This window comes from Triticum urartu, chromosome 3, assembly GCF_003073215.2.
Source record: "Triticum urartu cultivar G1812 chromosome 3, Tu2.1, whole genome shotgun sequence".
In the NCBI taxonomy this organism is placed as follows: Eukaryota; Viridiplantae; Streptophyta; class Magnoliopsida; order Poales; family Poaceae; genus Triticum; species Triticum urartu.
The window spans coordinates 9,417,132-9,489,220 of record NC_053024.1 but is presented as its reverse complement, the minus strand read 5'-3'; the positions used below and the strand labels follow the sequence as shown (position 1 = coordinate 9,489,220).

The following is a 72,089-nucleotide window of genomic DNA, read 5'->3' as shown; positions in this document are numbered from 1 at the left end:
CGTATGAAACAGTACGTGCCACATGGAGTAATAAATGCGGTCTTCTCCTCATCCTCTTCTGCCATGAAGATCTGATGGTATCCTGAGTATGCGTGAAGAAATGAAAGCAAATCACATCTGGCTGTGGAGTCAACAATCTGGTCAATGCGCGGCAAAGGAAATGGGTCTTTGGGACAAGCTTTGTTAACATCGGTAAAATCGATACAAAGTCTCCATTTCCCGTTCGCCTTGCGCACGACTACAGGATTGGCCAACCACGTAGGATGGAGCACTCCTCTGACAAGGCCTGCTGCTTCTAACTTCTTGATCTCTTCTGCGATGAATTCTTGGCGCTCCACTGCTTGCTTCCTGACTTTCTGCTTGACGGACCGCGCATGAGGACAAACGGCAAGATGGTGCTCAATTACTTTCCTGGGAACACCGGGGATGTCAGACGGCTGCCACGCAAACACGTCGACATTCGCCCGCAGGAAAGCAATGAGCGCGCTTTCCTATTTAGGGTCGAGAGTGGCATTGATGGTGAAGGTACCACCAGTGCCGTCCTCCCTGGCGGACACCTTCTTGGTCTCTGGCGGAGCTGCCATTGTCTTCTTACACTTGCCGATGGAGCTCGATGGTGCGTCCTCGACGGCAGCGCAGCACTCCGAAGAGGTGCGCTTGCCGGAGTGGGCATCAGAACTCTTGCCGGACTTGGTCTTCTTCCCCCCGGGAGCTTCAACGGCAAGTGACTTGCGATCTGCTGCGGCTGCCGCTTCCCGGTAGATCTTGTCGGCGCAGATAAGAGCATCCTTCTTGTCGCCAGGGACAGAGATGACGCTTATCGGGCCTGGCATCTTCAGCATGTTGTACGCGTAGTGAGAGGCTGCCATGAACTTGGCGAGTGCTGGACGGCCAAGTATCCCATTGTAAGGCAATGGAATATCAGCAACGTCAAAAGCGACCCTCTCAGTCCTGAAGTTCAGCTCGCTGCCAAATGTTACTGGCAACGTGACCTTTCCCTTCGGCTTGCTCCTTCCCGGGTTGAGTCCTTGGAATGTGCCGGTCTCTTCAAGCTCGCTGTCAGGGATCTGGAGTTTCTGGAGTACAGCGGAGGAAATCAGGTTCAAGCCGGCCCCGCCGTCAACTAGCATCTTAGTGACCTTGAGGTTGCGGATAGTTGGTGAAACCAACATCGGCAAGCACCCGACCGCAGTTGTGCGATCAGGGTGGTGTTGGGGAACGTTGCAGAAAACAAAAATTTTCCTACGGTTTCACCAAGATCCATCTATGAGTTCATCTAGCAACGAGTCATCGGATGCATCTACATACCTTTGTAGATCGCGAGCGGAAGCATTCAAAGAACGGGGATGATGTAGTCGAACACGACGTGATCCAAATCACCGATGACCAAGCGCCGAACGGACGGCACCTCCGCGTTCAACACACGTACGGGACGGGAGACATCTCCTCCTTCTTGATCCAGCAAGGGGAAGGAGAGGTTGATGAAGATCCAGCAGCACGACGGCGTGGTGGTGGATGCAGGGCGTCACAGTAGCAGGGCTTCGCCTATACTACGAGAGAGAGAGACGTAACGGGGAGAGAGGGAGGCGCCAAGGGCTGGTGTATGAAGTCCCTCCTCTCCCCACTATATATAGGAGGGCCAAGGGGGGTTGGTGCGCCAGCCTAGGAGATCCAATCTCCTAGGTGCGGCAGCCAAGGGGAGGTTTCCCTCCCCCCCAAGGCACCTAGAGGTGCCTTCCACCATTGGGACTCTTCCCTTATGTGGAACCCTAGGCGCATGGGCTTTTGGGGCTGGTGCCCTTGGCCCATCTAAGCCAAGGCGCACCCCCTACAGCCCATGTGGCCCCCCGGGACAGGTGGCCCCACCCGGTGGGCCCCCGGGACCCCTCCGGTGGTCCCGGTACAATACCGATAACCCCGAAACTTGTCCCGATGGCCGAAACAGCACTTCCTATATATAATTCTTTACCTCCGGACCATTCCGGAACTCCTCGTGACGTCCGGGATCTCATCCGGGACTCCGAACAACATTCGGGTTACTGCATATACATATCTTCACAACCCTAGCGTCACCGAACCTTAAGTGTGTAGACCCTACGGGTTCGGGAGACAAGCAGACATGACCGAGACGACTCTCCGGTCAATAACCAACAGCGGGATCTGGATACCCATGTTGGCTTATACATGCTCCACGATGATCTCATCGGATGAACCACGATGTCGAGGATTCAATCAACCCCGTATGCAATTCCCTTTGTCAATCGATATGTTACTTGCCCGAGATTCGATCGTCGGTATCCCAATACCTCGTTCAATCTCGTTACCGGCAAGTCACTTTACTCGTACCGTAATGCATGATCCCATGACCAGACACTTGGTCACTTTGAGCTCATTATGATGATGCATTACCGAGTGGGCCCAGTGATACCTCTCCGTCATACGGAGTGACAAATCCCAGTCTTGATCCATGTCAACCCAACAGACACTTTCGGAGATACCCGTAGTCTACCTTTATAGTCACCCAGTTACGTTGTGACGTTTGGTATACCCAAAGCACTCCTACGGTATCCGGGAGTTGCACGATCTCATGGTCAAAGGAAAAGATACTTGACATTGGAAAAGCTCTAGCAAACGAACTACACGATCTTGTGCTATGCTTAGGATTGGGTCTTGTCCATCACATCATTCTCCTAATGATGTGATCCCGTTATCAATGACATCCAATGTCCATAGCCAGGAAACCATGACTATCTGTTGATCAACGAGCTAGTCAACTAGAGGCTTACTAGGGACATATTATAGTCTATGTATTCACACGTGTATTACGATTTCCGGATAATACAGTTATAGCATGAATAAAGACAATTATCATGAATAAGGAAATATAATAATAATGCTTTTATTATTGCCTCTAGGGCATATTTCCAGCAGTCTCCCACTTGCACTAGGGTCAATAATCTAGTTACATTGTGATGAATCGAACACCCATGGAATTCTGGTGTTGATCATGTTTTGCTCTAGGGAGAGGTTTAGTCAACGGATCTGCTACAGTCAGGTCCGTATGTACTTTACAAATATCTATGTCTCCATCTTGAACATTTTCACGAATGGAGTTGAAGCGACGCTTGATGTGCCTTGTCTTCTTGTGAAACCTGGGCTCCTTGGCAAGTGCAATAGCTCCAGTGTTGTCACAGAAAAGTTTGATTGGCCCCGACGCATTGGGTATGACTCCTAGGTCGGTGATGAACTCCTTCACCCATATTGCTTCATGTGCTGCCTCCGAGGCTGCCATGTACTCCGCTTCACATGTAGATCCCGCCACGACGCTTTGCTTGCAGCTGCACCAGCTTACTGCTCCACCATTCAACATATACACGTATTCGGTTTGTGACTTAGAGTCATCCAGATCTGTGTCGAAGCTAGCGCCGACGTAACCCTTTACGACGAGCTCTTCGTCACCTCCATAAACGAGAAACATTTCCTTAGTCCTTTTCAGGTACTTCAGGATATTCTTGACCGCTGTCCAGTGTTCCTTGCCGGGATTACTTTGGTACCTTCCTACCAAACTTACGGCAAGGTTTACATCAGGTCTGGTACACAGCATGGCATACATAATAGAACCTATGGCTGAGGCATAGGGGATGACACTCATCTCTTCTATATCTTCTGCCGTGGTCGGACATTGAGCTGAGCTCAATTTCACACCTTGCAACACAGGCAAGAACCCCTTCTTAGATTGATCCATATTGAACTTCTTCAATATCTTATCAAGGTATGTGCTTTGTGAAAGACCTATGAGGCGTCTCGATCTATCCCTATAGATCTTGATGCCTAATATATAAGCAGCTTCTCCAAGGTCCTTCATTGAAAAACTCTTATTCAAGTAGGCCTTGATGCTGTCCAAGAGTTCTATATCATTTCCCATCAATAGTATGCCATCTACATATAATATGAGAAATGCTACAGATCTCCCACTCACTTTCTTGTAAACGCAGGCTTCTCCATAAGTCTGCGTAAACCCAAACGCTTTGATCATCTCATCAAAGCGAATGTTCCAACTCCGAGATGCTTGCACCAGCCCATAAATCGAGCGTTGGAGCTTGCACACCTTGTCAGCATTCTTAGGATCGACAAAACCTTCCGGCTGCATCATATACAATTCTTCCTTAAGGAAACCATTAAGCAATGCCGTTTTGACGTCCATTTGCCATATCTCATAATCGTAGAATGCGGCAATTGCTAACATGATTCGGACGGACTTTAGCTTCGCTACCGGTGAGAAAGTCTCATCGTAGTCAACCCCTTGAACTTGTCGATAACCCTTAGCGACAAGTCGAGCTTTATAGATGGTCACATTACCATCCGCGTCTGTCTTCTTCTTAAAGATCCATTTATTTTCTATGGCTCGCCGTTCAACGGGCAAGTCAGTCAAAGTCCATACTTCATTTTCATACATGGATCCTATCTCGGATTTCATGGCTTCTAGCCATTTGTCGGAATCCGGGCCCGCCATCGCTTCTTCATAGTTCGAAGGTTCACCGTTGTCTAACAACATGATTTCCAAGACAGGGTTGCCGTACCACTCTGGTGCGGAACGCGTCCTTGTGGACCTTCGAATTTCAGTAGGAGCTTGATCAGAAGTATCTTGATCATTATCATTAACTTCCTCTCTAGTCGGTGCAGGCACCTCAGGAACATTTTCTTGAGTTGCGCCATTTTCTGGTTCAAGAGGTAATACTTCATCAAGCTCTACTTTCCTCCCACTTACTTCTTTCGAGAGAAACTCTTTCTCTAGAAAGGACCCATTCTTGGCAACAAAGATCTTGCCTTCGGATCTGAGGTAGATGGTGTACCCAATAGTTTCTTTTGGGTATCCTATGAAGACGCATTTTTCCGACTTGGGTTCGAGCTTTTCAGGTTGAAGTTTCTTGACATAAGCATCGCATCCCCAAACTTTTAGAAACGACAGCTTAGGTTTCTTCCCAAACCATAATTCATACGGTGTCGTCTCAACGGATTTCGACGGAGCCCTATTTAAAGTGAATGCGGCAGTCTCTAAAGCATAGCCCCAAAAAGATAGCGGTAAATTGGTAAGAGACATCATAGATCGCACCATATCTAATAGAGTGCGATTACGACGTTCGGACACACCATTACGCTGAGGTGTTCCAGGCGGCGTGAGTTGTGAAACTATTCCACATTTTCTTAAGTGTGTGCCAAATTCGTGACTCAAGTATTCTCCTCCACGATCTGATCGTAGAAACTTGATCTTCCTGTCACGTTGATTCTCAACCTCACTCTGAAATTCCTTGAACTTTTCAAAGGTTTCAGACTTGTGTTTCATTAAGTAGATATACCCATATCTACTTAAATCATCAGTGAGCGTGAGAACATAACGATAGCCACCGCGAGCCTCAACACTCATTGGACCGCACACATCAGTATGTATGATTTCCAATAAGTTGGTTGCTCACTCCATTGTTCCTGAGAACGGAGTCTTGGTCATCTTACCCATGAGGCATGGTTCGCACGTGTCAAATGATTCATAATCAAGAGACTCTAAAAGTCCATCTGCATGGAGCTTCTTCATGCGTTTGACACCTATGTGACCAAGGCGGCAGTGCCACAAGTATGTGGGACTATCATTATCAACCTTACATCTTTTGGTACTCACATTATGAACATGTGTAGTATTACGTTCGAGATTCATAAAGAATAAACCATTCACCATAGGAGCATGACCATAAAACATATCTCTCATATAAATAGAACAACCATTATTCTCGGATTTAAATGAGTAGCCATCTCGAATTAAACGAGATCCCGATACAATGTTCATGCTCAAAGCTGGCACTAAATAACAATTATTAAGGTTTAAAACTAATCCCGAAGGTAGATATAGAGGTAGCGTGCCGACGGCGATCACATTGACCTTGGAACCATTCCCGACGCGCATCGTCACCTCGTCCTTTGCCAGTTTCCGCTTATTCCGCAGCCCCTGCTTTGAGTTACAAATGTGAGCAACTGCACCGGTATCAAATACCCAGGAGCTACTACGGACACTAGTAAGGTACACATCAATTACATGTATATCACATATACCTTTTGTTTTGCCGGCCTTCGTGTCTGCTAAGTATTTAGGGCAGTTCCGCTTCCAGTGACCGCTTCCCTTGCAATAAAAGCACTCAGTCTCGGGCTTGGGTCCATTCTTTGGCTTCTTCCCGGCAGCTTGCTTGCCGGGCGCGGCAACCTCCTTGCCATCCTTCTTGAAGTTCTTTTTACCCTTGCCTTTCTTGAACTTAGTGGCTTTATTGACCATCAACACTTGATGTTCCTTCTTGACTTCTACCTCTGCTGATTTCAGCATAGCAAATACTTCAGGAATGGTCTTTACCATCCCCTGCATATTGAAGTTCATCACAAAGCTCTTGTAGCTTGGTGGAAGCGACTGGAGGATTCTGTCAATGACCGCGTCATCCGGGAGATTAACTCCCAGCTGAGTCAAGCGGTTATGTAACCCAGACATACTGAGTATGTGCTCACTGACAGAACTATTTTCCTCCATCTTACAGCTGAAGAACTTATCGGAGACTTCATATCTCTCGATCCGGGCATGAGCTTGAAAAACCATTTTCAGCTCCTCGAACATCTCATATGCTCCATGTCTCTCAAAACGTTTTTGGAGCCCCGGCTCTAAGCTGTAAAGCATGCCGCACTGAACGAGGGAGTAGTCATCAGTACGTGTCTGCCAAGCGTTCATAGCGTCTTGGTTCTGTGGGACGGGTGGATCACCTAGCGGTGCTTGTAGGACATAATCTTTCTTGGCAGCTATGAGGATGATCCTCAGGTTCCGGACCCAGTCCGTATAGTTGCTGCCATCGTCTTTCAGCTTGGTTTTCTCTAGGAACGCGTTGAAATTGAATACAACATTGGCCATTTGATCTACAAGACATATTGCAAAGATTTTAGACTAAGTTCATGATAATTAAGTTCATCTAATCAAATTATTAATGAACTCCCACTTAGATTAGACATCCCTCTAGTCATCTAAGTATTACATGATCCGAGTTAACTAGACCGTGTCCGATCATCACGTGAGACGGACTAGTCAACGTCGGTGAACATCTTTATGTTGATCGTATCTTCTATATGACTCATGCTCGACCTTTCGGTCTTCTGTGTTCCGAGGCCATGTCTGTACATGCTAGGCTCGTCAAGTCAACCTAAGTGTTTGCATGTGTAAATCTGTCTTACACCCATTGTATATGAACGTCTGAATCAAACACCCGATCATCACGTGGTGGTTTGAAACAGCGAACTGTCGCAACGGTGCACAGTTAGGGGGAACACTTCTTGAAATTATTATGAGGGATCATCTTATTTACTACCGTCGTTCTAAGTAAACAAGATGCAAAACATGATAAACATCACATGCAATCAAATAATAAACGTGACATGATATGGCCAATATCACATAGCTCCTTTGATCTCCATCTTGGGGCTCCATGATCATCTTGTCACCGGCTTGACACCATGATCTCCATCATCGTGTCTCCATGAAGTTGCTCGCCAACTATTACTTCTACTACTATGGCTAACGCGTTTAGCAATAAAGTAAAGTAATTTACATGGCGTTTCTCAATGACACGCAGGTCATACAAAAATAAAGACAACTCCTATGGCTCCTGCCGGTTGTCATACTCATCGACATGTAAGTCGTGATTCCTATTACAATAGCATGAACAACTCATACATCATATATGGCTCATTCATCATTCATCACAACTTTGGCCATATCATATCACAAAGCACTTGCTGCAAAAACAAGTTAGACGTCCTCTAATTGTTGTTGCAAGTTTTACGTGGCTGTATTAGGGTTCTAGCAAGAACGTTTTCTTACCTACGTGAAAGTCACAACGTGATTTGTCAACTTCTATTTACCCTTCATAAGGACCCTTTTCATCGAATCCGCTCCAACTAAAGTAGGAGAGACAAACACCCGCCAGCCACCTTATGCAACTAGTGCATGTTAGTCGGTGGAACCGGTCTCACGTAAGCATACGTGTAAGGTTGGTCCGGGCCGCTTCATCCCACAATACCGTTGAAGCAAGATAAGACTAGTAGCGGCAAGAAAGTTGACAACATCTACGCCCACAACAAATTGTGTTCTACTCGCGCAAGAAGAACTACGCATAGACCTAGCTCATGATGCCACTGTTGGGGAACGTTGCAGAAAACAAAAATTTTCCTACGGTTTCACCAAGATCCATCTATGAGTTCATCTAGCAACGAGTCATCGGATGCATCTACGTACCTTTGTAGATCGCGAGCGGAAGCGTTCAAAGAACGGGGATGATGTAGTCGAACACGACGTGATCCAAATCACCGATGACCAAGCGCCGAACGGACGGCACCTCCGCGTTCAACACACGTACGGGACGGGAGACGTCTCCTCCTTCTTGATCCAGCAAGGGGAAGGAGAGGTTGATGAAGATCCAGCAGCACGACGGCGTGGTGGTGGATGTAGGGCGTCACAGTAGCAGGGCTTCGCCTATACTACGAGAGAGAGAGACGTAACGGGGAGAGAGGGAGGCGCCAGGGGCTGGTGTATGAAGTCCCTCCTCTCCCCACTATATATAGGAGGGCCAAGGGGGGTTGGTGCACCAGCCTAGGAGATCCAATCTCCTAGGTGCGGCAGCCAAGGGGAGGTTTCCCTCCCCCCCAAGGCACCTAGAGGTGCCTTCCACCAATTGGGACTCTTCCCTTAAGTGTGAACCCTAGGCGCATGGGCTTTTGGGGCTGGTGCCCTTGGCCCATCTAGGCCAAGGCGCACCCCCTACAGCCCATGTGGCCCCCCGGGACAGGTGGCCCCACCCGGTGGGCCCCCGGGACCCCTCCGGTGGTCCCGGTACAATACCGATAACCCCGAAACTTGTCCCGATGGCCGAAACAGCACTTCCTATATATAATTCTTTACCTCCGGACCATTCCGGAACTCCTCGTGACGTCCGGGATCTCATCCGGGACTCCGAACAACATTCGGGTTACTGCATATACATATCTTCACAACCCTAGCGTCACCGAACCTTAAGTGTGTAGACCCTACGGGTTCGGGAGACAAGCAGACATGACCGAGACGACTCTCCGGTCAATAACCAACAGCGGGATCTGGATACCCATGTTGGCTCCCACATGCTCCACGATGATCTCATCGGATGAACCACGATGTCGAGGATTCAATCAACCCCGTATGCAATTCCCTTTGTCAATCGATATGTTACTTGCCCGAGATTCGATCGTCGGTATCCCAATACCTCGTTCAATCTCGTTACCGGCAAGTCACTTTACTCGTACCGTAATGCATGATCCCATGACCAGACACTTGGTCACTTTGAGCTCATTATGATGATGCATTACCGAGTGGGCCCAGTGATACCTCTCCGTCATACGGAGTGACAAATCCCAGTCTTGATCCATGTCAACCCAACAGACACTTTCGGAGATACCCGTAGTCTACCTTTATAGTCACCCAGTTATGTTGTGACGTTTGGTATACCCAAAGCACTCCTACGGTATCCGGGAGTTACACGATCTCATGGTCAAAGGAAAAGATACTTGACATTGGAAAAGCTCTAGCAAACGAACTACACGATCTTGTGCTATGCTTAGGATTGGGTCTTGTCCATCACATCATTCTCCTAATGATGTGATCCCGTTATCAATGACATCCAATGTCCATAGCCAGGAAACCATGACTATCTGTTGATCAACGAGCTAGTCAACTAGAGGCTTACTAGGGACATATTATAGTCTATGTATTCACACGTGTATTACGATTTTCGGATAATACAGTTATAGCATGAATAAAGACAATTATCATGAATAAGGAAATATAATAATAATGCTTTTATTATTGCCTCTAGGGCATATTTCCAACAGGTGGTCCTCAATATCAAAGATGATAGGCGTGCTGGACCATTTCAGAAGCTTGCGTGACTCGACAGGTGGTTCCGCCGCATTGACTTCCCGCACCCACTGCTTGAGTTGGCGGTGTGAAGTATGCAGAGAAGCACCACCGTCAACGCACAAGACCTCTGTGGCTTTCTGGAACTCCTGCTCGCTGGTCTCGACATCATCCATGTCTTCGTCATCGTCGTCATCTTCATCCTTATCGCGGCCGCGGGGGGGTCTGTCTCCTTGCCGCTGCTTGGCCTTGCCGCGGCGTCCTCCCCGGCCGGCGCGCTTCTTGCCAGATTCTCTAGCGCCTCCTTGGGCCCTCTCCTTGTCTCGCCGCTCGTACTCAGCCTTTTGCTGCTGGACAAGCTGCTCGACCTTCTTGCAGCTCTGGAGGTCATGGCCCTTGGTGCGGTGAATCTTGTAGTACTGCTTGTCGGTGCCGTCCTGCTTGTCAGCGACCGCCACAGCCTGGCAGTTGGTGCATGCGGCAATCTCCTTGCCGGAGCCACCAGCCTTGGCTTTCTTGGCGCCACCTTCATTGCCGGACTGCTCAACGACTAGCACATCTTTGCATTTCTTCTTCCTGTTCCGCCGCCAGTTTTTCTTTGCCGGGGCAGCATCCTCGCTGTCAGATCCTCCTGCTCCTGTATTCTCTCCAGGGAGTTTCCTCCCTTCCTCAGCACGTGCACACTTGTCGGCCAGGGCATACAGCTCACTGACGTCTCTGATCTTGCACATCGCCATCTCCTCCCGCATCCTGCGGTTACGCACGTTCTGATGGAACACGCTGATGACCGCGGCAGGGTGGACGTCTGGGATGTTGTGCTGTACACGGCTGAATCTCTGAATGTACTTGCGCAGGGGCTCTCCTTCCTTCTGGGCGAGCAGATGAAGGTCACTCTCTTGGCCATGAGGTTTGTGGCCGCCTGTAAAGGCGCCAACAAACTGATGGCATAGGTCTGCCCAGGAAGATATGGAGTTGTCCGGCAAGTGCATGAGCCAGGACCTGACGTTGGGCTTGAGCACCAGCGGGAAGTAGTTGGCAAGGATCTTGTCGTCCCGCCCCCCGGCAGCCTGCACCGCGATGGTGTAGATGCTGAGGAACTCCGACGGATGCGACTTGCTGTCGTACTTCTCTGGTACGTCTGGCTTGAAATTCTTCATGCTGGGCCACTGGACTTGCTGCAGCTCATGAGTAAACGCAGGGCAACCTACCATGTACGGCAAGTCGCCTGGTTCCCCTGGCGCATGCATGTCGACAGAGGGCCCAGCGCGCTGGTCCGATTGACGTCGCGCTTCTCTTCGACGCTCGATGCGAGTACGAGCGTCTTCTTGCTGTCGTTCGTGAAGAACTTGGCGCTGATCGCGACGAGCTCGCGGATCTGATGACGCGGTGGAGTCACTGTCGAGGTGGATCCGGCGAGTCGGCGATCTTGGCCTTCAGGGCGGAGAGTGCACAGTGGTTGCACCCCCACCGGTCTTGTCGCCACCGGCTTGTGCCTGGCTGACTGGCTGCGGCTGCGACGTGCTCGGCTGCCGTTGGGTGTCGCCGTTGGCAAAGCCGATGAGACTCTGAATAGTGGCCCTCCAGTCGTTGATTTTGTTTGCCGTTGGAGGGTAGTCCAGGAGCAGTTGAGCTCGCGCCAAAGCTTCTGCTGCAGTGGCGGGTGGCGGTGGCGAACGGTGCGAGGAGCGGGATATGCTCGGACTTCTAACTATGTTAGAAGGAGCAGTATCCCGTCCAGGCGACCGTGTCTCGCTCGCGCCAGCATGTGGGCGTGCATGGTGGTCTTGAGCACTCCGAGATCCACCAGCTCGATCTTGGTCCAGCAAACGCATGGTACCGTGAGTACCATGACGCTGCCGGTCCCGCGCCTCCTGAGATGGGCGCGGTGCATGTACGGACGCCGAGGTCTTGGAGTGCGCCCGGTCGTTGTGGGAGCCGGCTACGCCGCCGACGGGCAGCGCAGCCTTGTCCTTGGACCTGGCAGCACCGTGAGCTCCCTCGTCGACGCCCGTTCTTCCGCCGGCACCTGCCCCATCAGCCGTTTGCTCCGGCGATGGTGGGTTCGGCGCGGACGGAGCAGCCGCCTCCGAAGCCTTCTTCTTCGGCGGAATGTCGATGAAGATGATGAAGATCTAACTCGCGTGAACGCCGGATCTGGTTCACACAACCTCGACGCCCCCTACCTGGCGCGCCAAAGATGCCGGGGTACTGATCCACGAGCACCTATGGGACCGGCAGACCGAGTCCCTTTCGGTTCGGCGGGGGCGGAGGTCGCACGAAGAGCGGATCGAGGCGAAACACGCGAGCGGTTTACCTAGGTTCGGGCCGCATGGATGCGTAAAACCCTACTCCTGCTTTGTGGTTTGTATTGAGTTCTTGCTCGGGAGCACAGAGTGCTACAGTACACACCAGCAGCTAACGAGACCGAGCGTGAGTGTTCTCGAACTAGCTAACCCCCCTCTACGTTGCGCATGGGCCTTCTTTTATATGCTCAAGGGGTCACCGACAGGTGGCAACGGAGGCAAAGGGTAAAAATGGAAGGGTGCTGTGGTAGGTACAGCTACCTGCTACAGTGTATCATACCTAACCCTGACGGCAGGGGACAAGGGCATTAAATGCCCGTCTGCGTCGCCTAAACAGTGCAAAAGGGACCGTCAGGGACGCCACCGCTCGCCACGATGGCAATCTTGTCAGCGCCGCTTGCCACCGTGCACCGCTGGCTGCACAGCCTCCCGCCACGCACGCCTGGAAGGGTCCCAGGGCGACACGTTGGTGGATGTGCTGGAGCGCGGGCACAGAGTGGTGGCTTGTCGCGGCAAACGCCTTGCCGCGGTCGTTGTCTTGTCGTGTCCGGGAGCTTGTCGCTCACCGGGCCTTGCCGGGACGCGTGGCGCGCCGCGGCAAGTTCCTTGAGATGCCTTGGTTGGCCTTCCCGGCAAGCTCCTCTTGCCGGGGTCTTGAGATGCCTTGGTTGGCCTTCCCGGCAAGCTCCTCTCGCCGGGGTCTTGTCTCCTTGGCTTAGATACTTTGTCCTTGAATTGCTCTAAAGGAACCTCGGAGGATCTTGGCGGTCACCCGGCAAGCCTTGCCGCGGGATGCTGCGACTGCCCGTGCACAAGTTCGGGATACTAGGGTACCCCTATTCTAGTACACCGACACATAGAATTCTATAATTTTAAATTTCGGCGAAGCCCCTGGTATTCGGAAGGCCGAATTCGGGGCGCGATACACACCTGTAAGCCGGACGGAGCCGGCCCCTTGCCCTAAGCGGCATAAGTCTTTAGGGACTCGAAAAACCTCGCCAAACAGCGACCAGTCTCTTGCCTTATCATGACAGTCAGTTTTAGCTTTCTCTGCTGAGGTGCTCGGCCCGGCAGAACCGGGGCACAATCGCAGTAGTTCTCCTAGTGCTACCTTAGCCGATAGAGCGGAACGTAAGGTACCAAAACATAGGAGCCGGGCAAACCCAACATTTGATCAAAGACATGATTCGGAGCTGATGCATATAATGCTATAAGTTTGGGGTGCCGCACTTGTGAAAGTGTTTGGACTTTTCACACCATATTGTGGGTACGTAAGCCCCTGGTGCGTTGGCCGTACCAGAGTGTACGGTTGCTAGGCGTCATTAATGAACACATAGATATGTATACATATAACAAAAATGCGATAATAGTCGTAATGTCATGCATTGTATATTAAAAAATTGCATTAAAGCAGAGTGATACAGATAGTGTAATAAGCAAAAGAGTAGGACTATGTCCCTTCCAAGGGCGAGCTGAGGAATTATATGAAATCTGTAATCCACCTGGGAATTCCGTAGTTGTCGGCCTCCTTGGTTGTTGTATCATGTGTTCAGCAATAGAGCTGCCGGACAGTGTTTCCAGAGATTGAAGTCCTGAAAGAAAAAGAAAAATAACCAAACGGGAAGCCCCTGGTGCGGTTTAGGCCGCGTTTTGGGGCGTGCCGTAGTTGTGCACCCCCTCCCCACCTGTGCCCATGGTATTTTTAATGCGTAATTATGTACGCGCGGCACGAACAACGCCGTTGGCTGGGATTGGGGTGGCCGCCGTATTGCTACGCGAGCTCAGATCGCGCCAGGCGGTCTGTTTGCCGATTGCCCCGAGCGCGCTTGAAGGTGTCCAGGCTTTGAAACGCCGAACTGGTAGATTGCCTTGAGAGGCTGCTTTGCGCTTCTGCTGCGAGGGCCGCGGTGTGCTCCTCTGTTCGGAGAGAGCGCGCTGTGTTTCCATTGACTATAATAACTCCGCGAGGTCCTGACATCTTGAGCTTGAGGTATGCATAATGTGGTACCGCATTGAATCTAGCGAATGCGGTTCGTCCGAGCAGCACGTGATAACCACTGCGGAACGGGACTATATCGAAGATTAACTCTTCGCTTCGGAAGTTATCCGGGGATCCGAAGACCACTTCCAGTGTAATTGAGCCTGTGCAGTGGGCCTCTATGCCTGGAATGACGCCCTTAAAGGTCGTCTTTGTGGGTTTGATCCTTGAGGGGTCTATACCCATTTTGCGCACTGTGTCCTGATAAAGCAGGTTCAGGCTGCTGCCGCCGTCCATAAGGACTCGAGTGAGGTGAAACCCGTAGATGATTGGGTCTACAACCAGTGCGGCGAATCCGCCGTGACGGATACTAGTGGGGTGGTCCCTGCGATCGAAGGTGATCGGACAGGAGGACCAAGGGTTGAACTTTGGGGCGACTGGCTCCAACGCATATATGTCCCTGAGTGCACGCTTCCGCTCCCTCTTGGGGATGTGGGTTGCGTATATCATGTTCACCGTCCGCACTTGCGGGGGAAACCTCTTCTGTCCTCCAGTGTGCGGCTGCTGGGGTTCTTCCTCGTCATCGCTATGCAGCCCCTTGTCCTTGTTTTCGGCAATTAACTTGCCGGCCTGCTTGAACAACCAACAATCCCTGTTGGTGTGATTGGCTGGCTTGTCTGGGGTGCCGTGTATTTGACATGAGCGATCGAGTATACGGTCCAAGCTGGACGGACCCGTCATACTTTGTTTGAATGGCTTTTTCCGCTGACCGGGTTTAGAGCCTTTGAATCCGGCATTGACTGTCGTATCCTCAGTACTTTCGCCGTGAAGTATGAATCATAAACTTCATTGAGAACCAACAAACTCTAATCTCAGTCATTGAGGCAATTGCAATTTATCATAACATCAGAAAGAGTCAATAAGAGCTTTTCAGCAAGTCCACATACTAAACCATCATTTTGTCTTTCACAATTGTTAACACTCACACGATATTTATGGTTATGATGTTTTAATCGGGCACAGAGAAAGATAGGGGCTTTAGTTTTGCCTCCCAACCTTTTACCTCAAGGGTAATGTCAACAATAATAGTTCATGAAAACTCACATCCAATTAGCTATATATATATATCAGGATCTTTCCAACACATTGTGCTTGCCAAAGGATAAAATGTAAAAAGGAAAGGTGAAGATCACAGTGACTCTTATATGAAGTATAAGACAAGAATAAAAGATAGGCCCTTCACAGAGGGAAGCAGAGGTTGTCATGTGCTTTTATGGTTGGATGCACAAAATCTTAATGCGAAAGAATGTCACTTTATATTGCCACTTGTGATATGGACCTTTATTATGCAGTCCCTCACTTTTATTTCTTCCACATCACAAGATCGTATAAAGCTTATTTTCTCCACACTAATAAATCATACATATTTAGAGAGCAATTTTTATTGCTTGCAACGATGACAACTTACTTGAAGGATCTTACTCAATCCATAGGTAGAGAAGGTGGACTCTCATGGCAAAACTAGGTTTAAGGATATTTGGAAGCACAAGTAGTATCTCTACTTGGTGCAAAGAATTTGACTAGCATGAGAGGGAAAGGCAAGCTCAACATGTTGGACGATCCATGACAATATAATTTATCTTAGATGTAAGAGAACATAACCCATTACGTTGTCTTCCTTGTCCAATGTCAACTCTTTAGCATATCATATTTTAATGAGTGCTCACAATCATAAAAGATGTCCAAGATGGTATATTTATATGTGAAAACCTCTCTTTCCTTATTACTTCCTATTAATTGCAACGATGACCAAAACTATGTTTGTCAACTCTCAATAATTTTTATCCATCATACTATTTATGTGTGAAGTCATTACTCTCCATAAGATCCATATGATCTCTTTATTTCTTTCTCCTTTATTCTATCCCCTCAAGATCATAGCAAGATAATCAAGCCCTTGACTCAACACTAATCTTTATTATATATAGCTCACGGACTCGATTACATAGAAGGATCATAAAGCAAAACTAAAGAACTAGATCAAACTAAAACTTTATTCTACTAGATCAAGATATTACCAAAAGGATCGAACTAAGAAAAACGGTAAAGATAAAAGTGATGGTGATACGATACCAGGGCACTCCACCAAGCTTGGCAGTTGCCAAGGGGAGTGCCCATACCCATGTGTTTATGTTTCCTTCCTCGGAGGTGGTGATGATGGAGTTGTTGATGATGTAGGCTTCTTCTTTAATTTGCGCTTGAGGATAGAATTTTGCTCACTTAGGTCCTCGATCTCCGGCTCAAGGCTTAATACCTTTTTGCATAGTTCTTGTTTGTTCTCCTGCAAGAGATGAAAAGGGATAAACTCGATCTTAGGTTTCTTTGATCAAAGGAATGTCCTTGTTTGTCCGCCCAGTATGTCTTCACACGGGAAAGGGCCATCCACGCACCCTCTATGCACGCCGACCTCTTCATCGCGTTGATGTGCGGCACTACACCAAGGAACTGCTGCACCAAACTAAAATAATTGTTCGGCTTTGGCCTTCCCGGCCACAGATGATCCACAACAGACCTCATGGCGAGTCCGGACAACCTATTCAGCTCGGCCCATTCGGCCAACCGATCAGTGAATGGAAGCGGACGCTCTGGAACGTTAAATTGTGACCAGAACAGCTTTTCCACTTCGCGATCTTTTTGATCTCAGAAGTATTCGGCCGCATCGGCAGCACTCGCCGCTAAGTCCAGATATGCGTCCGTAGAACTCCACAGCCGGTCCAAAGAGGCGTACCTAGGATCTCCGAACTTCATCCGCAGCATAAAGGGCTTCCCGGCCACGATATCCTCGGCTTGACGCAGCTCCTCCTTCATCGCTCTCATTGCAGAGCGGGTGTCTTTGGTCGCCATCGTGGCCTTCTCCAGGTCTGTCCTCTTCGCTCGATCTTCCTTTTCAAGAAGCTCGTAACGGTCAGCGGCATTCTTCAATTCCACAGCCATCCTGGCTATCTCCTCCTTACTTTGGCAGTGAGCAGCCTGTTCGGCTTTCAGCTCCTTAATTGCCTTTAGGGCAGCCGTATCACTTTTCCTGGCTTGTTCTTTGGCTCGGGCAAGTTCCGCCCGAAGGTTCTCCAGGGCCGCAGCTCCATCTGCATTCACACACATGTTATAGATACTGGCATCATGCTCCTCTTCCATGTGTCGCCGGAGGAATCACATACCCTGTGGCTCGTCAAGCCCCTTGTTGACAAATACAATGTCGGCATCTGCCACGTCAAGCTGCCGCTTTAGCTCGGCACACTCATCAGTCCAGCTGGCCACCGGACCCTCCGCCACCTGCATATTAAGGCGGCACGATTATTCCTAGGACTATGATCCTCTGTGCGCCGTCGTCTTCGACAGCACCCAGAGTCTCAGGGGCTACTATCTACACAGGGCACATCTAAAAATGTGCGGTATTGTCAAGAATGTACATCATTTTGCGTACCTCAAAACCCGTCAGTAGACTCATAAAGGCTTCATGCAACCCACTTTCGGCGGATGAAATCCTTTCAATCACCGTACCCATCAATGTGCGGTGCTCTTCTGAGATAGCCGCTCGCTCTAGCAGATCCCTCAGTACGTCCGACCGCACACCAGACGGTGCCGGACTCTTTCGATTGCTCTCTTCAAGAGCCGGATACCGAGGACTTCGGGTGGCCATAGAATTGCCTTCTGGCCTTGCCGGATCAGGAGAAACCCTCCGCGACGACACCTCGAGGTCGCCCGCCTCATGAGGCGGTATGGCAGGGGGAGGCGTTTCGCTCTCCATCATCTCTGGAAGAAGATCCCCTGAAGACGAGCTCTGCTGAGAAGGGCTAAGATCCGAACTGCAAGATAAATGCTTCGGTTATTTTCCTCAGAAGTAAAGCGAGGTATTTTCATTATTAAGTACCCTTTTACTTACAGCTCGATGGAGGGCTGATCCCCTTGAGGGCATAGTGCGACCGGGGTAGCCCCCAGGGCAGGACCCTCCGGCGAAGATTTCTTCCCCCGTTTGGAGACCATTGTCTTCGGGTCCTCGGAGGCGGTCCTCTTCCTTCCCGGGGGAGAGGAAGTTTCAGTCCCTCCTCCCTGGCTAACCTCCTTCGCGGAGGCGCTAGCCTCCTTGTTCCCCCCTTTATCTTCTCCTAAGGGCGCTTGATAAGGCGCGATCTCCAACATCCTGGTTAGCACGGGATTTGGTGAGGTCTCAGGGAGGGGGGGCGGACACCTGATCAACTTTGCCTTCGCTATCCAATCATGGTCAAAGAGCGGCTTTTTTAGGGCGACGTTGCGATAAATAACGGACGGTGTGTTCGGATGCGGGGCTACTTACTTGGGTATCCGGGCGATTGCAGCTCAGACCTGCATCCTCAGTGATGTCCGGACACATTATTTGTGGTCCGAAGAACAATTTGTACATCTCCTCGGGCGTCATGCCGAGGAAGTGTTGGATAGCTCGCGGTCCCTCCGGGTTGAACTCCCACATGCGGAGGGGGCGGCGTTTGCAAGGCTGGACTCGACGAACTAGCATAACTTGCACTACCATAACCAGACTGAAATCTCTCTCAAAGAGATCTCGGATACGGCTTTGCAGTATTGGCACGTCCTTGGCTGGACCCCAGCTCAGCCCCCTGCTGATCCATGACATCAGTTGTGGTGGGGGGCCTGAGCGAAAGATGGGGGCAGCTACTCACTTGGCACTTCGGGGAGCTATGATGTAGAACCACTCCCGCTGCCACAATCCAGACACCTCTAGGAAGATACCCTCAGGCCATGGAGCATCAGCGATTTTGCTTATTGAATCGCCTCTGCACGCTGCATGCTGCCCCTCGATCATCTTCGGCTTCACATCGAAGGTCTTGAGCCACAAGCCGAAGTGAGGGGTATTGCGGAGGAAGGCCTCACATACGACAATAAATGACGATATGTGAAGAAGGGAATCCGGGGCTAGATCGTGAAAATCTAGCCCATAATAGAACATAAGACCCCTAACAAAGGGATCCAGAGTGAGGCCTAGTCCTCAGAGGAAGTGGGAGACAAACACGACGCTCTCATTGGGTTCGGGAGTAGGGACGACTTGCCCTCGGGCAGGCAGCCGATGCGAAATTTCGGCGGTCAGATATCTGGCCTCTCTCAACCTCTTGATGTCCTCCTCCATGACGGAGGAAGGCATCCACCGACCTTGAAGGTTGGATCCGGACATAGTTGAAGGTCCGAAGCACCTGACCTGAGTTTTGGGTGTTAGAACTCGAGGCGAGGAAGGATTTGATTGAGCATGGGAGGGAAAAAAGAAAAAGCCTTGTCCCCTTTATAAAGAGGGTGAATATCAAGCGTCCTCCTCATGGCCGTTTGGGACTTGCCTAAGATCTAGGAGTCCTACCAATAGGCACGGTTGCGTTACCCACGTTCGTATTGATGAGAATCATGTAATAAAGGGGACACGATCTCTGCTTCGACAAGACGTGCCAAGGAAACTGCCTCGCAAAACACGCTGGGATTGGTTATGAAAAACGATTCGAGTAAAGACCTGGCTGTGGTGTGATGTCACACTATGGAGTACGTCAGCAGATTAGATTTATGGAAATATTATTCTCTCTACGGTGGTATGTGGAACTTGTTTTGCAGAGCCGTACACGATCCTCGTGTTCAAAATCTTCTATGAAGTATTCGGAGGAGGAACCCGCCTTGCAATACCAAAGACAATCTACGCGTCGGACTCATCGTCATTGAAGCCTGGTTCAGGGGCTACTGAGGGAGTCCTGGATTAGGGGGTATCCAGACAGCCGGACTATATCCTTTGGTCGGACTGTTGGACTATGAAGATACAAGATTGAAGACTTTGTCCCGTGTCCGGATGGGACTCTCCTTGGCGTGGAAGGCAAGCTTGGCAGTACGGATATGTAGATCTCCTTCCTTGTAACCGACTCTGTGTAACCTAGCCCCCTCCGGTGTCTATATAAACCGGAGGGTTTAGTCCGTAGGACCAAGAACAACAATCATACCATAGGCTAGCTTCTAGGGTTTAGCCTCTCTGAACTTGTGGTAGATCAACTCTTGTACTACTCATATTATGAAGAACAATCAAGCAGGACGTAGGGTATTACCTCCATCAAGAGGGCCCGAACCTGGGTAAACATCGTATCCCCTGCCTCCTGTTACCATCCGCCTAGACGCACAGTTCGGGACCCCCTACCCGAGATCCGCCGGTTTTGACACCGACAGGGAGGCTTGACTTTTAGAACTCCACATGCATGTCCCCAGGTTGAGGTAATGGGACTTCATCTGAGCTCGTCTTCTCCATTCCCTTAGGCTCATAGTCTTCTTCTTCCTCCATGGTCCAACCACAATGCTCCAAGTCCCCGTAGACCTTATGATCTGCAAGGTAACCTGCCACATAGCTTTCTCCCTCCGAATCTTAGGATGACATAATGTTCTAATCTGCAGCAGAAACAACTCGAAACAAAGACAGAGGATATTTGCGTGATACGGTGGTCAAAGCCTTCGGGAGATTATATAATGAATTTTTACCGACCAAAAGAAGTATCATGCAAGAAACGGAGTCCGAAGAGTACACGAGGTGCCCACGAGGCAGGGGGCGTGCCCAGGGGGTAGGGCGCGCCCTCGACCCTCGTGGAAGCCTCGTGTCCTTCCCAGACTACTTCTTATTTTCCTATTTTCTTAAATATTCCAAAACGGAGAAAATTGCCATTAGAATTGTTTTGGAGTCGGTTTACTTACCGTACCACGTACCTATTCCTTTTCGGAGTCTGGAACGTTCTGGAAAGTGTCCCTTATGTATTCCTCCGGGGTTACAGTTTCAATAACATTAGTTTCAACATTTATGGGATTGCCTAAGATATAATGTTTGATTCTTTGACCGTTCACCATCCTCGGATTTGTGCCTTCGAAGTTGTTCATTTTTATGGCATCAGAACGGCAGACCTCCTCGATGACGTAAGGACCTTCCCATTTAGAGAGAAGTTTGCCTGCAAAAAATCTTAAACGAGAGTTGTATAACAATACATAATCACCTACATTAAACTCACGCTTTTGTATCCTTTTATCATGCCATCTTTTAAATTTTTCTTTAAACAGTTTGGCATTCTCGTGGGCCTGGGTTCTCCATTCATCATGTGAGCTAATGTCAAAAATCCTCTTCTCAGCAGCAAGTTTAAAGTCATAGTTGAGCTCTTTAATAGCCCAATATGCCTTATGTTCTAGTTCAAGAGGTAAGTGACATGCTTTACCATAAACCATTTTATATGGAGACATACCCATAGGATTTTTGCATGCAGTTCTATAAGCCCATAATGCATCATCAAGTTTCTTGGACCAATTCTTTCTATATCTATTAACAGTCTTTTGCAAAATTAATTTAAGCTCTCTATTGCTTAGTTCCACTTGATATGGAGATGCAATTCTATGATTAACATCATACTTAGCAAGCATTTTACGAAAGGCACCATGAATAAAATGTGAACCACCGTCAGTCATTGAGTATCTAGGGACTCCAAACCTCGGAAAAATAACTTCTTTAAGCATCTTAATAGAGGTGTTATGATCAGAACTACTAGTTGGAATAGCTTCTACCCACTTAGTAACGTAATCAACAACAACTAAAATATGTGTATACCCATTAGAGGAAGGAAACGGTCCCATATAATCAAAGCCCCAAACATCAAATGGTTCAATAACAGGTGAATAATTCATAGTCATTTCCTGATGTCTGCTAATATTACCAATTCTTTGACATTCATCACAAGACAAAACAAACTTACGGGCATCCTTGAAGAGAGTAGGCCAATAAAAACCGGATTGCAATACCTTATGTGCAGTTCTGTCTCCAGCATGGTGTCCTCCATAAGCCTCGAAGTGACACTTGCATAGGATCTGTTCCTGTTCATGCTCAAGTACACAACGTCTAATAACACCATCTACTCCTTCTTTATAAAGATGTGGGTCATCCCAAAAGTAATGCCTTAAATCATAGAAGAATTTTTTTTCTTTTGCTGGTATGTGAAACTAGGTGGTATAAACTTAGCAACAATATAATTAGCATAATCAACATACCATGGAGCAGTACGAGAAGCATTTATGACAGCTAATTGTTCATCAGGAAAGCTATCATCAATAGTTAGTGGGTCATCAAGAACATTATCTAACCTAGAAAAGTTGTCTGCAACGGGGTTCTCGGCTCCCTTTCTATCAATAATATGCAAATCAAATTCTTGAAGCAAGAGAACCCATCTAATAAGTCTAGGTTTAGAATCCTTCTTTTCCATAAGATATTTAATAGCAGCATGGTCAGTGTGAACAGTTACTTTAGAATCAACAATCTAAGGTCTGAACTTATCACAAGCAAATACAATTGCTAAAAATTCTTTTTCAGTAGTAGCATAATTTCTTTGAGCACTATCTAGAGTTTTACTGGCATATTGGATAACATTTAATTTCTTACCAACTCTTTGTCCTAGAACAGCCCCTATAGCATAATCACTAGCATCACACATAATTTCAAATGGTAAATTCCAATCAGGAGGTTGAACAATAGGTGCAGAAACCAAAGCTTTCTTAAGTATTTCAAATGCTTCTACACAATCATCATCAAAGACAAAAGGGACATCTTTTTGTAAGAGGTTAGTCAGAGGCCGAGAAATTTTAGAAAAGTCCTTAATGAACCTCCTATAAAAACCGGCATGACCAAGTAAACTTTTTATACCTTTAATGTCCTTGGGACACGGCATCTTTTCAATAGCATCAACTTTAGCTTTATCAACTTCAATACCTCTTTCAGAAATTTTATGCCCCAAGGCAATACCTATTAATCATAAAGTGGCACTTCTCCCAATTCAAGACAAGATTAGTTTCTTCACATCTCTGCAAAACTCGATCAAGGTTGCTTAAGAAATCATCAAAAGAAGTTCCGTAAACGGAGAAATCATCCATGAATACCTCAACAATCTTTTCATAAAAGTCAGAGAATATAGCAGTCATACATCTTTGAAAAGTAGCAGGTGCATTACATAAACCAAAAGGCATATGTCTATAAGCAAATGTACCGAAAGGGCAAGTGAAAGTTGTCTTTTCTTGATCATGTTTTGATACAGGAATTTGAGAGAAGCCAGAATAACCATCTAGAAAGCAAAAATATGTATATTTGGATAATCTTTCTAGCATTTGATCAATAAAAGGTAATGGGTAATGATCCTTTTTAGTAGATTTATTTAATTTTCAGAAATCAATTACCTGTAACAATTCTTTGTGGGGTCAATTCATCTTTATCATTAGGAACAACAGTAATACCTCTCTTCTTAGGGACACAATGGACAGGACTTACCCACTGACTATCAGCAACGCGATAAATTATACCTGCCTCCAGAAGCTTTAGTATTTCTTTTCTTACCACTTCTTTCATCTTAGGATTAACCGTCGTTGGTGATCAACAACCGTTTTAGCACCCTTATCCAATTTTATTTTGTGTTGGCATAAAGTGGGACTAATGCCCTTAAGATTATCAAGAGTATATCCAATAGCAGCACGGTGCTTCTTCAGAGTTTACAATAATTTCTTTTCCTCATGCTCTGAAAGGTTAGCACTAATAATAATAGGATATATCTCTTTCTCATCAAGATAAGCATATTTGAGAGTATCAGGTAAAGGTTTAAGCTCAAACACGGGATCACCCTTGGGGGAGGAGGATCCCCTAGAATTTCAACAGGCAAGTTGTGTTTCAAAATAGGACCCTGTTTAAAGAATACTTCATCTATTTCCCTTCTTTCATTCATAAACATATCATTTTCATGGTCTAGCAAATATTGTTCTAAAGGATCACTAGGAGGCACGGCAATAGAAGCAAGACCAATAATTTCATCTTTACTAGGCAATTCATTATCATGGGGTTGTCTACAAAATTTAGCAAAATTAAACTCATGAGACATATCCCCTAAATCAACAGAAACAATATCCTTATTGCAGTCTATCTTAGCATTAACAATATTCAAGAAGGGTCTACCAAATATAATGGGAGAAAAGTCATCATGTGGGGAGCCAAGAACAAGAAAATCAACAGGATATCTAACTTTCCCACACAAGACTTCAACATCTCTAACAATCCCAACTGGTGCAATAGTATCTCTATTAGCAAGCTTAATTGTAACATCTATCTCTTCTATCTCAGCAGGTGCAATATCATGCATAATTTCTTTGTATAAGGAATGAGGTATTGCACTTGCACTAGCACCCATATCACATAAGCCATGATAACAATGATCTCCTATTTTAACAGAAATAACAGGCATGCCTACAACTGGTCTATGTTTATTTTTAGTATCAGGTCTATCAATTCTAGCAGCTTCATGACAGAAGTAAATAACATGCCCATCAATATTATTGGCCAAGAGATCTTTAATCGTAGAAACACTAGGTTCAACTTTAATTTGCTCAGAGGGAGTAGGTGTTCTAGTGTTACTCTTACGAACCACAGTTGAAGCTTTAGCATGATCCTTTATTCTAATAGGGAAAGGTGGTTTCTCAATATAAGTAGTGGGAACAACAGGATCATTATAAGTGATAGTCTTTTCTTCAACTTTAATAGGTACAACTACTTTTACTTCAATGGGAGGATTATATTTAAACCACTTCTCCTTAGGGAGATCAACATGAGTAGCAAAGGATTCACAGAAAGAAGATACTATCTCAGAATCAAGTCCATATTTAGTGCTAAATTCACGGAAAGCATCGGTATCCATAAAAGATTTAACACAATCAAACTTAGGTGTTATACCTGACTCCTTACCTTCATCGAGGTCCCAATCTTCAGAGTTGTGTTTAATTCTTTCTAATAAATCCCATTTGAATTCAATAGTCTTCATCATAAAAGAACCAGTACAAGAAGTATCGAGCATGGAGCGATTACTGAGAGAAAGCCGAGCATAAAATTTTTGAATAATCATTTCTCTTGAGAGCTCATGATTGGGGCATGAATATAACATTTACTTAAGCATCCCCCAAGCTTGAGCGATGCTTTCTCCTTCGCGAGGCCAAAAATTATACATGTAATTACAATCACGATGAACAAGATGCATAGGATAAAACTTCTGATGAAATTCCAATTTCAATCGTTGGTAGTTCCATGATCCAATATCATCACATAGCCTAAACCATGTCAATGACTCTCCCTTCAAAGATAAAGGGAAGACCTTCTTCTTGATAACATCCTCGGGCATACCTGCAAGCTTAAATAATCCACAAACTTCATCCACATAGATTAGGTGCAAATCGGGATGTAATGTTCCGTCACCTGTGAAAGGATTAGCTAGCAGTTTCTCTATCATACCCGAAGGAATTTCAAAGTAACATTTTCAGTAGGTTCATTAGGTTGAGGAGCAAATATTTGCTCTACTGGTCGGGGTGAATATACCCCGAACAAGCCCTTCAAAGGATTATGTTCCATAGTAACAAGTGACAGTAAATTTCAGCACACTATATAAAATTTTCCTTACCAAATTCCACCTACCAAAGGCGCTTCACTCCCCGGCAACGGCGCCAAAAAAGAGTCTTGATGACCCACAAGTGTAGGGGATCTATCATAGCCTTTTCGATAAGTAAGAGTGTCGAACCCAACGAGGAGCAGAAGGAAATGATAAGCAGTTTTCAACAAGGTATTTTCTGCAAGCACTGAAATTATCGGTAACACATAGTTTTGTGATAAGGTAATTGGTAACGGGTAACAAATAGTAAAAGTAAAGGTGCAGCAATATGGCCCAATCCTTTTTGTAGCAAAGGACAAGCATGGGCAAGCTCTTATATAAAGTAAAGCGCTCCCGAGGACACATGGGAATTATCGTCAAGCTAGTTTTCATCACGTTCGGTACTTTGATAATTTGATATGTGGGTGGACCAGTGCTTGGGTACTGTCCTTCCTTGGACAAGCATCCCACTTATGATTAACCCCTATTGCAAGCATCCGCAACTACAACAGAAGTATTAAGGTAAACCTAATCATAGCATGAAACATATGGATCCAAATCAGCCATAAACTAGGGTTTAAGCTTCTGTCACTCTAGCAACTCATCATCTACTTATTACTTTCCAATGCCCTCCTGTAGGCCCAAACAATGGTGAAGTGTCATGTAGTCGACGTTCACATGACACCACTAGAGGAAAGACAACATACATCTCATCAAAATATTGAACGAATACCAAATTCACATGACTACTTATAGCAAGACTTCTCCCATGTCCTCAGGAACAAGCCTAACTACTCATAAAGCATATTCATGTTCAAAATCAGAGGGGTGTTAATATGCATAATGGATCTGAACATATGATCTTCCACCAAGTAAACCAACTAGCATCAACTACAAGGAGTAATCAACACTACTAGCAACCCACAGGTACCAATCTGAGGTTTGGATACAAAGATTGGATACAAGAGATGAACTAGGGTTTGAGATGAGATGGTGCTTGTGAAGATGTTGATGGAGATTTACCCCCCCCCCCCGATGAGAGGATCATTGGTGATGACGATGGTGATGATTTCCCCCTCCCGGAGGGAAGTTTCCCCGGCAGAACAGCTCCGCCGGAGCCGTAGATTGGTTCCGCCAAGGTTCCGCCTCGTGGCGGCAGAGTTTCGTCCCGTGAGCTTGCTTATGATTTTTTCCTCGAGAAAGATTCCATGTAGCCAAAGATGGGCATCGAAGGGCCACTAGGGGGGCCACGAGGCAGGGGCGCGCCCCCACCCTCGTGGACGGTGGGTGGCCCCCCTCCGGTACTTCTTTCGCCCAATATTTTTTATATATTCTGAAAATAATTCCCGTGGAGTTTCAAGACTTTTGGAGATGTACAGAATAGGTCTCTAATATTTGCTCCTTTTCCAGCCCAGAATTCCAGCTGCCGGCATTCCCCCTCTTGATGTAAACCTTGTAAAATAAGAGAGAATAGGTATAAGTATTGTGACATAATGTGTAATAACAGCTCATAATGCAATAAATATCGATATAAAAGCATGATGCAAAATGGACGTATCATGGACACTAGCAATAGAACCCCATTTGTTTTCCTTTTCGTCTTCCCATTCAAACTTCCACAGGTTCCTTTGTAAGAGGGAGTCATCAAACCGAGGGCTCATGTGGAAAGTTTCCAATGTTTTTTTATGAAATTATGAAGAAAAGTTGGCATTTTATTTTTTATATATTGTTAGCGTCTAGTATGTTTATCCTGTAGAAAACATATCGGATTACACGACAAATGTGACGAAGACGACATCATAAGGCCATGTATCTATTGGGTAACTTCCAAAAGCGGTATTTGAAGTGCAATTATGCTATCATCAAGAAATTACAGAGCGGCGCGACATTTGATACAAGCACACAATAAATCATGCATCCTTATTCCTCTTCGATTTAATGAAAAATCATAGAAGTTTTAGAAGATTGGGTCCCGAGACATTTTTTGCCATATTGGTTGTTTGTTTCTTATGATTGAATAGTACAACGTTTCTTTAAGGTATTTTTCACAAAAAGGACAAGATATATTATAAATATTCATCAAAAGTACAAAACATCTCAAACATAATCAAAATTACATGAAGGTCCATGAAAAAAAACTACCTCGGTGAGAGATCTGGAGGAAACTTTTTGACACCGCCATTGCAACCTTCGAAGCAAAAGCCATGGAGAGCCAAAGACTTAACGGAGACACTACATTAATAAACACGTGCGGAAACAAAAGCCCCTGGGCCCCCTCCCTCTATTATAGCCAAATCAACCTGTGAAGTTAAGGCACCCCAATAACGCATATTATATGGGGCCCCTTCCTTACATGTAGCGGCTAGGTCACGGGTCGAGGGGAAACAATTCATTACACAAATGCGTGAAGCTTTATTGGCCATTTCATATTAACTATCATAACAATCAAGAGAGAGATAAGTGATGAACTGCCCTCCTAGGGAGAGTTTGGGCGGGATTTTTCGTGTGGACACTAGCAATAAAACCCATTTGATTTCCCTTTGGTCTTCCAATTCAAACTTCCACAGGTTCCATTGTAACAGGTAGTCATCATACCGAGGGAATTTTTATTAAATTATGAATGAAAATGTGGCCTTTTATTTTCCTATAATGTTAGCCTCTAGTATGTTAAACCTATAGAAAACATACGAGCTTAAACCACAAATATAACAACGACACTTAAGGCCATGTAATTGATGGGTAAATTCGAAAAGGGATATTTGAAGTGCAATTATGCTATCATAAAAAAATTATAGAGTGGCGCAACATTTGATACAAGCACGCAATAAATCGGGTGTCGTTACAACTCTTTGATTTAAAGAAAATTCATATGAGTTTAGAAGATTGGATACTTAACCATTTTTCGCCATATAGTTTATTTGACTCGTATGCTTGAATAACATAGTGTTTCTTTTAAGGTGTTTTTTTTGCAAAAAGGACCAGGTCTATTATAAAGATTCGGCGGAAGTACTAGCACCTCAAACATAATAAAAATTACATCGAGGTTCATGGACTACCGAATGACCACCGCTGCCGAACCGCTCTGGCCGCTCCCATAGCGGAGTCGGTCTAACCTTGTCGATGACAGTGAGGAAGCCTTTGTACACGGGCCATTGAGGACCGATGCACCAAAGCCATAGTCATTGTTGTTGCATAATTGAATAAACATGAAGAACCTGAGACCAAAACTAACCATTGCGTATACAAGGCGAGAAACCCTAACCTCACCGCCTGAGGAGCTAACAGGAATCACAGATCAAATTACTTACCTAGCCCAATCTGCCTGCGCCTAGATTGCAATGCTCCACCTTATATGCCAAACACACCTGGACGGAGGGAGTATTATTGTAAGTGCATCTAGTGCCACCCCTACTTGGTTTTGGAGTATTGACGACAAACCTAGTTGAGGGACTAATGTGTTTGTGAGAATTGTAGGATAACACAGGTAGAAGTCCCTCATTGATTCGGTTTTACTACCAGAGATGACCCCTAAAAATATATGAAGACATTGAAGTCAAAGGTGGTATGTGAAGATATTCACATTAAAGACTATGACAAGAGAAGACATCGCATGAAGCCTATGGAGCTCGAAGACTTAGATCTTTCGTAGTTCTTCTTATTCATTGTTGAGTCATAGGAACCACCGTACTGTTAAGTGGGGTCCAAGAGAACCAGTAAGAATGACTGAAGTGATTCTTAACCAAAACCTATGTCTTCGAGTGAAGACTATGAGAGCGAATCTTGTCCAGAGTTGGACAAGTCAGCTTTGCTTGTAGCCCAAGTAAAGTTGCCGTGTGTGTTTGAAATCTGACCGTTGGAACACGTGTCAGTTCCTTAGTGACCCAGGGTCATTTTGGACAAATCAGGTCGGGTTACCTAGTGGCTATAAATAGCCCACCCCCTACAACCATAAATGGTTGGCGGCTCAGAGTTAGAGTACGGCTTTTGTCGTTTGAGAGCAACCCACCTCGAAGCCTTTGAGAGAGAATTCCTTGCGAGGATAAAGCCCTAACCACCCAGAGCCAAAGAGTGTTAGGCATCACTTAAGTCTTCTTGTCTGTGTGATCTGAAGACTTATTACACTTGAGGACTGTGAATCCTCCAGCCGATTAGGCGTCACGTTCTGAGCATCCAAGAGTCATTGTGGATCGCCGGTGAACAAAGTCTGTGAAGGTTTGGGAGTCTACCTTGAAGACTTACCAGAGTGATTGGGCGAGGTCTGTGTGACCTTAGCTCAAGGGGAATACGATGAGGACTGGGTGTCCTGAGCTGCGTGTTCAGGACTGGGTGTCCGGGACTGTGTGTCCTCAGGTTTAAATACCTAGCCGCCCTAACCAGACGTACAGTTGTCACAGCAACTGGAACTGGTCCAACAAATCATTGTCTTCAACGAGTCACTGGTTTCATCCTTCCCTTCCCTTTACTTACCGTTGGTCCTTGTGAAGTCATCATATGATTGCACTATCTTTTGTCTTCATTGAGTGACTGCTTGTTCTGATTGGCTTCCTAATATTTTCCTACCTGATCCTTACTACCTAGTTGCTATTAGTCATTGTGCTTTCACTTCATTGAATACTTGACTATGGTTTGCCTAGTGTAGTCTACCTTCCGCTGCATGGTAATAGGTTTATTTCTATCGTTTGTCTTCAAAACTTCCACGTTTTAAAGACTTTCATAAAAATCGCCTATTCACCCCCCTCTAGTCGATATAACGCACTTTCAATTATTTTTTGTTTTGTTTTACAAGTGTATTTTCTGGGGTTAAAACTTTTGATCTATTCATAATCTCTCAAGAAGAAGCGCCTCCATCTGCTCGAGTGCCCCCAGTGCAAGAACTAAAACCCTACCTATCTACTAGGTGGAGTCGAGGCACTAGTATTTCACTCCCCGCCACCATTCACTACAATGCTAGCGGAGGGAGGCGAATCTTCCAGCTCGCCGATGAAATAAGGGGGAGGGAGGCTTTCCCTTCGTTGTCTTGCTAAGGGGAAAGCAATCACAATATAATCACATTTTACATAACCTCAAGCGGTTTGAAAGCAATAGTTTGTTACTTCCCATGGCGCAATAAAAAACAAATATATGCAGGGTTCAAAATGTCATGATGGCCCAGTTATGCGTTTTCCTATTACTTCTTTTTAAAAACGTGGTGAACCAAACAGTTTCTCAATAAACTTTAACACCACATTACATCCAACCAAAACAATAAGTCTGGTATACGTTTGCCAGTTTATGATAGTTACATAACATGAAGAGTTACCATGGTTCGCAAGGGGGGAAAGTGATAGTACATGCGTTCTCCTCCTTGCCGAACCTTGTCCGAAATTAAACGAAATGGGCTGGTTTTTGAACTCATGGAGAGCTACAATGATAGAAGGACACAACACTTTTCTAAAATGTACTACTCCCTCCGTTCCATAACATAAGAATAAGAATGGGATGTCGTTTCAGTTATGTGTTTTTACATTTCTACATTTCAAAATTCAAGAGTATGTTTGTATCACGTCCACCAATTACCAGGAAATGGACAGAAATTTGCGCTAAAGGAGAGCCACGGTGACAAGACGACACGGAACTTTTTTAAAAGGCCAGTCGCCGAGATACGCCAACGTGCGGATCCCTCGGATGCAAACCACGAGCACCAATCAACGGCGTTAACCGGCTCCAAGCGTACCGTCCTTTCACACACGAATTTTGTGGCCTTTCCCTTTCGCTTTTACGTACATCAGTCGATTCCTGTTTGCCAAATAAGAAAAGCCGGCTCCAACGGGCATATATTCTCCGTAGGCGACGGGATCCTTTTCTTTTAGTTGCATCATGTACTTTTCTTTCAGGCAAATATTAATTCTATGTACTCTTTTTTCCTTTGCGATGTTTATTGTATACTGTACCGCTTGTCGTGGCATGCAAGCTGGTGGATCCACGTGCGGTGAGCGTAGGATGCAACGTGCAAGCATCATCGCGATTCGCGTACGTGTTCAGGAGAGGGGGCGAAAAGCATGACGGATTATTTTCTTTTATGAAATGTGGCGATTTGGAGGGCTCCCTCTCTCTCTCTCTCGGGGATGGATGGAGACGGCTCTGGCTTTCGGTAAAGTAAAAGCGAGACAGGAACATGGACGGGGCGGTAAAAAGAAAGAGGTGCGGTGAACCGAACCGGCCGTCAGGGCATCTTGGTTGGTGTCTGGTTGGTTGGTTACTCGTCGACGCTTTGTTATTACGTACGTTAGTACCCAAAAGCTAGAGCACTCCGAGTGTGGAGCAGCACGCGGTTCGTCGGTCCAAATGCTCATCCCGCCAAAGTCCCGTGGTAAATATTTCTCTAATCTAGCGTCGTTTAAAGGGCTGTACTCCTAGTAGATCTTTGGCCGGAAATTTGCGTGGACCTCCTTTGGGGCTTGGAGAGGCCGTGCAATGCATGCATGTCACTCGCTCTTCTCTTTTCTTTTCTTCGAGTCCGACCATATACTGTAGGAGTAGATGCTAGGCAGCAGCAGTGGCGTAGGTGTAGTAGATCTGAGCCGGGTCCCGCCCGTCCCCTCCGGATCTTGACCGGTCAAAGAGGACATGGGGCCCGCCACTGGCGCGCATAGTGCGTTGCATGTCGGCCTCGGGAATCGCGCGCGCCTCGGGTGCGGCGGACAGGTTGGCGAGGGCGACGTGACCCTGCCCGCCTCTGCTCCCCGCTCAGGGCAGCCCCTCGTAACTCGGGGAGCCTCGATGCATGTGTACGTGTGCGTATGGTCATCTCAGCGGTCTCGCGCGTGCGTCGAATCGAATCTTTCCCTCCACCCCACCCACAGGAAATTGCAAATGGTGTGCACGTTTATAACAAAAAACGTTTCTAACCAATTTTCTATAATGTGATTTTTCTGAATTTTACTGTAAAAACACACATGTATAATAGGCATGTGCAAATTTCCATAACTTTTTATTCCCACACGTGGCGTGCCGCACGATGTAAAGACAAATATGTAATTTTAAATGCGCTGCTTTTTGTCTGCTTTGGGACCGGGCCTTTTTTACAGTTTACAAATTCATCTTCTCAAAACAAATTTCATGTCGTGAAAAAATACAAGTTCTCGTACTGTATAATTTACACTACGTTAGTTTTACAGATGAGCTTACCCGAAAAAAAAGTTTTATAGATGAGCAAAGTTTGACCCAAATATATGAAGGTCCCAATAAATCATGCGATATCAACTATCATCGAAAGCAGGTTTTAAAAAAAAAGAAGAAGAAAGCAGGTTTAAAAAAAATATCATCGGACGTCTTGATTTTCTTTGTTGCAAAGCCTAGTATTATGGCAGCCTACGCACCGTCCGTCCGGAAGAAATCTGCTTTCGCGATACTACTCCAGTAGACAGATCCTCCTCCTCGGTAGCCCGTAGCAGCTGTGACAGGCGGTGCCCCACCGCGCACCCCACAGCGTTCAAAGCATTGCCATCGCCCCATCACGTCTGTGGGTCAGGGGCGCGCACAGAGACTGAGACGCGAGATGATTCCCTCGACGAAATAAATTTACTCCTGCTCCAGTCCAGCCTTGCACCGCGTACCGGCACTGTAGACACGACCACGCACAGTGCCGCTGCTGCATCTTTGATGCTCGGTGAGAATTTACAGCGCTGCCCTTCCAATGATTCTACCAGCACTGCCACTCGATTTTTTTTGAAACTATGATGTTTTTTATAACCAGTTCGGAATATGACCCCGTCGGCCTGGCCCAAGAGCTACTTTTCGGTCCGAAGAAGGGCTGTTGTTGTGGGCTGGCGATCGAAGAGATTGTCTTCGGCCTACCAGCGGCCGAAAAGGTCTTCGGCCGTCCCGCGACCAAAGAGGTCGGGATAAGGCCGAACGGGCCTTCTCCTTCTCTCGATTCCCAGTTCTTTCTGTGTCGTTGCTCTACGTTTCTCTCGCCACCCCGCGCCGATCTCCTCCTTTTCCATCCATTTTTGCATCCAAACCGCAGAAAGAGTAGATCGTAGCCATCCCCGTCGGCCTACGGTCATGTTTTCCCTATGGGATAGTTTTTTTGCGTACAAATGAGGAGGAGCCACCGTGGGGTGGAGGTCGTTCAGCTCGGGAGGAGGTGGTGGTGAGGAGGAGGTGCGGCTTGGGGGGTAGCCGGAGTCCAACCTCCGGGAGCCGAGAGGGCGGCAGTGGTGTTGTCTGGTGGTGCAAATACTCCGCGAGGTGGCCAGTGCCGCTGAGTTGAAGAAAGGAGAAAGAAGCAGGGACACACGCGTCGAAGATATAATCATGTTTTCACAAATTTTCTCTAAGTCTTACAGTTTAGTTAGTGTAGATAAGTCATATAGCATACTTCGAGTGTTAATTTGTTCGTGGTGGCATTTTAGCGGTTAGTTAGTGTAGCGGATAATAATTTTGTTCGTCGTGATTAATGAGAAGATGAAAATGTCTCACAGGTGAAAATGTCTGAATCAGTCAATTTGACTGTTTACTATGGCTCTGGTAATATTCAATATAATAAGTTGGGGGTTGATCTTCGCGAGTATAAAAATGGTGTCATGACACTTTCAAACCCGGACAGACTGGACATTAGACAGTTGAAGTACTGGTTGACTACTAGTTTTCGGCTGGATCCTGAAGTATGTTCGGTCAGTATTCATGCATTGTGGACCAAATCATGTAAACATGTCAAATGGGAGTTGATACTGGTAGATAGGAGCCAGCAATGGTTAACCCTGTTAAGGCGTTGCAAAGATCGAAGAATACACCCATATGCCCTAGTGCAACCTGTGGCGAAGGAGGAAAATACCGTACAACTTCACGAGGGGTATGCACCCGGACAAGGCAGTCAAGTGGCTAACGAGATTTATTTATCTGTGTCACAGCTAGTGGATGTGGATGCTAGCCAATCCAAGAAAGAGTCAAATTACGTGCAACACAATGTGTGTGGTCATGATGCTGGGCAGAGTAGTCAGTCGATAATATTAGCTGGTTCTGGATTTGCTGATGGGGATGAGGAAGGGAAGGAAATGCAGAGGGTGACGGAGGAAGAGGACGATGATGGATTGGCGGAGAGTCTGGATTCTAAAAATTCCGAGGATGAAGAGGAGGTACCGATTTCTTCTGCATGGGATCAGGACATATCAACCAGCCTTACGGTCAATGATGGCCATGAGACTCCATGGCAGTATAATCTGAACCAAATTCAGATAGGGGCTATGTATGGTACAAAGGAAAAATTGAAGTATGCAGTGAGAAAGTGGGCTATGTCTACGCAGAGGGTTTTTCGGACACACATATCAAGTCCAACAACCTATACCGTGAAATGTGTAGAAACAAGTTGTCCTGGGAAGGTGCACGGGCACGTGCCGAAGTATAACATCCACTGGGTTGTCACCGATATCGTCCCACATAATTGTGTGAGGAAAAACCTTCTGGTGAATCATCCAAACCTCACTTCACCGCCATCACCAAAGCAGGAGACACAAACAGTGACAGACGAGGTTATCTGTGGTCGTGGTTATCGTGAGCCTCGCCCACCGCCTCAGCGTTTATCACCTTCCGGTCCTCGTCCGAGTAAGACCCAGATTCGTCGTCGTCCCCAGCAGTGATATGGTTATCTATGTATGACACATATGTCCATCCATGTTAGTTTCATACTTTTCTCATGTGTGAGTCATTATCTATTTATGAGACATGCTACATGTATGTGTTATTATTGTATTTGCTTCTATCTGATCAGGAGACATATATCTACCTATGTATGCGAGAGACATATTACTATTAATTTACATTGGTATTCTAGTTACATTTCCAAAAAAACTGCAACAGATAATTAAGATACAAGTATATCTGAATTAAACAGTATGGCTGAACTTAAAAAAATACAGCTTACAAACTACATGAAGGCATCATCGTCATCCTTCGTCGATGCAACACTCTTGCCCTTCGACGATGCGTTACTCTTGGCCTTCGACGATGCGGTACTCTGACCTTGGTGCTCGGCATGAAGATATCGTCTTCATCTTCTCTGTCGGTAGTCCATAAATAAGTATGCTCTGTTACAGTCTTTAGGAAAGTTTCACTCTTATGTTGTTACTTCCTCCACCTTCCATGCAACCCAGGAAGTTCTTTCCATATCTTCTCATAGGTCCTTGCAGGCCACCCACACCTAGTCAATGCGTGACCCAACTCATTCAGTACGGTGTCACTCGAGGCGTTTGTCCCATGGAACTATCCTATTGTCTATTTTGAAATCACCGACTAATCTCAGAAGACATCGGCTCATTCTAGGGTGAAAACTACGATCAAAAGGATAACCGGACATCTTGACGAGACTACATTGGACTGCTTACCCACCTAGTGTGGAGGGTTTTTTATAGGTTGAGAAGAGAAGATAGAGGGAAAGGGTTGGCGGAAACATATGGAGGAAAAGGGTTGGCGGGAAAGGTTTGAATTGGCGGAAACATATGGAGGAAAAGGGTTGCGGGAAAGTATATATTTTCAATGTCTAAGACGAGAAATGGTTGTATATGATTCATAAGTCAAATAAAAAAAACACTTCATCCTAAAATAGGCCGAAGAGAGATGCCATGCAAATTCGGCCTGACGTATACGCGAAGAGCTGGGCCCTAGAAGACTATTTGGCCTAAAAATGATTGGCCTAAAGAAAACCGAAAAGAGCTTTTCAGCCCAGCTTCACCTCTCTTCGGCCAACAGGAGACCGAATAGCACTCTTCGGCCTACGTTCGACCCAAAAACTGGTCTTCAGCCTTATAGAGGCCGACGGGGTCATAGTTATGAAAATCATGCATTAGGTCATATAGTTTTTGAATTGGTTATAAAAAACATTGTAGTTTCATCCTTGTATACTTGCATAATTGTTTTTAATTTTTTCTAAAACCTGAAAGTTTGAATTTTCAATTTTTCAAAAAATAAAGTGCTTCACGGAGCTTGGTCACCAAAACGCCATTCTCCCCCGAGGTTGAGCATAACTATTACTGTTAAAAAAGGCTTGGGACATAGTACTTCCAAACAAAAATTAGTGGTGGCACTATAATATAAGGTCTTCTCGACGTGGAAGCGAGGTGGTACACTAGTTTGTCGTGTGAGGCAGGGACGGGTCGGTCGACGTTGCTGTCGGAATGACGAGCGAGAACCTTTGACATCGTGTGCATTCGTCGTCCGTCGGAGCGTGCCGTGCCCGTAATGCTGCTGCTTTATCTACCCCTACTTGCAAGAGGTGTTAGACCGCGGGATTCAGTGATTTGATTGATCATAATACATTACACGGACGTCACTCTCTCGCTGTCTAATCTATCTACCTGGCTAGGTAAAACATATCCTGTCCGCCGAAATGGAGCTTATCAGCTCCGGCTACGTCGTCATCCGGAGACTCTAGGGATTTTAGCGTTTGTTTAGCGCAGATGATAGCTCAGGCAAGCAATTCCTTCTCCGATACACCTGTGACTGGTAGCCTGTAGTATAGAGGAAACTCGGGCCGGAGATTTGTGGCAACGCACATGCACCAGGGCAGGCACGTATTCATCCAGCAAATAAGTTGAGGGAAGAGCAACCCAGCGGTCAATTCCTCCCCCCTGAAAAAAAAGGCGGTCAATTCCTATTCGGCGATTCCAGCGCTTCCAGCGCTCGTTTAAGCTTTACTACCGAACGCTTGCACACTGGGCTGGCCCATGTGGCATTCTTTTCGCACCTGTTCTGGCAACCCTTTAGAAGGTTCCGCCGTTTTTCCCGTGGTTTATTTCAGAACTGGTTTAATCTATGTTTTTTTCGTTTTCGTTTTCCTTTGTCTTGCTTATCTTTTCTTAATTCATGAACATTCATCTAATTCTTCATTTTTTGAAAAATATATGAACTTCTATCAAACCCTAGGTTTCTTTCAAGTCCGTAAAAAAATAATTCAAATCCATAAACGTTTACCAAATACCTGAACTTTTCTCAACTCCGCAAACGTTTCAAATCCCTAAACTTTTCTTTCAAATGTGTGATATTTTTTTTTCAAATTCGTGATTTTTTTTACAACCCACGAACATTTTTTTCTAAAGTTAACGGCTAGCAGTTCAACTTGCTTTTTTTTTATTTCCCTTAGCATTCAACGGCCGACGAGCCAATTAGTTAGCGAACAAAGGAGAAGACCGACTGAGCGAGCTAGTTGAACTCTTGGGCCGGCCCACACATGCAGGTCGCAAGAGTGCTGGCTAGGACAAGCCAATTAGTTAGCGAACAAAGCTGAATAAGGTTATCGCTCCTAGCCGCCGAGTCTAATGCGCTGACTAGGAGCGATACCCTTATTCACCGCATAGGCATTTTCTATTTGGTGATTCAGGCGCCCGTTACCCCCGCCCTGGGCTGACCAAGCTAGCTAATTTTTTCTGTGTTTAATCCAAAAAAAAGCTCTCTGAGTGAATCGAACTCGCGGCCCCCAGAGTCAATGCACGCTGTAGTAACCACGCAACCAAATAACCTGACATGTTAGTTGCATCTTTTCATCTTTCCTCTTTCTTATTTTTTGATGAAATTTATTCAATTTCGTAAAAACAAAAATCTTCAAATTGATGAACTTTATTTCCGAATCGATGAATTTTTTTCCAGCCAGGTACACTTTTTTCAAATTAGAGAATTTGTTTTTCGAAATTGAAGATTTTTTTATAATCCATGATCTTTTCAAAATAATTGACGAACCTTTTCATGTTCAATTTTTTTCAAATATAGTGATTTTTTCAATTCTATTAACGTTTTTGCAAAGTCCATAACTTTTTTGAATTGAAGTTTTTTTCTCATTTTTAGTGAATTATTTTTTTTCTTCAACGCAATCTAGTACATGGGCCGGCCCACCATGGTGGGCGTGTGGGCGCCAGGGAGCTTCATTGGCGCCTGAAGCGGCGAATAGGAGCTCCCCACCACATAGGATGCTCCTATTCTGCGCGTTCGGCGCCACGGGAGCTAACCGGAGCCGCCTCGAACTCGCGCTGCTGCAACACAAAAATTGTGTAGCTAACCACTACCACCTGTTGAACACTTGTGATTGATAGCAACGTGAATTGTTTAAGAACCATCGTATCCATGCTATTTATTAGAATTTTGAACTATTTTAAAACAGTTTGGAAAACTTGATTTCTTAATGAAAAAGAGTTTCACAAATTTAGAAAAAAATTAATCGATTTTGAACAAAAATACCACAATTTTTGTAAAAGTTAATCTAATTTGAAAAAATCATGGTTTTGAAAAAAATCTTCGAGTTTGAAAAGGTTCGTAGATTTTAAAAATCAATAAATTTGACAAATCTCCATCAATTTTGAAAACCATTCAATAAATTTGAAAAAAAACATCGATTTTCATAAAATTTCTTCGCAGTTCAAAAATTCATGGCTTTTAAAAAAGGCCACAAATTTTTAAAAAGTTCATCCAATTTAAAAATAAGTTCATCAAATTTTAAAAAGTTCCTCAAAATAAAAAAAATCATTAATTTTGACAAAAAAATCATTGCTTTGAAGAAAAAGTTCACGAATTTAAAACAAATAATCATCAAAACAGTAAAAAAAGGGAAAAAAAGGAAAGAAGAAAGAAGAAAAGATAGAAGAAGAGGTTAGTTAGATCGGGCAAGGTGGCATGGTGGTTACTGTTGGAAATATTAGCACTTTTCCGATTAGACTTATCCACGAATAAACAGTAAGCATGGCATAAAAGGTATGCATCTCATAGCGATACCTAAGCATACTATCACGTACAGAACATAGAATCGAACCATCTATAAGCAGCATATATACGGCTATTATAAGTACGAGTAAACGAGGGATGAACATATCATACCCTCCGGTTGGCCAGGCCAACGCGGCGGCGGCGGCAGCAGCCTCGGCGTCGTCCGTGGCCTTCTTCTTGGAGGCGGCGTCGTCGGCCATGGTGTCGATGCAGGGGAAGTAGTGGAAGCAGAGGCGAACAGAGTTGGGGACGGATCGGGAGCAGTCGCGTCGAGACGCTCCCCAAGAACCTTATTGCCGTTCTCCCGGGCAGGATCTCGAACGACAGGGTTCCGGAGGAACCTGCTCTCCCGACCAACCGTGCACGCGGTCGTCGGGATGGGATCGCCGGAAGCAGCACAGAGAGAGGAACAGTGGCTGACGGCTAGGGTTGTACGAGAGAATAAGCTTCGGCTCGGCTCATTTCCGCAACCCGCAGCACGCGCACGCGTGTCATGTCGTGACGAGGCGGGCGGCAGAGGAGGAGGAACACGCGTGTACCACTCCTCTTCCCAAGCTCCCAATGGCAAATGGTAGGGCATCCCTTATAAAAGGGTCTCAATTCTTCTCAACTAACCATCTCATACATGGACCTCAAGATTAACCAGGGATTAGTATCTTATATAGGTCTAAGCCCATCCATAATCCAATAGTTACTGCCGCGTAGCTTCATCCTTAATGCTGGCAGTCGCTGGTTTTGTTTACCGTGGGTGTGCATATTTTGTGTTTCAAAAAAAGAAAAACATGGGGAGGTGGGCGGAGTGTTCTCACCTGTTTGCAATGTACTCTCTTCATTTCAAAATAGATGATCCAACTTTATACTAAAATTAATATACAGTTGAGTTATCTATTTTGAAACGGAGGAAGTATATACTAACGGGCGCCTAAAGCGCTAAATAGGAAAGTCCCACCGCATGGGTGGACAGTGGTTGACCAAACAGGCACTCCTCTACGCTCGCTAAGTGAATTGGGCCGTCCCAGCACACATCCCTCTTCCAGTTTTTGACAGGTTATTTCGTTTCCCTTTCGTTTTTTTGGGTTTTTCTTTCTTTACACGTGTTCGTTTCTTTTCTATTTTTCTTACCTTTTTTCTCAATTTTTCCCATTTTCTCTTTTGTACACCCGTGATTATTATTTTCTATTTTTTTCAAAATTTTGAACCTTTTTTTTCATCAAATCCATTTTTTACCGAATTCATAAAATGTTCATCCATTTCAAAATTTGTTCATCAAATATTAAAAAAATGTTCCTGACAATTAGAAAATGTTCACCATTGTTTTGTAATAATGTTCATGAATTTTAAGAAATGTTCGTCCAATTCGAAGCAAAAAATGTTCATTGAATTCAAAACTGGTCCATCATTTTTTTACTTCTTGGAAATATACAATTTTTTAATCGGCACACAATTCATGAAATTAAAGAATATATTTTTAAAAATTAGTGAACAGTATTTCAAAATTCATGAACATTCTCTAAAATCTATGAACTTTCTTAACTTTGTGAATAAATGTTAAATTTTAGGATTTTTTAAATATGTTTTTTTAATCATGAATATTTTGGGAAAATTTGAATTTTCTGTAAATAGGAAAAAAACAAAAAGGAAGAAGAAGAAAACGACGTCCTACCCCTGCATGCTTCCCAACGCGTTAGTCGTGGGATGGAACTCTCATCTCTAGTTTGAAAAATTAGACTAGATCGGCGGTTGAAGTAGAAAAACCCGGAACCAACAATCCTAACGGTTATTTTAGCATGGCGGGCCGCTCGAGAAAATGAACTGGAGAAACCATTTGACATTTTACTTTTTTGAAAAACCGGTGAACCTGACGGTTCACATAAAATCGGACTGTTCAATGTTGATTCCAGAAAAGCCCCTCGATCGAGTCATTTTGTGCGAACAAGCTGAGAGTAGTAAATGAAAAAAAATACTCTTTTGGTTGGGTTTCGATCGATTGGGAGCTTTCTCTCTCATTTTTCTTCACACATTGAAACTCATCATGCGTGCGCCGCCCCTCTGGCACCACCCTTGCCTAGCGCTGTGGCTCAATGACCCCGCCTCTCTCTCGCCTCTTCGGCTCTACTTGGCAGCAGGGACACCATGCCACCAGTCCTCACCGCTCCGGCTTTGCGCGGCAGCTGCAACACCAGGCCATCTCTGTTGACGGCTGGGAAGTGAGGACGCTACCGCATGCCATCAGTCTGGTTCGTCAATGTCCAACTCTGATCTCCCTCCACTGCAGGACACCCGACGGTCACCTCCGGAGTCCGGACCCTCCTCCGCTCCCGAGACTGCTCCAGACCGGCTCGTTAGGACGACCCAACGACCGAATCTAGTATGATACTCTCCATTCTCTCCAATCTGCATCCTTTTATTGTGGGCCTAGCATGAAGCATGTGATTTTTGTGAAGTTTTGTACTCGAGTGTGTTGCTTTTGCTTGCTGTACCGATGAGTTATGTTGATGGCATGATGCCACTTGATGTTCCTGATTAGTAGACTATGAATAATATTGCCGGCATGTTGCTGCTTAGCACTACATTGTAGTTGTTGCTTTGCTGATGAGTGGTTACTTACTATGTGAATCAGTGAATGTGATTACTAATACAGTGGTACTTACTATGTGTTGCTAGTATGCTACTAATTGATGTTGCTTGCTGCTTCTTACTAAGTTACTATGTAAATCAATAATGTTGCTTACTTGATGTTGCTTGCATTGTTAGTTACTGCTATAGTATACTATGTTTCAGTTAGATATTATCATGTATATGAATTAGATATTAACATGTAGTTGTTGGTTACACTGTTATGTGATCACACATTTTTAATCTATTGATTATTGTATTTATTGATAAAATACATAATAGGTTATTACTTAAAAAAGTTGACAATCAAACCGATGAACCAATGTTCCGACCAACAAAATTCCTGAACCGGCGGTCCAGCTCCAACTCTTATTTGGCTCATTAAGCGACAATTAGAGTGCATTACTTTAACTAGCGCGCACGCCATCCGCATAAGTGGTATCTAAATGGGCTGTCCCATGTAGTGTCTTTTCCATCGTTTTTTTATTTTGTTTTCTTATTTTCTTATTCTCTTTTTCGGTTTTTGCTTTTGTTTTATTTGTATTTTTTCATTTTTATCAAATTCGTGAAATTTCCAAATTTCCTGAATGTTTTTCAAATTTATTTATTTTCAATTTTTCGTGGAGTTTACATTTTAAATCCATGAATTTCTTTAAAATTTGTGAAGTTTTTCAAAATTACAAACTTTTCCAAATCTTGAACCTTTTCAAGTTCAAGAACTTATCTCAAATATGTGAACTTTGTTCCCAAATTAGTTGAACTTTTCAATTTTTTTTTGATTTTTTAAGCAAACTTCATAAACTGTTTTTTAACTATTACTTATTATTTTGTTATATTTTTCTGAAATATTCAGTGGTTAATCTGACCATGGTCAACAGTGAACGGTAACAGGTTCAGTAGCTATCCAATTTATAAAACAATGAGATGAGCCAGCCAATGTACTCATGGGGGGGCGCCAATTTGGAGCTTTCCAGCCCAGTGGGGCGAGATATCTCGAGCGCTAGATGGGGGGGCTGTGCTGATTACTTTGGGCAATTTCTGCGCTAGTTTTCTTAGATTTTTATTCACATTTCGGCTCTCTATGTTTATTTAATGGGTTTTACCCAGATTTATTCGGTTTTATACAATATATTCTTCTTTTAATTTCTTTTCATGGTTTCCTCTTTCTTTTGTTAAACATGTGTCTACTTTATTTTAATACACAAGGTGCATTTATATAATTGTGGAACTTATTTTTAATAAGTTAAATTTTTTTCAAATATATTGATTTTTGCAAATACATATTTGAATTATTTTTTCCGAATACATGTCAAACCTTTTTTAAATGCACATAGACAAGTATTTTAAAGCAACTAAACATGTTTCTAAACAACGTGAACATTTTTTTACATTCTATAAACAAATATCAACATTTTTTTAAACATGTGAATAGTTTAGAATGGTCTACACGGACAGTCTTGAAAAATCATAAGCATGGGGCTGTATGGGCATGCTCATCATGTTGACGGGAAACCTATCGACCCGCCGTAGAGTTCACCCGTTTGGTGCCCACATTCACGGTGCCGCATCGGTGCTATTAAAGCCAAATGTCGAGGGCTAAACCATGTTTGGGAAGGTAGTAGAAAAGAAAAGAAAAGGAAATCTCTACCACCAATCAAGAACCGGGATCACTATGAAGATGCATAGAAGGTCATCTCTGATTATTACCAACTTCAAGTTGCAGCGGAAAAATGTTGGTGAAGATCTTTCTTGAAGTCCCTCGAGCCGTCCCACGAACAGTTCCCTTCTAGCAGGACCTGGTGCCATGATTGCTTATATAATTTGCCAGGCTCCCAGCAACATCGTTTTCATGGTTAAAATCTCATTAACAGATTTGTATGAAAATGTTTTATTTTTTCACAGGTGAACCACCGTATTTCGAGATCATGTTGTGGGTGGATCCCTAAAAAAGTTCAAGACCGAGGTGGACGAGAGAGGAGAGTCGGCCGGAGTTTTTTTTTCCCGCTTTTGTCTTCGTGGACGCAACAGTCGGGTCGTGCAGGGATGCATGGTTGCTTCGACCGGCGGCAATCACATCCCCGAACGATGGATCTCCCAAACCCAAAGCGGACGGCACAATCCCAGAAAAGAAGGCGGTAAATCAAAACCACGTTTTACGGGGGCCGGCTCCCAACTCCTTTCCTAAAGCTTTCCGCCAATTTGCCTACCACAGCAAAACACCTTCTCTTCGTCACCACGCACCTTTGTTGACTCCCCCCATTCACAAAAGGAGAAAGGAAGAGATATTTCATATCGATATCTTCTTTTGGTAACGTTGATTTGATGAGACCAAAAAAGTTGGTTCCGCAATGCTAACGAAATTTTTAGATGGACGGACAGACGCATGAAGGTGGGGCCCAAGCGACAGCGACACACGTTCTATGTTAGTTAACGCTACCGAAGCACCACCATGTGCCCTGAAATACCGAACCTGCCCCTCCCGCGGACAGGTGCTCCGCTCCTAATTCCCGTGCGAACAACAGGGGGCAGGATCGTAATTACAACCACTGACCGCAGGCGGAGCACGCAACAGTGGTTGATCCCGGCAGGCCCCACCGCCACTCCACCCTTTCACATCGTGTCTTCTCCGCGCACGTGCTATGCCACCCTTGCCACCCCGACGGGGCCCCACATCCCGTTTGCCATACGCCGGGACCCAGGTGTCCACGTGTGCCAGCGCGGCACCGTGTGGCACGCGGCTGGACACGTCACCGCTAGGGCCACACGGGATATCCTGCACGGCCCGTGCTGCCGCCATGTGATTCTGCCCGGTGTGCGGCGTGTGCCGTGTGTCTGCGAGTGGGGCGGGAGCAGGGGCATAAAAGACTGGCGTAGGCGGGCGGGAGTGAGTGGGAGGAGGAGTAGCTCGCGGCGGTGGTCGGCGTCGCGGCCGCGACGGAGGGGGGCTCGCTCGCCGCCTCACTTTGGGGATCGACGGCGCCACGCCAGGTGCGTGCGTACATACGTAGGGTATTATCTCTTCAAAAGAGTCCGAACTTGGGTAAATAATGTGTCCATTATTATTATTGTTCCAAAACACCTAGCTTAGGACCCCTATCTCGAGATATGTCGGATTTAGCACTAACAGTGACCCCACCTCTCCTTCGCTGACCTGGCTTTGTGCGGCAGCAACATCACCAGGCGACCAGCCCTCGCCGCTCCGGCTCCGCTCAGTAGCAACAGTACCAAGCTGGGGGATGTGTTCTTGTATGTGTGTTTCTGTGCTGATTTTTTGGGGCATTTTCTGTGCTAGTTTTCTTGGATTTTTATTTATTTTTCCGGATCTCTATGTTTATTTTACAGATTTTGTCCGGTTTTCTACACTATTATTTTTTGCTTTCTTTTTCATGTTTTCCTTTTCCTTTATTTAAACATGTGTGTACTTTTTAAAACAATGCAATGTGCGTTCATAGAATGGTGGAACTTATTTTTAGTACACGTCGGACATGTTTTCATATAAATGATGTTCATTTGAAAATGCATATTGGAAACATTTATTTGAATACATGTTTTTTTTCAAATGCACATTGACAAGTTTTTTAAAGCAGCGAAAGATGCTTTTAACAACATGAACATTTCTTCATTCTATAATTCTTTTCCCAGAAAACAGGTATTTTTCTTTTATTTTGTTGTCATGGTTATTTTCTTGCTTGTGTACTTTATGCAATTCTTTGTGAAATAAAATAGAAATGTGTTAATATTGCGTTGACATAAACATGGGGCCGCGCGAGCGCGCTCATCACGTCGATGGAAAGCCCATTGGACCGCTGGAGAGGTCACCGGTTTGGTTCTCACATTCATGGCGCCGCCTGAGTGGCCAAGCCCCGGCTATTAAAGCCAGATGTCGAGGGCCAAACCATATTGAAAAACGTAGTAGAAAAAAAAATCCGACATACGAATCAAAACATGGTCACTATGAAGATGCATACAAGGTTATATCTGATCATTATCAACTTCGAGTTGCAGCGAAGAAAGAGTTGATGAATATCTTTATTGAAGTCCCTCGAACAGGTCCCCCAAATAAAGATCACCTAGCAGGACGTGTAGGACCTAGTGCCATGTCCGTTAAAGAAATCGCCATGCTCCCAACAACATGAATTGTCATAGAAAACGTCAGATTTGTCATGGTTAAAAATGAAACGATACATTTGTATGAAAATCCTTTTTTCAAAAGATGAACCACCCTATTTCAAAATCATCTTTTGGGTGGATCCTACAAAAAGAAAAAATCAATGCCAGAGCCTCTCTTTTCTTTTGCTCTTCTCTTTGTGGCTCTGCACGAATGCATGGTTGCTTCGACCGGCAGCAATGAGATCCTTGATGGATCTCCCAAAGCGGACGGCACAATCCCAGATAAGAAGGCGGTAAATCAAACCCACGTTTTACGGGGCGCCGGCTCCCAACCCCTTTCGTAAAGCTTTCCGCCAAATTGCCCGCCAAAAGCAAAACAGCTTCCCCTCCGCGTCACCACGCAGCTTTATTGACTCCCTCCCTCCATTTCCACTCACCAAAGGAGAAATCAATATCCGATACTGATCTCTCTCCCTCTCTCTCTTCTTCTTTTGCTAATGTTTTTTTTCCTTTTGCTAATGTTGATTGATGGAGACCAGAAAAAGCTAGCGCCCCTATCTATATACTCTACTAACGAAATATCTGGACGGACGGGCAGGGGCATGCGGGTGGGGCCCGCGGGACAGCGAGACGCGTTCCACGTTTGCTCTCCTCCTCCTGCTCAAAGTACCTAAACTACCCCTCCCGTCGACAGCGCTCCGCTGCCAATTCCCGTGCGCGCAACAGTGGGGGCAGGATCGTAATTACAGGCACTGAGCGCAGGCGGAGCACATAGTAGCAGTGGTAGATCCCGGCCGGCCCCACCGCCAATCCACCCTTTCGCGCCCTTTCTCCACCGCGCACCCGTGCCACCCCGCAACGGGGCCCGCATCTCGCTCGTCGTACGCGGGGGCCCACGCGTCCACGTGTGCCGCCCGCGGCACCGCGTGGCACGCGGCGGGGCGCGTCGCCCCCGCTAGGGCCACCCGGGGGATCGTACACGGCCGGGCTGCCGCCATGCCATGTGATTCTGCTGTGCGGCGCGTGACGTGTGTCTGCGAGTGGGACGGGAGCAGGAGCAATAAACACTGGCGTGGGCGCGGGCGGGCGAGTGGGAGTAGGAGTCGGAGTAGCGCCGTGTCGTGTCGTGTGTGGTGTCTTCCACTCACTCCCGCCCCCGCCGGACCCCTGCCTGCCGCCCTCGCCGCGCGGGAACGCAGATGCGGCGGCCCTGACCCCTGAGCGAGGGCCGATCGGGATGAAGTGGGGAGGAGGAGGAGTCGCCTTCGCGTTGCTCGCGGCGGTGGTCGGCGTCGCGGCCGCCGCGGAGGGGGACTCGCTCGCCGGCCTCGCCGCGGGCATGGACGGCGCCGCGCCAGGTGCGTGCGTACATACTTCGCTCGCCGCGTGCTTGCTCGTTTGCCGACGTCGCCGCTGGCGGTGGCGGTGGCGATCTGCGCCCCCGGTTGATCCGTCGATAGGTCGCGCGAGCGAGGGGGGATCGGTTTCGATCCATTCCCGAAGCGACGCGAGCTCCGATCTCGGTGCCTGCCATGCCGTGCCACGCTCTTATTTTTTTGTCGTTTATTAGGGCGATTAATCAGAACCGTCGGTCCGTCCTGCCTGTCGAAATCGCGCTCTGTTTTTGTTTCCTAGCTCAGGCCTCGTCGGCGTCTCCAGGTGGTGATCCCGCCGCGATCGACTCGACTCGCGCTTCCAGTCTAGGTTCAGAGTCAGAGAATCGAGCGAGTGTTTATTATCTTATTTACCGCTAATTTAATTTCGGCGCTCGACTATTTATGGCGGTGCCGCTGCGAGAATGTATTTACTGCTATTTTATTCACTGCCGGTGGTGTCGGTAGATCCTCTCTGACACTCGATCGCGTTTTCTTAATCCCATTTGGTACGCCTCACTGCCTCAGGCTCAGGAGGGGTGCTAATTTTAGCAACCCGTATTTTATTCCTGCTACGGTAGCTACCTCGGCTCGGTTGCTAGAATCAGTCAAGCTGTTTGCTGGTGGCGTATATTTTTAGTAGTATATTCATGTCGGTGCTGTCATCGATCTTGCCGACGAGGTTGACGACTTCCACTCCAAGCAACTCCTGGCTCCTAGGAAGTACAACTGCCCCCTTTATTTCTTCCACCAAAGGCCTCCTGATTTTCAGTGCTTCATGTGACAAGAATTGACATCGCCGTAATTTATGCGTATTGACTAGGAATGCGCGCTTTGATGCCTTTCTTACCATAGAAGCAAGCACCCTTTTTGATTTGCTACTAGCCTTGCACTAGAAGCAAGTGGAACTTTGTTTGTAGTATCAGTTTACTAATATATCAGCCATGCTGGTGCTGGTGCTAAAAGGTCTGTATTTTTTTGTGCAAATCTTCTGGTACTTTAGAGGTGAAGGAATTGGGGCCATGGGCGAAGGGGCTGCTGAACGGGATGCCGGATGGGGCAGCAGGGCCGGCGGCCATGGGGCCCGTCGCCAAGTACCCGCTGGTACTGGCCGAGGACAGGACGCGGCGGCCGGACGTTCTCCGCCATCTCAGGATGTATGGAGGTGGTTGGAACATCACCAACAAGCACTACTGGGCGGTATGTGTCATTGTTTAGACTTTATTAATAATTAACCCTTTCATGAGCGTATTGCTTTAATTTGTTAGAGATGTCATTATACCAAAGTAGTATTTATGTGGGTTGTTGGGATCAGGGTAGTTGGATTAGTACAGTCCGTGTACGCACTAGAGATTCAGCCCATCAATACTGATCCTACTTTGAGGAATATAAGGCATGTCATCCCCTTTTAGTTGGCTGACGGTACTTAGTTTACATTTGATGCCCAAAGTGTCCCCAAATGTACCAGGAGTGTACACAGCTACAGGAAAGTTGCAGGATTTAAGACAGTAGGTTATTGCTTTCTTGGAACCATGTTGAATAATCAACAACTTTCTTGGACAAACTAAGTGCAAAGTTGACTTCGAAGTTATGGAGAAGAAAAAGGACAGTGGCTTAAAAATGGAATTGGGTGGTACAGAGTCAAGGCAAATAGCATATGCCTAGTTTTATATAGTTAGCAATGATTGACGAAACCTGTTAGCATGTCAAATCTGACCGTCATCTTTCAAGTTGCCTAGTTACTTTTACGGACTGCTGGTTTCCCCCTTTCCCATTCTGCATTGCACTGCTATGTTAACTGAATCAAGTATGTTTCAGTCTGTATCATTCACAGGAGTTGCTGGATTTCTCCTTGCTGCCCTGTGGTTTATTTCATTTGGGATTGCTGCAGCTTCATTCTGCTTTTGTAAATCAAGAGTGGGCAAAGCAAAGGTTTCTCATGCAGATGTAGCACGACCTGTGTTGCTTGTGGTTGCTGTGCTTGCTTTATTGTAAGACACTTAATCTCTTTACCGTTCATTTGTACTGTTGTTTATTTGTTCTAGTTTGGAATATATTTTTATGTACAAGTCTAGATGAGTTGCTTGTGCAACTGCCCATGGGTAGCCTTATCCATACATCCAACTTTTACATTAGATTAGCACTTCTCTGTACTCTATGGAAGGCATGAATAGTAGTTAGAACTTAGAAGTATGGGTTCAGGGTTCAGTACTGTATTACTTGATGTATGATGTTTTTAGATGAAACAATTTCAATATTATATGTGCAAACACAAATTTTCATTTCTTAATTTCACAGTACAACTATGGTGATACATTTCTACATTAAGTTATGTTCCCAAATGGGCTGATTTATAACGGTAAAAAATTTGTTCATATCAGAACAGTACATGTTTTTTTCTTAATGTCTATTAAATCTGATTTTGAATCCAAGTAGCTTTTGATATTCAAGTATTATTCAATATGGTCAAGGATTTGAGGATGGTATGACCATGCATTTGCCCAAATTTAGTCTGTCAACCGCTTCTAATATCTTCCATGATCCTCTTGATGCCAGAACTGGATGCATTGTCCTTCTCTATGGGCAGAATGAATTCCGTGAAGAAGCTACCGATACTTTGGATTATGTTGTCAACCAATCTGATTTCACTATCCAGACACTGAGGAATGTTACAGATTACTTGTCATTTGCGATGACGATCAATGTGGCAGCACTGTATCTTCCATCAGATGTGCAGGCTCAGATTAACAATTTGAAGGTGGACCTAAATAAAGCAGCTGATACCATATCTTTGAAGACAACAGAAAGCTACAAAAGGATCAGAAAAGTTCTCCATAATGTGTACGTTTCGAAGCTGTCCTTGCTTACTTGTCGTTTTTACCTCCAGAATTTCACTGAGAAATAGTGTGGATGTGACTATGCTTGCCAGTGGGCTTAAATCTAACTAGAAAATGACACCACTATGTTGGTGAAATACACAATCACATGACAAATTGACTAATGGCATTTCCTTTTTCTTGAAGTTCATTTCTAGTGATTTTTGTTGAATGAACTTCTAGTGATATGCTTCCAGATATAAATGAAATTCCTTTTTTACTACAGGTCTGTTGCATTGATTTGCATAGCTGTGTTAATGCCTGTTCTTGCATTCCTTGGATATGGTAAACAATTGACTCTCAATCTACATACTACATACCCCCCTCCCTCTTTTCACTATGGCTGTGTTACCACTCACTTCTGAACTCGCTTGTTCCTCCCTTATGCAGTTCTGGAGCTATACGGACCAAGATATACAGTTTACACGTAAGCTTTCTGACCTATTTACCGATATTATGTATTGAATTGGGTATGCTTTGCAGTAATTTTGACACCTTTCTATTTGAACTTACAGATTTGCTACCATATGCTGGAACATAGTGGCAGCTCTCTTCATTCTTATCGGGATTCTTTTGATAGTTAGCAGGTATTGTTTACCTTACATACTACGTATCTTTCAAGTTCTGTGATGAATTATGTTAGGAGTGGTAAGACTTCGGTTCATGCTAGGCTGCTAACCACCACCCCCTTCTTGTTGAATCTCAATTTTTTTGGGATATCCAACAATGAAAGCAAATCTAAACATCTATATAGGACTCAAGTATGTGCAAGAAACTTCTTTGTCCATTAATACATCCTCTGTTATTGACATTAGTAATTAGCATCAATTGCTTTCCCTGCTGAACTAGCAAGCAGTTCTGTTGTTCCAAAGAGGATGCAGCCCATTTGTCTAGTGTTAATATATTATAATGCCTTTTTATTTTGAAATCATAATTTTGTTGTTGTTGCAGTGCTTCAAAGGATACATGCCAGGCAATGGACGAATGGGCAGACCATCCTCGAGCAGAAACTGCTCTCAGCAACATCCTTCCATGTGTGGACGCGAGTACAACCAACCGAACCTTGTACCAGAGTAAACAAGTCGTGGTGCAGCTCGTGAAGTTGGTCAACAGGGCTATATCCGCTCTTTCGAACCGAAAAGAGCGCCATCTGCATCCTGGGCAGCTCATGCCTTACCTGTGTTCTCCCTACGATGAAAACCTGAATGATCGGCAGTGCTTGTCTAAGGAGGTGACATTTGACAATGCAACGACAGTAAGTGTTATTATTCTTCTACTTCTTATTTAAGATCCTGTTTTGCATCAACTGATTTGATTCCACGCACAATCTTCTATTATTGTTGTTGATCTGGTTCACTCCCATTTTTATTTGGCTGCACTACTGAAATGGAGTATTCCGAATAGGCAACTGAACAATCTCTACTGCCTTTCAGGCATGGCAGGACTACACGTGCAACGCTCCCGACGCGGACGCGTGCTCCGGCCCAAGCACCGTGACACCGGAGATCTACAGCCAGCTTGTCACAGCGGCGAACGTGAGCTACGCGCTGCACCACTACGCGCCGCCCATGCTCAACTTCCAGGACTGCAAGTTTGTGCGCGACACATTCAGCTCCATCGCCTCGCAGTACTGCCCGCCCCTGGAGCACGACCTCAGCCTCGTCTCCGCGGGGCTGGCGCTCCTCGCCTCGGGCCTCGTCCTCGGCCTTCTCCTGATGCTCTTTGCGGACCGCCCCCGAAAAAGGGAGGAGGTGTCCGAGCAGACGTCGGGGTTCAGAGTCGCACCCGTAGACTGCTCCCCGTGACAGACAGACAGGGGATGCATGAGTACATTTTTTTTACTTCTGTTGTCATCGTAAAATTAGTAAAGCTTCGTGGTTACTGAAACCAGTATAGTATAAGTTTGAGGACTAGTTAGGGGAGGGAAGAAGGCCTGAGCACTACCGGGGTGACAAAGGGGGAAGAAACCCCATTTTGCAGCGAAGAGTTTGGTGCATTGTGTGCTTCCTTCCATGGGTATGATGTTGTAGTATATGATATGCTTCAGGAATTATAGTTGGCAAAATTGATGGTCAGATCAGCTGGGGGTCAAAGCCCCATTTATGCCATGAAAATTTACCTTGTGTCGACCTGGAGTTCTATTTAGCTCTTGTACATTGTGACTCTACAACCGATCTGAAGCAAAGTCCATGAAGCTGCATGCGGGCAAGGATGAAGTTGAGAGCAGCAACTAAATTTTGTTCAGCTCTGGTCATGACTAGATCATCTCCATGTGGTTGGAAAATCTCATCCTCTCGTGCCTGTCAGGCCACCGGTAAAAACCGGTGCAGTTGCGGTGATATGACTGGGTTTTCCCCCCTGTCAACGTTGATGTGTGCCTCGGTGGTGCTTATTTTCTCTGGACCGCGAACTGTGAAAAACTAACTGTAAATTTCTGCTGGAGAAAAAAATATCCTCTTCGGCGTGGCATCTGAGCTGCCCGGCCAAATATTTAGCGTTGACCGCAATATTGGTATCCGTTTGGCTAGGCTCCAATTTTTTGGCTTGCCAAGGTCCATTTGACTCTCGATAGCCACTTCGGGGACAGAAAACGCCTTGACAGGTCCGAACTAAGCTACTGTCGGTGTTCTTGAGAAAAATTCAGAGTTCATGGGAATAATACTGCGGAGGTGATAAGCTCTACATTCCCTAAAAAAAAAGTTGATAAGCTCTACATACTATTGCAGCTGCTAATCAGGGTTGAACTGCAGAGATCATCAGAGTATATTATGTAGCTGAATAACCTGCTAATCAGAGCTGAACAGCAGAGATCATCCTGTATGTCTGAATAACCTGGTATATCAGACACACAGGATCATTTTCGCGTGTAAATAAAGAGACAATCCTACCCAAGCACCATCCCCATCCCTACCCAAGCATGCATCTATATGGTACTCCCTCGTAAACAATTATAAAAGCGTTTAGATTATTAAAGTAATGATCTAAACGCTCTTATATTTCTTTACAGAGGGAGTAGATCACATATTCACGAAGCTATAAAATCATTGAGGTCGAGAAAGGAAAACAGCGCTTCAATTTCTGACCTTTTTGGTAGCAATACATTTATTACATTCAATCGGGTAGCAATACATTAATTATACACCAACAGGGTAAACAAACAAACATGCTACATTTCAAATGACTGTAATCACACCGAATTCACTCTTCCAAACAAACGTGCTACATAATTCAACACGGAGCAGCCATCTGTGGAGTAGTCTAGCATCGATACTAGAGACATTGTAATCTGGCAGCTCTAACAGCACGCAAACAGGCTGCCAGGCATCAAACAGCACTAGCGTATCAAAGCTCTGCACAAAGGAGGAGCCCTCCGAGTAAGGAAGCTAAGGAAATAGACGGCACATGGGTTATGATACAGACACAGGACTGTTTCCATGTATGAACACCACAGAGATAATGATTTCTCAGATTATTCAGCTGGTTGTATTTCTTGAGGTCGAGAGGTAGATAACCCAGCACCAGCATCTTCATGAGGGCTCCGGCGTTCCAAGGGTCATGTTTTTTCGCTCCCAGGTATCTTTTTTTTTTACCTGAACCGACAGGAGCTCTGTCATTGTATTATAGAAGAGGGAATAAACTGTACATTTTAGAGATTACAGAAGAGCGTAGAGAGAAGGGAGAGGAGAGCCTAGGCGACTGAACATCGGGAGGCTGAGCAGTGGCCACAACTACGGACTACTCTCTGAATGCCTCTTTGCAGAGTCTAAAATCCTCGGTCACCAGTATGAAAACTTGATGCGGCAGTATGTCACGAGCTCATCCTTGCAAAGGGATCAGAGAGGGGAAGGGGGATGAGATTGAGACTTGGAGAAGGGGGATTTCTTCCCAAGGAAGGAGGTACAGATTAGGTGAGAGGTTCAGAGACTTGACATAATTTCCACACACACACCTACTCGCTCCAGCTGTCTATATAGCCAGGCAACACTTGGCAACTCGCCTTACAGGTGGGTCCGTGCCAGTAGGCAGCGGGGCCCACCGAATCACACGTCCACCGCACCAGGTCCTGATGATGCCGGTGTGACAACCCTCTCCGACAAGGTCTCCATCCCCATGTGTGACAGCAAGAGCCAGTTGTATGAGAGCAGCTCCCCGCCGGTGCCCAAACTCTTGGTGTGTAGGAATCCTCGACACCTACTGGCAGAGAAGCAGAGCATCTCCACCCACACGCCTTCAATCACCTCCCTCATCTTCTTCTCATCTCACCCAAAGCCAACAAATCTTTAGAAATCTTCCAGGCATCGTGGATGATAAAACTGTGCTGTACAGCTGGACATTTCTCTGCATCCGGGGGCAATTCTGTGCAGCCTGCAACTTCTTCTCTGCATTCTGTCTGCCGTAACTTGACAATTATTCTGTCAACAAGTCCTTCCTCAATCTCCTCAGGCGATGTCCCTTTTCCCTTGAGGATCTCCATCACTGATGCCTTGTCATCCTTGAGAAGCTCCTCCAGTTCAGCATTAGCAGCCTTAAACAGATTCCGTCTCGCACTAGGCAACAACATCTCAGGCTTGACAAACAGTAGGTATATCATGCAGTTAGAAATTTCTCTGCATCCCGTGGCATTTTCATGACTAGCTGATGTGTCAACCTTTTGGTAGAAGCACAAGTCCGTTGCGATGTGCCAGAGAAGGACACTCTTGTCGAACGGCCTGTTTAGCTCCCATTCCTGGTCTTCATCGCATCCTTTATGCAGAATAGTCCATTGCCCCCCTGAAATCATTGAACCTCCTGTAACTGGCAGCATCTACTAGAGTTAATTTCATGGAGATAACACATTTGGGGCAGGTTTGACGGATCAGTACCACTATTCGGTTTTTTTGCACATCAGTACTATGTCTGGGGCAGTGTGTTACAAAATGGTCTAATCTGCGTATAAACAGGTATTGACGGTGTATCTGACAGACGGGGCCCGCCTGTAAGGAGCCGACGTGGCATTATTTTTACAGAAAACCCCATTGTTTTTAATTTAATCACGCAAACTTCGTAGCCCGCTGCCTCGACCTCGCCGGCCTCCCCTCGCCAGAGCCCCGTCTCTGGCTCGGCAGAGCACCAGTGCCCCTCTCCCTTATACTTCCTTTCCTCTCATCCCGAGCTCCCTCTTGCTCTCATTTCTCTCTCTCTCTCTCTCTCTCTCTCTCTCCGGTGAACATGAACGAAGCTCGCCGTCGATCCGAACAGCGCCGCCCCGCCGGATCTCGTCCGACCAAGCTCGCCGCCGCCGGATATGCGCTCCGCCGAGACCCGTTCCGAACAGAGCCGCCCCGCCGAATCTCCTCTGACCAAAGTCGCCGCCGCCGGATTCAAGCTGAGCCGCCCCTGTGCCTCGCCCTTGAATTCTCGATCCGCTCGAGCAAGGGAATCAGCGTCATGTGGGCCACAGCATGGCCCAACAACCAGACGAGAGCCAACGCACGCAAGATTTATTTGGTGCCAAGCACCATACTAGAGCCCACGCACACAAGATTTGTTGCTGAAAAAACGCACACAAGATTTTATGTGGATTAGTATTATTTAGTGCTAAGCATGAACTTTTTTCTAAAATTTATCTAGATTAAAAAAATGTAAGAAAAATTCATGTGTTTTCACTCAGGAGCAGAACCATGCACAATTACTGTCCATCCTGATTATATTTTTCAAATACACAATTAAACAAATTATATGCCCAACTCACAGTTACTGTGTATATTGATTATATTTTTTAAAACGCACAGATACTCAAAAAATTGACAACATGTATTAAAAATTATTGTGTAGTCATAATAAATTTTATAATTCATGACCAACATTTTAAAAAATACATTTACAATTTTTAAATACGCGTTCAACATTTTCCAAAAATGCTCTGAACATTTTTCTTCATGTGCACAAGCACTTTATTTACCTTTCAGGGTAATTGTAAATTTTTCTCACATTTATTTTCTCAACGGAAAAATATTATAATAAATGTGAACCTAAAAATAACATATTTTTCTTACATCAATTTTGTCAAATTACTCGCTGGTAAATCTGCCTGGCCCTCAATCTTTTTATTAGTATCGAATTATTTCTTCCATCCCACTGACAAGTGGGACCCACATGGGCCCGCTGCCATGACCCAAAAAAACATATATACAGAAAAGGCGGAACGTTTAAATTAATAGTATAAATACTGTAATTGCCTGTAGTTTAATCAGATGATGCTGTGGCGTAGTGGTGCCGCAGTTGGTTCCACATACGGCACGGCGCCGGTTCGAATACCAGCGGGAGCGCGCCTGTAATTGTTGAAGAACCAACTTTGTAATTCTGGAAGATGAGGAGCATGACTTCACTAGTGCAGAACCGGGCAATAGCACCGGTTCGTAAGGCCCTTTAGTGCCGGTTTGGTAACCGGCACTAAAGTGTAGGCACGAACCCGTGCTAAAGAGCAACCACGTGGCACGAGCCAGCTTTGGGGGCAGGGAGTCCTTTAGTACCGGTTGGTGTCACCAACTGGTATTAAAAGGTTGGGGGGGTTGGGTTTATAATTTCTTTTTCATTTAATTTTGTGTTTTCCATTTAATTATTTTTCGTTTGCTGGTATTTTACGATACTACATATTGTACACGTTATGCATATATATAAATAGAATTTCTAGTAGAACCGATCATAATAGTATTTCCTAATTGGTGCCTTCGGAGCCAGTGGCATTAGCTTAGCTAATTGGTGCCTTCGAAGCACGATAACAATTGGAAGTGGTTCATGGGCCGGTAGCGGGTAATAGTATTCTCTTTTGGGATCTATGACCTGGTCGAGCAAAAATTCCGCTATTTCCTCTTGAATTGCTTCTATGCGGTCCTGTGCTAGGATCTTGTCCCGCACCTCTTTGAACTGTTAAGAAGGAGATCAATATGCATGTGTATTAGTTGTGTGACTAGATATCGATAACGGTGTAAAAATTGTGAATAGTGTTCGGACAATCGATATCGTACCCATTCCTGTCTTTGAGATTTGCTCCTTTCGGACGCCATCATGCGAATGTTCTCGCAAACATAGTATGCACATAGATCATTCCCCGGCGCCTGCTTCAGGGCCTTTATGAGAATGGAATTTGATCAGATAATAATTAATCAAGCATGATAATTAAAGAGATGGCAGGTAGCTAGTACTACTTAACTACTTACCTTGGGTCGATACCATTTCAGATTTTGTTTCCATGGGTCTGGAGTGGCCCCGATGAACTTTGCCCAAGCCCTGCCCGCCGACAAAGAAAATGAATAAATGGGTTATTAAATAGTTGTTATCAGGAAATGACGAACTAATTAAATAGGCTGAGATATAGTTAATAATGATTAAAATTACCTGTTGACTATCCTCTTCACGATGGTGTAGTCAATTGCTTTCTTAAGTAGTGAGTCTAGTACTTCAACTGTTCCTTCATCAACTTTAATGATTAACAAGATCCAGTGAAATCTGCATGCACACACATTTGCATATCTTAATTAAGCGGGCATATGTAAGCAAAAACATGTAGCTAGCTAGTAGGGAAAAACAGAATTTGTAGTACAAGACAGTGTGACTCACTGAAAGTTGTAAGGAAGTAGTATATCTTCATTGTATTTGAGGCCCTCGAAGAACTCTAGCATGCTTTCCTCTACACTTTTTTCGTGATATGGATCTATTTTCCATGTGTATTCATTAATGGTATTTGGGTCAACGAACCCAATGCCATAGCGTCCACCTTTTTTCATTTCATAAATCTTCATCCTGCATAATACTACAGAAAAGAATATAGTGAGGATAATTACAGGTAATGATTGATCAAAATGATCACTACAACTAGCTTGAGACTTACATTACAGAAAGAAATCACTTACAGACAATAGCAACTGACGATAGATTTGTCGAGTGCGTCTTGATTGTATAGCTGAAATAGTTCTGAATACTCAACGGGCACAGCTTTCTCATGGTAGTAATGATCCTTGTTGACATTCACCATGAGGGACTCTCGATTGGAAATCTTGGTAATGTCCATGTACCATTGATGCAATTCATACATTCTCGTTGGGAGCTTATTGACCTCCTCTAGCTCGACCAAAGGTTGGACCCGGGCATATTTCCGTTTTATTTCCTCCTCTCTAGTCGGAGACATGGGCTCGATATCGAGGAGTTGTCCAACAGTGATTCCGATCGATTCAGCCTGCGCAATATGCTCCTCGGTTATTATCATATCGCCTACCCCGGGAACGTTAACGGTTTGCCCACAATAATATTGGGCGCGCCTACTCTCATGTGTTGTTGGCACAACAGGCGGGGGGATTGATTGCGCCGCCTGTTCTCCCAGCTGGGGAACGGTTTTACCGCTCCTTTTGCTAGCTGATTTGCTCGAGCTCGAGCTCGCCTCTTTCTGTAGACGTGCTCGATTTAACTTCTTGATGTGGCGCTTATAGTCTGTGTCAACAGGCTTGGGAGCTGGTGCTCTAGCCATACGAATGAAGTGGTCAATTTTTTCCACAGGCACTTTCTCCCTTGTCGGCGGTGGCGGTTTCGGTGCAAAATGGGCTTCCACCTCGGCCTTCGATATGGCTACGTTTTCCTCCTCGGACTTGTCGTAAGGCCTCTGCGGAAGAGGCGCGAGGCTTGGACCATATTGAAATCGCTTGCCTCCGCCTGTACCTCCAGTACTACCTCGACTTGTACCGCTACGCACAATAGCTGAGGCGGCTCTCTTCCGTGATTGCTGAGGCGGCGAAGACGGATGACGTGGCTGAGTTGGAGGAGGAGTGGCCTGAAGCTGTGCCGGACTTGGAGGAGGAGTGGCCTGAAGCTGTGCCGGACTTGGAGGAGGAGTGTCCTGACGCTTTGCCGGACTTGGAGGAGGAGGAGTGGCCTGAAGCTGTGCCGGACTTGGAGGAGGAGTGGCCTGACGCATTGGTGGACTTGGAGGAGCGGGAGTCTGCTGACTCGGTGGCGGACTGCGACGAGGAGTCGGATGACGCGGTGTCAGTAGCCTTCGAAAGATGATGCAATCCTTTCTCCATAGGATGATACGATGGTTGGCCTCTCCTAGTGTGTGCTCATCGTCACCTCCAGGAAGAAAAAAAAAGACTCATTAGTGTACTGTCGTCAGCTGTGATTCTTTCTGCGTGCATGGGTACAATTTTCACTTTTGTTAGAGATGATTAAACATCTTGGATAGCCCATCTTGCAAAGAATCATATGCTTCATGCTCCAGGAAGATTTCTAGCACAGTTAGCCGATCAGGGGTTGATGATGCAAGGTCCACAAATAACTTACGGGCCTCAAGGTCCAATCTCCTTAATTGGAGGAGCTTTGCTCTATCGTCTTCTCCCTCGGCTTGAGGAACATGGTTGGGCCCACGGTCAGCCTCACCACCTTCCTTTTGTGCTTGAGGAACATGGTTGAGCTCAAGGTCAGCCTCATCATTCCTTCTTTCCTTGGGCTTGACAACGATGGTTGTCCTCAAGGTCCACTTCATTGGTTGAGCTCAAGGTCAGCCTCATCATTCCTTCTTTCCTTGGGCTTGACGACGATGGTTGTCCTCAAGGTCCACTTCATTGGCTTCTCCTTGCGCTCGAAGAACATGGTCCTGCTGAAGGTCAATTGCGATGCCTTCTACTCTAGCTTGAGAATGACAATTGGCCAGGACAAAAGCCCTTGCTTTTTGCACAGTCTTCACGCAAAATGCCCTTGTCTATCCCGCTTACCATCCTCGAAAGCGGGTCAGCCTTGCTCATGAACGCCGGATGGATAGACTCCAGCCAGGAGAGACGTGATTCAGGACCATGGTTCAGCCGAACCTATGGTTTATGCCGTACGATTTAACATCCTACTACATGTGGATATATGACATGCATGCCAACTGCATTTTTTAATCAATCATGCATGGATCCTCATGAATAGACATGCATGACAATTGCATTTTTTAATCAATCATGCATGGGTCCTCAAAAATAGTGTATAGAAATCAATGGTGTCGAGTGTAGGTTCGGCTGAACCATGGTTCCATAAAACATTTTCGCTCCAGCCATTGCTGATACCGCACCAACCACGGAGGGCGAGCAGCTTTGACTGCCGCCCTTCTCGCCATCCTTCGAATATTGAGATAAGGGTCAGCTAAGCTGACTAGGCTACTGAAGCTAGCACTCTTGAGAGCCCAGGGCTTCTCTATGCATTTGAGGATGCCCACGACGAAGAACAATATTGACGCCTGCAATAACCACTTGTCGCCCCCAGGCCATGATTTGCAGAACACATAGATGGCTACAGTGATTCGGGACACAACAGTGAGGACATGCCGCGTCCACAGCTCGTTGTCTTCGATGTTGTAGGCGGTTATGCCATCCTGTCCACCAAGGTGGACCAGGAGAACGGGCGCCCAAACCACCTCGAGGATGCTATCGCTGTTTGCAGAACCATAAGGCCTTGTACAATGGAAGATGTTTAGAGGGGTGCTCAGAAAAATAAACCGAGATTTTCTGAAGCACCGGTGCCTATTTCTACAAAAGAGACGCTTAGTTAACCGTCTACCCTGTACAAATAAGCACCGGTGCTTCAGAAAAATCTGGTTTATTTCTGTAAGCACCTCCCCTAAGCACCTTTCATTGTACAAGGCCTAATCCTGCTTCCTCTGGCGGCTGAAGAGGGTAGCCACACTAGTGCAGAACCGGGCAATAACACCGGTTCGTAAGGCCCTTTAGTGCCGGTTCCATAACCGGCACTAAAGTGTGGTCACTAAAGGCCCCCCCTTTAGTACTGGTTCAGCACGAACCGGTGCTAAAGGGAAACCACGTGGCACGAGTCAGCTCCGGGGGCCGGGAGCCCTTTAGTACCGGTTGGTAACATCAACCGGTACTAAATGTTTGTGGGTTTTTGTTTTATTTTGTATTTTTCAATTAAATTTGTGTTATCAATTTAATTTAGGATTGTTTTACGTTATAATGAGTTGTAGTCGTCGTCGTCATCATCATCATCATCATCGCATATTAATAAATAAATAAACTCTAGCTAGCTAAAAATCATCGTAGTCGTCTAATTACCACTATTTAATCATCATAGTCATTACCGCTAGCTATCTAATCATCACCAACACTGGCTAGCTTAAAGAGGAAACATTCACTTTCTAACAGAAGCAAAGATATCATCGAGTTCAACATAATCATCACCAACATCGAAGTTCAGGACACAGACATGAGACACTAATTAAGAGCATGAACTAGTGCTGCTCCCTCTCAGGTAGAATAGCATAGAACATGTATAGCTCTCCTGATTCATCATACTGGAGCATGCAGATGAATCTGTCTCCTAATCTTGGGTTGCGCTTCTCCTTGCTGCCCCCTAGTATTTCTCTGCGATCGTTAACAATTTTGCTCCAATCTTTCACTATTAAGCATTCTTCGCTTTTAGAAATCCTGAATGCACTCATGTGCAATGTAGGATATCTTGGCCGTAAGCTAACCATTGACATGTCACCTTTAGTCTCGATCCACTGAGGCACAACTGTCATCGGAAGTCCCTGTCGAAGAACACCGTATAATAATCAATATACTAAGCAATGAAAGTTTAGCTTCAAAAATAATGTATGCAAAAGATGCACTAATTAAGGACAAATAGTAAAAATCTTACCATCTTTCGATTATAGATGTGACCGTAGTTCAATACGATCACCATTGGTCGCATGTTTTAAGTACTAACATTTCTAAGTTCAGGGAAAAAATTTGTCTTGACAGTATTAAGATCCTCAAGCCATGAAACATAATGACTTATCTCCTCGCAGTTTAGTTGAGCCCCGGGGCAGTAGTAGGTCCTGTCTACCAAGCGCCGGACATGTTTGCTTGAACCGAAATAAGCTGACAATACAAATTAGTTGTCAACTATTTTTAAATAAACTGTATCAAAGACATAAACATATGCATGCATGGTTGAGAAAAACTCACATAATGGTAGAACTGGAGGTGTTTGCACATCGACCCAGATGTCTATATTACCTTCAATATCATCTTCCGGACGAATATCAAAGGTGACAACCATACCAGGCTCAAATGCATAAGCCTTGCATAGTACTTACCAAGTTTTGCATTCAAAATGGATGTATGTGTCTCCATTATATAATTTGACGTTGAAAGTATACCCATGCTCCGTCTTCAAGTAAACTCTCTTTACTTCCATATCATCTATAGCACTAAAACCTATCTTATCCAAGAAAAAAATTCTTGCATGGCAGGGGATACGCTAGTAGAATAGTGAAAATTTAAATTTATAAGTTGAAGCAAATGAAGCATAAGTCATGCTTTAAAATTATAAGTTGAAGCAAATGAAGCATAAGTTTGCATTCAAATAATAATTGCCGTTGTGACTTACTGTATCCACTTCGAATATCTCATCCAGCTTGATGCTGAAGCGCCTACCATCAACAAGGAAATTTCTGTCGCACAGGCCGCGCTGGTCTTCACAGTGTTCGCACATAATGAAATCTTTTTCGTCGTCAGATGACATTTCCTATATATGTTCATATAGGTGAAACATTAAACACTTATTACTATCTAACATTAATTAATATCTAGCCAAATATATATTCATCTAACATTTGACATTAATATATCTAACTATATTCATCTCTAACAATTGACATTACTATATATTTAATTTTTCTATCTAATTCATCTAACATTCGACATTAATCTAACATTTATATAAACTCAAAATATATAAAAAATTAAATAAACAGAAAAACTCATTAACAAATAATATTTTAATTAGATCATCAAATCTCAGATACCTAAATTTTCTTACTAAAAAAAACTAGTTATATTAATTATTCAACTAGTTCAAATCTCATAAACCTAAATAAACTAGTTCGACAATTTTCTTACTAAAAAGAAATTAGTTATATTAATTATTCAACTAGTTAAAATCTCTAGTTCGACAATTTTCTATCTAGCTAATTCATCTAACATTCGACATTAATCTAACATTCGATCATCTAATTAACTTTTCTAAAAAACAGAAAACAGAAAATAAGTAAAAAAATGTGTGTGTGTGTATGTATGTGTCTGTGTACGTATACGTACGTACACTGCAGTGCGGCCCCGTACGCCGCCGCCCGTACATACGAGCGGGGGCGCCGGCGTACGGGCCGGGTGCGACGACGACGGACGGCGGCGCGGGTACGCGAGAGCGAGAGACGTACGGGACCGCGGCGCGACGACGGGCAGCGGCGGGGACAGCAAGGACGACGACGGACGACGGGCGACGGGCGGCGACGACGGGTTCGAGCAGCGCGCGGCGATGTCGCGAGAGGTTGGAGACGAAAGTGGAGAGATGTAACTGAAATTTTCGTAAGTGTTGTATATATAGGAGAGGCCTTTAGTACCGGTTGGAGCCACCAACCGGTACTAAAGGCCAACTTTGGCCAGGCCAAGAGGCGGGAAGAGCAGGCCTTTAGTACCGGTTGGAGCCACCAACCGGTACTAAAGGCCTCACGCTGCCACCCCAAATTTAGTCCCACCTCACCCGGCGAAGGGCAGCCGCACTATTTTATAAACCCAGCCGCGGCTACCTCTTCGAACTCCTCTAAATAGCAGGCTTCTGGGCCTAATTAATTAGGGCGCGCTGCCCTGTGAGTCTGCTGGCCCTTCTAGGCCTGCATCTGCACACCCTAGGTCTGGCAGGCCCACTGGATAGCGCGCCAACAAAATTTTTATATAGTTTTTTTTCTTTTCTGCATTACTTATTTTCTTATATTTATTTTTGAGTAGTTTTTTATATAGTTTTTTCTGCATTATTTATTTTCTTCAAGTTTGAACATTTTCAAGATTTATTTTGTAGTGATTTTCAATTTCACGGTCATTTAGCTCTCTAAACAATTAGTTAAATGGCCGAAAAACAACAAATAATGTCAGAACATGTTGGAAATTGATGACGTCGCTTTGAATACTGCATACTAAACACAAAAGAAGTCCGGAGTTCAAATAAGTTTAAAAAATATTGAAGTGGCCGTGTAAGAGATGAGTTCTCGTCCGAAACCCTGATACTCCGAAAGAGTATGTCCGGTTTGTACACGAAGTGCGTCCAGTTTTTGCCGTGACCCTCTCTACTCTTTCGCGCATACTATGCGGGTGATATGATGATACCATGCCAAGTTTTAACATTTTCAGGATTCATTTTGTAGTGATTTTCAATTTCACGGTCATTTAGCTCTCTAAAACAATTAGGTAAATGACCGAAAAACAACAAATGATGTCAGAACATGTTGAAAATTAATAACGTCGCTTTGAATGCTGCATACTGAACACAAAAGAAGTCCGGAGTTCAAATAAGTTATTAAAAATAAAAAATAGGTGCAATGCTGGTTAATTTGCTTCAAGCCATTCGGAATAGTGTAGTTAGTACATGCGTTAAATGACCAAAAAACAACAAATGATGTCAGAACATGTTGAAAATTGATGACGTCGCTTTGAATGCTGCATACTGAACACAAAAGAAGTCTGGAGTTCAAATAAGTTATTAAAAATAAAAAAGAGGTGCAATGCTGGTTAATTTGCTTCATGCCATTCGGAATAGTGTAGACTGCACTGCACATAGCTTAGTGCAATCTATGCTATTCCGCAAGGCTTGAAGCTAATCAACATGTAGGTGAGCATTGCAACTCTTCGTCATTGTCTGTACACTCACGGCTTATAAACCGCTCATACTGCCTCTCTCTTGGCGAGATGAGACTAAAAATCAGCTTACAAAAAAACTCTAGTACCGGTTCATGGCATGAACCGGTACTAAAGGTCTTCGTGGGGTCCCAGACCGACCATAGCCTGACACAGCCTCATTAGTACCGGTTCGTGGCATGAATCGGTACTAAAGGTTACTCACGAACAGGTACTAATGATGCCCGCCCGCCTAGCCGTTGGATCCAGCACTAATGGTTACATTAGTGCCGGCTCAAATTCAAACCGGCACTAATGTACTTTACATTTGACTCTTTTTCTACTTGTGCAAGGGCATATATGGCTAGAGCATCGCTGCCTAGGTACGTAAGCCACATCAAGGACCTGACCCAGGAAGAAAGAGCAAGCTTACGCACGGTAGACGAGATAAACAGGATCCACTGGACGAAGAGGCTGGCGAGGACGAGGATGCGCAGCTGCCACTCCTCCCACCATTCCACAGCATCTGAGATGCCCATCTCCTGCCTACGGCTCTTGCTCCCTCGCGGGCTCCCACTCAAGGATCAGTTGCATACACCCTAACACACACAACAGTGAGAGGCCTGACTCGTTTGAAGCTTGCCCGTCAATTCTATCTATGGTTGCATATGTATGCCTCGTAGTATTTTTCTTGACTTGCCCTGACGTCTTGCGTTGCGTGCATCAGTAGTAGCCATTTCTTAGTAATTTCTAGCGGTGCACCGAGACGGCGAGCTCGACTCGACTCGACGGACGGAGGAGAGGGATGCCACAGCCACGGCCATGTACGGTACACGGACGGGGGATAAACGCAAACAGCTAGCGGGCAGGTGAGAGCTGACCTGGTCCTGACGGCGCTTCCAGCTCTGGCAGACGGAGGAGAGGGCGGGCGACCATGGCACCTGAGCTGGAAGACGAGGTGAGGTGACCCGGCTCGGCTCGTCGTCGTCGGCGTCCGGCTGGGCGTTAGACAACCCCGCCCCGCCTGGAGTTTCACGCCATCCGGCTGAGGCGCTTCCCTGGTTGCTCGTCGGCGGCGTATCTTGGTCACCATGCCATCGCCCGCACGCACGGGCGACGAGGAGTGACGAACGCACGGCCGCGGCGAGGCGGGGACTCAAACTCGAGGGGCTGCTGGACTGAGAGGCGGAGGAAGGAGTGGGTTCACCGATGGCGGGCCGCTCGTCTGCTGCAGTTAGTTGCTGTAGGGCCGGGCTGTATGGGCTTGATAGGCTGGCTTTGGCAGGCTGAGTGGGCCTCATAGGATAACTTTTGACACTTGTATCTCTACTCAATGTCGACCACGTTCTTCTAAAAAAAACTCAATGTCGACCACATTTGACCATCTTGGACGACAACCCAGTTTATTTGATTTTACTGTTCAAGCCCAGGTGCACCTGATCGCCCTTCATTAGGTCGTAATAGTGGCCCGTGAAAGCTGCAGCTCGGCTTGGAATTAGGCCTATCTTCACGCACAATGCACCGACGTACAAGCCCATCTCCACGCACAAGCTCGGTTGCTTCTCAACCAGCCGCCGCCGCAGCGGGGAGCTCCTTTTTGACGCGTTCTGCGTTAAATTGGAGTCGCGACGCATACAGCAAGCCCCGAATGGGCCGGCCCATTAGCGTGCTCGCGCGTTCGTCCCGCTCGGACAGTGGCACGACGAAAAAAAATGACAAGCGTCCGCAACAGGAATCAAACCAAAGACATCTGGGTTACAAAGCGTTGTCGCTAACCAATGCACTGGACGATAATACATTGGTAAAATGCGGCGCCAAAGTATAAGAACTAACCACAGCGCCACATGTAAACACCTTTTCAAAAAATTGAACAATTTTCTTGCAAAATGTAAATCAAAAATCAAAAGGTAAGTAGCGTTTGAAAGTCTCAACATTTTTTGAAAGATGTGAACAAATTCCGCAATTTTTAAGTTTTCTGAAATGCGATTTTGTAAGAATGTGAACATATTACTTAACAGCGCGAACAAATAGTGAAATTTCGAACTTCATCCTGAAAGGGCGAACAATTTTTGTAGGAAGTGATCATTTTTTGAAACTATGAATTTCTTGAAAAACAAATCTGGAAACCTCTGACCATTTTTTGATATAATCAAACATTTATTGAGTTTGTGAACAAAATTTGAAAATAGGAATAATTTTCAAATTCGGAAAAATTCAAAATCAATCATTTTTTCAATTCTCAAACATTTTTTTATATTTGTGAACAAAATCGAAAAAACAGGAACAATTTTATACTTCTGATTTTTTTTGAAGACATTAAGAACTTTTTAATATCCTGAACATTTTTTAAGTTGTGAACAAATATGGAAAAACAGGAACATTTTTTAAAATTGTGAACATATTATTTAACAATGCGAACAAATAGTGAAATTTCGAACTTCATCCAAAAACGGCGAACAATTTTTGTAGAAAGTGGTCTTGTTTTGAAACTGCGATTCTTTTGGAAATTCTGAACCTTTTTTGAAACAATGAACAATTATAAAAAGTCTGAACAAATTTGGAAACCACTGAACATTTTTTGAAATACTCGAACATTTTATGAGTTTGTGAACAAAATTTGGAAAACAGGAATAGTTTTTAAAATTCAAAAAATTCAAAAAACGATCATTTTTCAATTCTTTAACATTTTTTCCGTTTGTGAACAAAATTGTCAAAACAGGAACAATTTTCACTTGAGCTCCAAGTGAAAGTGAAACCATCTTTACCGTTTTCACCGCACGTTGGTGCCGAAAAGTTCATGCAAAGCTAGACCTTCGGTGGCCAGCACCATACCTACCTTAATTTTGAGAACCTTTCGTCACAATATTCTTTTTCCTGGATGCACTTGTGTGTTCCCCTTTCTTGTCATTCCGTTGACCACTCACAAGTGGTTGTTGCATCATAACATGCTGGGAATTTCTTTGCACTGGATAACATGTGGTGAAAACTAAAGAAAACATTCAACCGCCGCATGATTATGTGTCTCGCTACTTGCATCTCTATCAATAGGTAAACACATGCATGCCCTGGCTTCAAGAACTCGCCTATATACTATACGTGCAAGTCTGCTATGTATCTGTATCCGAATCATGATGTGTGCCCTAAGTCAATCGCCGAACGCGCGTCAAATGATTAACCCTTGCTATATGTATGCATGTTTGTATTTGGGTTTAGCTTGTACACACCGTATGTCTCATTCACCAAACCAGCCTATACGTAGGATTGATCATGTATGGAAGAAGCCAAGTGCGGGAGTTGTAAAAATCAATGTCGATGCATCATTTCATGAGCATAAGTTCACAGGAGCTTGCGGAGCTGTTGCACCAGATGACCATGGCAAATTTCTGGGGGCAACAACTCATGTCCTACCACATGTGTCTAGTGTAGGTTCAGCTGAATTATTTGCTATTCGATGTGGTCTGTACCTAGCAGCGAAACTGGGTTGTATGAAGCTTATCATCGAGTCTGATAGTTTGACTGCGCTGGAGGCCATATCTGATCCTAATGCCTACATGGGAGTGGATGTCCCAATCATAGCAGAATGCTCCCTCATGTCAATGGATTATGCTTCTATCAGTTTTGATTATTGTACTAGAGAGGCAAACTTGATAGCGGATGGTTTAGCAAAGCACTGTTTCAGCATTAGTAAATCAGAAGAGTGGGAGACCATTGTCCCTGACTTTATTCTCCACCATTATGTAAACGATCTTGCTGTTATTTGAGGAATAAAGTTATTACGCTCAAAAAAAAAAATTCTAACCATGTGGAAACTTCACTGGTCACCCGCAAAAAAGAAAGAAAGAAAGGAAACTTCACTGGTCATCGGATTAGCTTTTGATCGATCGTGTGCTACGCTGTCAAGTTTCATTGGATTAGCTTTAGATAACTAATTTAATGATCTAAACCATCTTATACTCCCTCCGTTCCTAAATATAAGTCTTTTTAGACATTTCAAATGAATTACGACATATGGATGTATGTAGACATATTTTAGAGTGTAGATTCACTTATTTTGCTTCATATATAGTCACTTGTTGAAATCTCTAAAAAGACTTATATTTAGGAACGAAGGGAGTACTTCTTTTCAGAGGGAGTATACGTTTGTGAGAAATTTAAAACCCATTAAGGGGGAGTTGTTGGGTGCTCTCTCGTGTATGCCACGTCGGGACGAGAGAAAGGTAGCTCATCTTTGATCATGGCATGAGGTCAGGAACTAATTTCACCGGTCGTAATCTTGAGTATCCTGATGAAAAGTGGAGTGGTGCCTTGTAATGAAATGAGCGACGATATTGGTGTGGTTCAACCAACCCCAGAAGCTACAGCACGGACACAATTGCTAATGACCCGAGGTCGTATTATGTAGTAGTATTGCTTTGAAGCAGAGCCTTGTTTATTCTGTTATCGCTGTAACAGTGGGTGAGTACCTAGGTTGCTTATTACACCGTTGTTTTATTTGATCTGTTTAATCATGCATGTGTAAATCGACTTAATAATTCTTAGATAGATATGTACCTTCTATTTTCGTTTTGAAAGGGGTATCTGTGCCTCCATGTGCCCCTTTTTGGCGATCTGACCATCATGCATGAGTTCTGCACGCTGGCTAATTTATTTGATTTTTTGCTTTGTACATCCCCTTGTAAAATTTAAAGATTTCAACGCAGATTAAAGATGGAGATCAGTAGTTACTCCTTCAATTAAAATGTTAGCTTATTTGGATCTCTGGCTTGATCCATTGGATAATAGGAATCAGAAATGCAGAAACAAAGAATAGGGATCAAAATTAGCTGATCGTGAATTTACAAGAATACCTTTTTAAGTAACTTTAAGAATAGGGATATAGTTTTAGTATAAAATGGCTGAAAGTTCTGGACCCAAAAGATGATCGTCACTGTATGATGTGCCTTCACAACTGCGGTTGTGATAGCAAGTTATGTCATGAGCATTTTGATAAGTTAGACAATGATGAGTATGTGCAACCTTCATTACCATTTACAAGTGCTAACGCTCTCTATCACTAGCAGATGATGGTATCATGGCCGCTACATGTGAGGATATTGCCGTCAATCTTATACCTTAAGATTAGTCCTTTTATTTGCATTTCCCCTTTTGTTACGAAGGAAACTTTAGAACCTTCTTAAAATTGTAGTGTTAAGGATTTTATGATATTCGGAGGTCAATTTTGTGTTCATATTCTATGTGAAACGGTTCAAACAAACAAGTGTTAGGAATACAATACACAGTTTCAGCCTAGGGGCATTTACAGACTAGTTGATTATATAGACAACTTCATCACAAACTCCTACAACAATTTTAAACTGGAATCTCGTAAAAACACCGGACGATTGATTCTAGCTGATTCTGTGGGCAGTTTTCTAAAATCACTAGTAGAAAAAGGGCCTATTGTCCCGATTCCTGAACTGGGACTAAAGGGTCGGTACTAATGCCCTGTCCCTTTAGTCCCGGTTCAATCCAGAACCGGGACAGATGGGTCTTCTCGTGGCCTGTGCGCGGAGCCCAGGCAGGAGGGCCTTTGGTCTCGGTTGGTGGCACCAACCGGGACCAATAGGCATCCACGCGTAAGCATTTCTATGGCTGGGGTTTTTTTTTTTTTTTAAAGGGGGGGAGGGTTGGGGTTTTGGAGGGTTAATTTAGGTGTTTCATATATTGTGTTAGCTAGCTATAATTAATAGAGAGAAGTGTCATCTCTTATGTCCGTGCTTGGTCGACGCTACGTACTATACATACGTATAGAGAGGACTAGGCACGCTAGCTAGCTAGTAAGCAAACGAAGGAAACAGAAGATCGTCATGAACATATATGCATACAGAGAGAAGTGATATCGACCACCTCTCCTTCTCCGAGAGATTGGTCGAATAACAAGTTCTCGTATATCTATCCGACACTACCGGCTACATATATACAATAATTATCTCTTACAAATATAATCTCCTAACATACGGACTCATGGTCCACATAGTATTCTCCGTATTCAGCGATCACGTGGTCAAGAAAGAATGCCGCCAATTCCTCTTGAATTGCTCGCATGCGAGCTGGTGCTAGGAGTTCATCCCGCTTCCGAAACATCTAATTTGAAGAAGGGGGTCAATACATACATATATATATATATATATGAATGAATGAAACTCAACACAAATGATGGTAATAAAATAAAATTGTGAATGTTGTTATTTACGCACTTCATATTGTTCGTCAGAGTAGCCCCGCTCACAGGTCGTGTGGCGGATGGACTCGTCAACGTAGTATCCACAGAAATCATTCCCTTGTTCCTGCCACAACCACTTTACAAGAAATAGAGGTCAATCAAACTGATAAGCATGTGGATGGACTCGCAAGCGGATGGGCCCGCGTCACTTGTGGGACGTGGATGTACTGTCCGACACCGACGGCCACATGTATCTCACACCGACGATACTTGCTATTTAGGGTATATCGACCCCCCCTCGTGTTGAAGTTATCAGGAGGTGGCATATATATCGACCCTCCCTCGTGTTGAAGTTATCGGGAGGGGGTATATCGACCCCCCCTCGTGTTGAAGTTATCGGGAGGGGGTATATCGACCCCCCTCGTGTTGAAGTTATCGGGAGGGGTATATCGACGACGACAGATGCGATAAAACATAAGAATACGAAGAAGAAATAAAAGGAGGAGAAGAAGAAAGGAATAGAGGAGAAGATCGAAGAAAAAAAAGAAGAAGAAATAGAAAAAAATTCTATTTTTTCTTCTTCTCCTCTTCCTTTTCTTCCTCTCCTCTTCTTCTCCTCTTCCTTTTCTTCCTCTCCTCTTCTTCTCCTTTTTCCTCTTCTTATTTTCCTTTTTCCCCTCCTAAATATATAAAACTTTTCTAGAAATGAAACTAACCTAAAATGTACTAAATCAGAGAACATATATAGATAATCCTTTTCTAAATATTTAAATCTAAC

At 45.0% G+C, this 72,089-nt stretch overlaps 1 protein-coding gene across 1 annotated transcript; it reads left to right on the top strand.

The window, feature by feature from the left end:
• Window positions 1–47,220: 47,220 nt before the first annotated feature.
• LOC125542366 lies at window positions 47,221–52,563 on the top strand. Its single transcript, XM_048705383.1, has 9 exons — window positions 47,221–47,543; window positions 48,562–48,758; window positions 49,377–49,549; window positions 50,115–50,399; window positions 50,661–50,719; window positions 50,825–50,861; window positions 50,950–51,021; window positions 51,386–51,689; window positions 51,868–52,563. Exons 1-9 carry the CDS (start codon window positions 47,423–47,425, stop codon window positions 52,237–52,239), a joined length of 1,620 nt encoding a protein of 539 aa, XP_048561340.1. The 5' UTR covers window positions 47,221–47,422; the 3' UTR covers window positions 52,240–52,563.
• Window positions 52,564–72,089: the final 19,526 nt, after the last annotated feature.

Coding starts and splice junctions, on each gene's coding strand:
- LOC125542366 (XM_048705383.1), top strand. CDS start 47,423: ATGAAGTGGGGAGGAGGAGGAGTCGCCTTCGCGTTGCTCGCGGCGGTG. Junction 50,862..50,949: donor CCAAGATATACAGTTTACAC/GTAAGCTTTCTG, acceptor TTGAACTTACAG/ATTTGCTACCATATGCTGGA. Junction 51,690..51,867: donor CATTTGACAATGCAACGACA/GTAAGTGTTATT, acceptor ACTGCCTTTCAG/GCATGGCAGGACTACACGTG.